The following is a 72,089-nucleotide window of genomic DNA, read 5'->3' as shown; positions in this document are numbered from 1 at the left end:
CCACTGAAACTGATGATGACCAGAAGGTATTTGAGAAACTTAGTGCTCACAATACAGTGCTGCTAGAGCCATTGCTTGCTATGGTTGACAAGGGACCATTGCCACCTCTGCAATTTCTAAACCAGGGTGATGTAATCAAATTCTGGCCAACCACGTGGGCACCTCATTGGTTGTCATTTGATCCAGGCCCCATGTTCAAGCTCGAGCAGCACTATAGTTCCAATATGGTTGATTACGATTTGATGAACTGTTTTTTTCAATTGGCTCGGGAAGCCCCCATGGTTTTCTTTTAGATATTATCAGGCTGTCCTGAAGAAACATGGAAAATCAATTGCTAGGTTCTTAATTCTAGGAGGATTCAAGTTCTATCCGTACAACCCATGCTTCTTTGTCATTTTCTTGAATTTGATGGAATTCAAGTTGGGTTACAGATGGTCTGCAATGGCTTGTTTGTTTTCTTACTCTCATGGTTATGGACTGGGATGGCAGTTGAGCTACCTGTTGAGGCCTTCTGATAATTCACAGAGATCAAGATTTAATGTGAAGGCACAGTGACAATTTGTAACACTAGCATTATTGAGTTTGCTCCAGAAGCCGCCCTGGCCACCTCAAGCTCCCTCAGCTAGCTGCGCATACATTCAGGTCCCCAAATGCATGTGGGTGATATTTTTTGGTCAGCTGTGCATCATTCATGTTGACTTGTTTGCTGCTTGGGATGGTACAGACTCAATACAGTTTTGCTTATACGTCACCATTGTGCTGCTATGGCCAGAATTCCTCTAGGAAAATTGGCAGTGTGTTGTTTGCTTGGAGCTAGCACTTATTAATGTCAATAGAGATTACTGCCGAGTTGGATGTTTATTTGCAGATCCCGTACTCTCTATGTTGTTGTGTGGTGATGAGAGGCTGCACATGATGCTGCTAGATTATTACACCTCTCGAGAGCTTGGGAAAAATGCTGATGTAGTGTTCTGTAATTTTCCATCTACCATTGCCAATGCAGAACTTAGTCATGCCTATATTGATCGTCAACTATTGAAGACACTTGGAATTTTCAAGACTGAAAATGAAAATGGAGAAAGGACAAGGTATAGCACCAATGACTCGCAAGTGCAACTACTGACTGACCATTTTCTACATACAGAACATCAATGTTTCAGAGAGTTAAACCTGCATCCAACTCCAACAATTCTTTTGGGTCTGAGCTTTTACATGGGAATTTATGCTTCTGTCCTTCATGGATTGGTGATCAAGTGGTCTTAAGTATTGGTGCTCACGGTAATTGCAATTGACCTACTGACACCATGGGATCCAGGAGCCAAACATGTGTTGTTTTTCTGCAGTAAGCCATGTCGAGTACTACAGCTGCAGCATGAGCCGTATCTTCTAGTGTTGCTTCCTTGGAATGTTTCTTGCTTGGCGATCACACTTGTGTCCATGCAATGGTCTATGGTGAGGAATTTATACTGGGTACGTCTCGGTGACATGCCTGCTATACTCCGAAGTCATAATGCAAGGGTCAGCCGTCAGCATGTTGTTTTGGGTTCCAGTGATGTGGGAGGTTATCCTTATGATATGCTATTGAAGCACCCTTGGCCGCCACCTGTGCTACTGCATCTCACTCATGCTGGTGCTGTTCTGTGGCTGATGCAATGGCCGTCCTGTTGTTCTAGAGCTGACAAGAAGTCCAAGTTGCTGATATTCAGGGATTGTCGACTTCAGCGGCTTGGGGGCAAGCCGCATTTCAAGGAGAGGGGAATGTCAGCTATATGGGCTAATACTCGCCATGGGCCCGACATGTACATCACTGCAAGCCCAAGATGGGAAGCTAACAAGGAGTATAAAGGAAGGAAGGCAATAGAGGATGGGGCATCGAACAATTATCAGAGTCTACTGTTTATCTTCCTCCTCAAATAGCTCTCTCTCTCTCTCTCTCTCTCTCTCTCTCTCTCTCTCTCTCTCTCTCTCTCTCTCTCTCTCTCTCTCTCTCTCTCTCTCTTCTCCTACCTCCAACACCTTCTAGAATCTTCTAGTACCTTCCTTCTAGTTTCGATTCCTCTGCTTGCTGATTCCAGACCTCCCTTCCCTGAGGTCTTGTATCCTGCTACCTCTGAATCAAGTTGTCAGTGAATCAATCGAGTGTGGTTGCTAACAGAAGAACAGTAGATAAAGGGGAATTCTCAAGAAGGAAGATAACCTTTGGTTTCTGAATATTCCGTCTCGTTTCCCCTCCGGATCCTGTTGTTTTTGTAGTGCTTCATAGTGTCTCCCTTGGGCCTTGGTTGCGAGGCACATGTTGTCCGGCCCATAAGCCCATGGCCATATCCTGACATTCCCCTCCGCTTGAGATTCGGCTTGCCCCCAAGCCGATGGAGAAGCATGGAACCACCGGGATCCCAAATGATTCTTGACTTATCAAGGCTAAATGGTAATGTGCTAGCTCTAGTGTTTCCCTTTGTTGCCATACTGATCAATATTGTAGTAGCGAAAAGCTCATGAGACAGGGAATATGTCAAGCTGAAGCCATTACACTATACCGCACTTCCTTGCTGGTAGTCAAGAAGCCCATATCAAGCATCATCCATTCCAAGCAGAATTCCAAAGTCACAGACTGTGCAACCAGTAATGCTCCCAACAACACTGAGCATGCTATCATGCGAGCTGAATTGCATGCCCAAACACCTAGTGGCCAAGGACCTGTCAACTGCAGAAACCTATCAGAGGTATATCTGGTGAAGTGGTGAACCATGGCCAAAACATCCAAGGAACAAAAATAACTTGAGCAGCAATCAAACACACAGGTGCTTGCATCTGTAAATTTCTCTGAGCTTTTGCACTGTCAAGTTGCCTTAGTAATGCACAGGGATCACACCTGAAGCCATCGTCTGTAACCGAAAGAGGAGCTGCACCTGAAGTGTAAGTTCCAGTAGTATTTGTCCCCATTATAAAACTCCACACAAGAGAGCCATCCGCAACTTGTATGCACCTAAAGGACATCCGAGGTGGAACAACTAACGCTGATGTGTTCATGAGCACCAGAACTGCATACCTACAGAAAAATGGCCAGAGTTGGACTCCATCACATTTGATCTCAAGCAGCACATGCAGTGACCATGGTGGCACGAACTGCAGGCACTACTACAGGATGGCCTTGTTGTCCCGGGCGGTAATGTCACACCCCATTTTAAGAACAAAAGAGGATGTATAAAAGTCTTATGTGCACCCCAGGAACGGTCGCACACATAAGTGGACAAATTGTGAATTATACCAACACAATGTTTATTACGCAGAGGGGTCGGCGAAGATGGTGAGTGCTCCAAGCCATGTCGCGTCAGACGCCATGACGCCGAGGCGCGTGGCCGATGGGGCCATCTTGTGGTACTCCAGCGGCGCGAGCACCTTGGCGACTTGCTGAAGGCCGAGGTCGACGCTCGTGCTCGAGGATTCCACCCCCGCAGCCGCGTCGCGGTACGGCTCGTCGACGACGGATGGAGGAGCCGCGGCCTCTGACTCGGATGCTCCCGCCTCATCAGCCTGCGGCTGCAACGGCACGAGGGAGGACGAGTCAAGCCGTGCGGGGTCCGTGGCGTCCGCTGTTGCGCTCTCCTTGAGGAATGGCCCAGTTGTGCGCCTCTCCTGCTCGGCGTGCGCGAAGAGGACCCTGGAGCGCTCAACCTGCGTCTTCTAGATGGCCTGTGCGAACTCTGTGGTGCTCTGGACGACCGAGGTGGCGGTGGAAGGTGCGGGCGTGACCGAGGCGGAGAAGGAGCAGCTGGAGAAGTAGTTGCCCCCATCGAAGAGCCCGCCCCAGTTGTGAGCAACCGCAGGTGCGTCAGAGAGATCAAGGTCGCGCACCTCCAGGAAGTCGGCAGACTGCTCAAAGCCTCGAACAGCCCACCCCAGTTGTCGGCGACCAACACGGCATCTAACTGTGCCGCAGGGATCCGCTTGGGAATGTTGACGCGGGACTCGACGGCGGTGACCCGCTGCGCCCGTGCGGCTTGGGACTCGGAGTCGCGCCGCTCCCACCGAGCCTCGCTCTTGTCGAGCTTCCTGTTGAACTCGTCGAAGAGATTGTGGATTTTGTCGAGAAGGAGTTGGGTAGAAGGCGAGATCTCAGTAGGGGGATTCATGGTACTAGGAACCGAGAATCGATGGCTCTGGTAGCAATTGTTAGCAACCGATAGCTGGAACGAGGAGAGCAGTAGAGAATTAGAGAACAGCAGAGGAAGTATAGGGTTGTAGAGGTGAAATTTTTGTATTTTGGTCCCTTTTGAAAACATTTTTTACAAAAAGACCTACGCCAAAACGTTTGCTGAAAATAGACCATTTTTAGGCGTCTTAGGACATGACGCTGAGGTATGAGGGTCGGCGTCGACTGACACGACGCCGAGGTCTTGCCACGTCACGGACGACCCCGGTCGACGGCGACACGGTGGCGCATGGGGCCCACTACATCGGTGTTGTGTCAGCCAACGCCACAGGCATAAATTCGGCGCTGTGAGGAGCCACGCCGAGCTATTGCCACCATCCGGCGCACGGCCCAGCGGCCCAACAACGCATCGTGGCCCAATAGCTCGGCGTGCGATCAGATGACGCCGAGACGCTAACCTCGGCGCGGCCCGACTCAACGCCGAGGTTCGATCAAAATCCCACCCCCCGCATCACGATTCATGAGATCAGAGAAGCATGCATGCAGCTCGATCGGTTTCATTCCACTAGTGATGGAGACATGGCATGTTCGTCTACGGGTGCCGGGAGACAATTCAGAGCGGCAGAGACCGGAGGTAGTGCATGCCCGCTGCCTAGCCTGTTGCGGGATTGCGGCAAGCCGAGGTAATGTCTCGGCGTCATAGGTCATGGCGCCGACCTCTAAATTTAACCTAACTCTAGAGGTCATGCCCGCTGCCTAGCCTGCCTAGCCTGTTAGATTAAATTTAGTAAGGTAACGTCTCGGCGTCATAGGTCATGCCCGCTGCCTAGCCTGTTAGATAAAATTTAGTGGTCGGCGCCATGACCTATGTCTCCATCACTAGTGGAATGAAACCGATCGAGCTGCATGCATGCTTCTCCGAACCTCGGCGTTGAGTCGGGCCACGCCGAGGTTTGCGTCTCGGCGTCATCTGATCGCACGCCGAGCTATTGGGCCACGAAGCGTTGTTGGGCCGCCTGGACCACGCGCCAATAGCTCGGCGTGTAGTCCCACCGCGCCGAGGTTGGGCCTGTGGCGTTGGCTGACACGACGCTGACGTAGTGGTCCCCATGCGCCACCGTGTCGCCGTCGACCGGGGTCAAGACCTCGGCGTCGTGTCAGTCGACGCCGACCCTCATACCTCGGCGTCATGTCCTAAGACGCCTAAAAATGGTCTATTTTCAGCAAACGTTTTGGCATAGGTCTTTTTGTAAAAAATATTTTCAAAAGGGACCAAAATACAAAAATTTCACGGTTGTAGAGGAAGGAGAAGAACAGACCTTTGTTTTCCGGAAAGGTACATGCCTCCTATTGCGGAAAGGTACAAGTTTGCCGTGTCTCAACATGCTTCCGATGGATCAACTTGGGAATAAGCTTTGTGACTATAGATACCTTTCGTAATAATATGGCTACATCCATTGCCCTAGCATAGAATTAGTGCAATAATTATTGTAACGACCTTATTTTGAAACTATGAACTTATTTCATAATTTTGGTTCTAGGCAAATGACATGTAATTTATTATTATTTTGGACTCCACTGCATGTACTTTCATTTCATATTTGTGCGAAGTAGTTTAAGTCGAACCAGGGGCAAGAATGACAATCGACCCTCAAACTCATCTTTTCTGGAGCTGGGACCCTCCCAGCCAAACACCATCATCAGACAGCTCCAACTCCACCCAAAGCTAACTCCACCTGGAGTTCAGGAGTGAAGCAGCTCCACCCAGAGTTGGAGTCATGCCAAACAGGGCCTGAATACTCCATCTCGTTTCCCCTCCGGCTCCTGTTGCTGCCGGTAGGCAGGATTATACTGGATGCATGGATAATGAAGATATGCAGTGTGTGTCCAACACACCGTTACCGTACGATTTGTTCATCAGGCACGACCAACGTGTCTGGCACTGGTAGCAGGCCGGTGGTCCTGCACCAAGTTTCCATTGGTACGCATGCAGTGGGCCAAGGGGGATATGCAGATTCAATACGGGGGCCCAAGCCCAAATATCTATTCGTATTAGAGTTTGCCTTCCCTCCCAGCAGGGTTGTGTGTGGTATTGCGGCCCAGCTTCTATTCGTATTAGAGTTCAGAAGAAGTACATCCATGCCGTCTCTGGCCCTCGCTCCACGGCTTATGACCGCCTCACCCTGGCCCACATGGCAGTGAGCTACTACAGCCTACAGGTCGTGTCGTTACAGAGTATAGTAACACTTAAATCGCTGGCTGAGGGTCTCCAAAAAAAGTTGCCAAAGAAACAAAAATAAAGTCTCTGTCATCCGATCCATGCGAGCGTGCGTAGCGAGACCCTGATTCCCCGAGCGACGGTGGCTCCAAAAATATTAAGCAGCACGCAGTCTCCTTAATATTTACTCCATGTAGTAGTAGTATTAATAGACACTTAATAAAGTGCGTCTCACAGCATTACTACTATCAAACAAAGGACGGAGGATCACAGAATTGATCCTGAGAACATCCATATAGCAGGCACCGGTGGATCCAACAACTGGTTTCCGTGAGCTCATCACCGATGGGCGGTGGCGCCGCAACGTTGTTCAGTCTTTTATGCACCTCATTGTTCAGTCTCTTATGACACCCTTCTTTTTTCTTTGTCATGCTACCAAGTACCAATCAATCAGTCCGAAAGAATCTGCACATGCAAATATATATAATGTGTACTAGTTAATTAGCTATGGGTGGTAATTCAACAAAAAAAAAAACCTTGTGCACAATGCATATATAAAACAAAATAACCGTTCCCATGTTTAAGCACTTATTACGTAAGGTCTTACTTTTATTACTTTGACACATCATCATCAATATTCTGTTTTCTTTCGACAAAAACAAATGTCTCCTTTGAAATAGTTGTCTTACACTAATCTGTCTCAATGTCTTCGACCAAAGAAACTGGTATAGTGCAGTTGTTCAATTTAGGCATCCAAACTAATTAATCCATGGACGACGAGTGGAGCTTCTGAATTAGTTTCTTAATTTTTTCCCTCCTGGTATAACTTTGTCCTACTTTTGTATTCGGCAAGTAAAATAATGTACTGCATGAAGATAATGCAAACAAACTAAAGAGCAGAGTGTATATATACACTACAATAAAAGATTAATTGGGTGCTGCAAACAAACAGCAACTATATATGTCACCGTATAGAGAAAAACTTGAAGGCTGAAATTACAAATTAGATAAAGTGCAGTTGATCTGCATGCAGTGAACTTACTCGAACATTGCTGATGTGAGCCAGCTTCGTCTTGTTCTCTTCTGATTCACACCACTTCTTCAGTTCCGTGCAATAACTTATCTCCAGCGTCTGAAGCTTGGTGAGTTGCTGTATGCATGCAGGCAACGACTTGACCTCGTCACATCCTATGAGGACAAGGCTTTTTAGGGAGGAGTGGTGGCCCAGCAACTCAGGCAGTGCTGATATGCTATGGCACCATTTCAACTTCAACGACTCAAGGGAAGTGAGGTGCCGCATGCTTTCCGGCACGTTTGTCAGGTGATCTCCAGAGATTGTCAACTCTCGGAGGGCAGGGAAGTGGTGGAATAGCCTCATGCTCTGGCTGGAGATTGTCAAATTCAATTTGATGGCCCCACTAGAGGAAGAGCAGTGATGTCTGGTTATGTCTACCTCCTCCAATGATGAAATAACTTGGTCGCTCTCATATATAATGCAATATCGAAATGTTGGTGGGCATGGCTTCAACCTCAACTTTGAGCAGTGTTGTATCTCCAGACGGTCTAGCACAGGGAACATGAACTCCTCCACACCATCCTCAACACAGTATGTTGTGTTCCACTCCTCCAAACCATGCATATATAAGACTTGGAAGGATGACAATCGACGGAATGCTCCTTTGCCACCACAAAATTCACTGTCGATTCTTTTAATGCCAGGCAATTCCCGGAGCTCCAGCTTTTCTAGGTGTGGTAACTGCCCAAGTGGTGGCAGGCTGCTACACGCATGCATCTCCCTGAGTTCGATAGAAACAAGGTTTATGAGGTGACGATAAGTGCACATGGGCCAGCCTGGAAAGCTTGTACTGCTGTAACCTTCGAGGCGCATGCTCTTCAAACCAGTTGGTGGCACTAGTTGTTCCAACAAATCTTTGTCCTCCAAAATTTGAACCGCACGCTTGTATCTTGTAGACCAAGACAATGTTAACTTCGAGAGATTATGTTTGTCTGACAACTTAACTTTAGTTGCTTCTTCTAGAGACCTTACATTTTCAAGACAACGTATTCTTAACTCACTGACATGGGCGCCCTCGAGCAGAGGAAGATTGCTGCAACCATTGACCTCATCAGCACGAACCTTGAAGAGTGGTAATGTTTGTGAATAATTTACCACTGAAGTGGCCTGATCCAGCAGTGCATCGGAGCACCCTTCCAGCACTAAAGACTTCAGCCCAAGTTTACCTATACTCTCTGGTAGGGACTTAAGCTTAATACAACGAGAAAGATCCATTGTATGCAATCTTTTGAGGTTACCAATACTTTCTGGAAGACATGCAAGACCAAAATTATAAGATAGGTCCAGGTGCTCCAGATTGGTAAGGGTACCAATAACGTCAATACCCTCTGGTAGCCCTTCATGACTAGGACCATGTGACAATTCCAAATATTGGAGTTGTGTTAGGCCACACAATGATTGAGGTAGTGCTTTTACATTGGAACATCCAGATAGATTAAGATGCTGCAAATGCGTGAGATTACCAAGAGAGTCTGGCAGTTCTGTTAGCCCAGAACAATGTGACATGTCCAGATGCACCATACACTTTAAGTCACCAAATGATTCTGGCAGTTTTGAAATACCAGAACAACCGGACAAACATAGATATTTCAGACACCCAAGCTTGCCAATTGATATTGGTAGTTCAGTAATTTCAGAAGATCCATTTGTATTTAGGTACTGCAGTTTAGATAGCTCAGTGATACACTCTGGCACTGTTGTTATTCCAGAACATCCTGACATGTCAAGATGAACCATAGACTTTAAGTCGCCAAATGATTCTGGCAGTTTAGATATACCAGAGCAGCCTGATAAACATAGATATTTCAGATACCCAAGCTTGCCAACTGAATCTGGCAGTGCAGAAATTTTAGGAGATTGATTTAAGTTTAGATATTGCAGTTTTGATAGCTCCGTGATACACTTAGGGAGAGTCTCATTTTGCATTCTTGGAGCAATAAGACACCTCAGCTGCTTCAGTTTGCCAATTGAAGCTGGCAACAATACACCCGAGCATTCACTGAAATCCAAAATACGCAGGCACATTGCAAATGAAAATGCACCACTCCGGATATTCAGTTGGACACTATCTGAGAAATGAAGTGCCCTCATCTTTGAAGGCATATTTTCCAACTTTGTTGTAGTGTCATACTTTTTGAGCAATGAATAACGGAAATATTTGTGGGCCCTTGCCTTTCTCGGTGGTGCAACATCGTAAATTTTTAGCTGGTCAGCCATTGTCAATCTTGCCAGGTCATGCACCAGATCGTGCATTGTGTATCGCACCTCATGGTTTTGAGAAGTCTGAAATGATAATGATACAACATTCATTAGAGATGTCAACTAATACCCACCTTTTAACAAAGAGTTTAGATCCACCTTCACATGCATGCACGCTTAGGAATATGTCATCATTCATTAGAGATGTCCATTAATACTGCAAGGACACCAAATTTACTGACAAAAAATGTTGTGCAGTGTTACACGTGTTTTTAATATGTATAAAGAAGTTAGATTTGGCAAATCCCACGTTCACCTTGTTGAGTTTAATTAGGCATCTAGAAATAAATGGGTATCAGATTTGTCATTAGAACAATAAGCGCATTTATTGTCATTCTAGAACCCATGGTGCTACTCGTTGTGTCACCGTCATGTTAGTTTCCAACAATGAAATTTATATTAATAAAATGAATGCATAAATTTATGTCTAATTCTGTTGACAACACCCCTCCCAAATATCTCAAAAGTTTATTCTTGAAATAGGGGTAAAATCACATTGGCAAACTTTTCTATTCGTGCAAAAGTTAACACCATTAACTGACTTTCATGGAATGGGGGCAAAATCTTCCTTCAGTTCAGAAAACAGGGGCAAAATTACCATTTCGCTTCAAAACGAGGGCATGAATGCTTAAGCCCCAAGATAACATAATCTAACGCTTCAATTTGTATCTAAATGACCCATATTTTCCTTTTAAAAAGTGAAGCCCAAATATCTCCCAAATCTAGGTCTAAATACTAATATAAGCTATTATCAAAAATAATTCAACAATCATAATAGTACGCTGTATATTTATCCAGATTACACACTTCTACCAATGTTGTGCTAAAAGTAAGCATAAATGCTCTTTGAAACCACAGACCAATTAAACATGCATTTATTGGGATAAAACAATTATTTTAATTATTTATCAATCTTGGAAAAAGGTTCCATTTACAAACCACATACCGATGACACTGCAATTTACATTAAAGTGTATACGCTTTTGTTAAACCATTGTGTCATATCGACACTGGTAATTTAATTTTAAACACTGTATGTTTTTGTAGAACAATACAAGAATATATATAAATCATTCGTACAACAAATTCAACATATTGAGTACTATGGTGCAGGTTCAACAGACTGTTTTATGCTATTATAGTAATTAAGAGTGTAATCTATGAAAAATAATCTATTTTTTAATAAGTTGCAAAAAAATATAGTAACAATTATAATAAGCACCAGAGCTCTAACTTAACATGTACACAAAAAAATACAAAAATTAATAAGATCAAAGATAATTGCCATACTATAGATTCATGGTGTCATAGAAAGGGATGTAACAACAGTCCATATAACTTATGGTTTGGTTTTGAATAAATACATATAGAAGATATTGTATCTTAATATTACTAACGAGAGGTCCTCAACAAAGTCTGCACATTAATCCTCACAAGATGCATTAGAAAAGAAATTCTCATAATAATTAGAAACAGCTGCTATTAATCAGGTTTCTCTGTTTATCCTAGAGAATAATAGCTGTTGGATTGCTATTGTCTTAAAAAGATATCTACTTGTGCCATTATTGAAAACATAAATTATTACCTAAATATACATCCAAACTACCAATATATGCCATTATGAAAGATACTTTAATGTAACCCCTAAGTTTGCTTTTAAACTAACTACCTCTGTCATTATGAAAGATAGTATAAATCATCCTCTCTAATTTGCATCCAAACTACCCATATATGCAGTTATAAAACATAAAGAAGTCCTTTAAATCTGCTTTTACATTACTAATATAAGCTATAATTGACATTAAATAGACCTAAAGTACATTATACATGTTTATAGATTACACAATTCTACCACTGCCAAACTCAAATTAAACATAAATTCTTTGTGTCACCATGCATACCAAGTATATACGCATAAATTAGCTAAAAATATATGAAAATTATTTCATTAAAACCGTGCAATGGAAATAAAATGTATTCCATATTAGACCATATTAAACCTATATAAGAATAAACAATTTTAGTTGTTACTTCAGATAAGTTTATACATTTGGACCAATTACCAGTAGCTTAACTGTAAGCACTCAATTTTTTTATAAAACAATACTACTACACATATAATTCTTTGATAGTAGAAATTCAACAAGTGGAGTTGCTATGGTGCAGAGACATGCAGACTAAAAAACTGTTTATGCCTTTATATTAACAGAGTGTAGTCTACGACCTAGAATCCATTTTGAACAAAATATAAAAGAAAAATTTTGCATAAAAGATAAGAACTAAAGTTTGAACTAGCATGTGGATAAAAAATACAACAACTAATCAGGTCAAAAGTTGAAAGCCAGCATACTTTTTACTTGTCCTTGGAAAGGAACATGAATTTGATACAAAATATTGGTACATATCTAGTTATAATTTTGGTACCTCTCCAATGGCTGTAAGAAACCTAGGATTAAAATAAAGAACCTCACCAATGGGGAGATTATAATTTTACCCAATGGTTTGCCACAACTGGTACATAATTGATAGTATAAATGACTATATGCGCTGCGTGACATACTATAGGCAAAAACAAGTAAGAAAATTAAAAGTAGTGTTCTAGGAGTTATAATGTAACATACCAAGGGCATCTTTGAAACTTGAAGGAAGGACATTCCTAAAAGGTGTTTGATGTATTCCTTCCCCTTTGATGTCTCAATGAAACCCAACACACTCCACTGGTGAATCAAGTCATTTTCAACAATATTGTGTCCTTTTGAGAATATGGAACAATAGGAAAAGCATATCCTCAGCTGCTGTGGCATCCTTTGATAACTCAACCTCAAGGATGGAAGCACTCTATCATCTGATGTTTCATTCCAGATATCACTGTCATTTATGTTTTTCCATTCAGATATATCTTTGGATTGTAACATGTACCCAAGTGCTTGAGCTGCCAATGGCACACCTACACATTTCTTTGCAATATCCAGTCCTATCCACTCAAATTCCTTTTGGTTACAATTACTGGATCTCTTAATTATTTCCCAGCATACATCATCCTTCAAAGGATGTAGCTTATATAGTTTACTGGTGGAAACTTTCCTTGCAATTTCTTCCTCTCGTGTGGTTACTATGACATCTATCATACTGCCCTTCTTGCCCACATGAAGCATATTCTTCAGTTTGCTCAACTCAGTGTCATCTTTCTCCCATAAGTCATCTAGAACGATCAGAACTTTCTTGTTACAGAGTTGGTTATCAAGGCAGTCCATTATCACCTGCAGACCTCTATTCTGGAGATCCCTATTTTGCTGAGCACCTTCTGCTGATACTTGAGAAATTATAGAGTTTCCTATTTTCAATAAATTGAAATCTTGGGAGACATAAACCCACATACGACAATCATACTGCTTCTTGAATTGGTCATCGTTGTATACTAGTTGTGCCAAAGTAGTCTTGCCCATACCTCCAAGGGCATAGATAGGAACAATCACTGTCTCACTCTCATCATGGTTTGATCTTGCATGTAACAACAGGTTTATGATTTCCTGTTTTTCTCCTTCCCTCCCTTCTACTTCAGGCAAAAAATGTGATGTTGTCTCAAATTTGTCATAATGCTGAACATTAGTAGTGCTAGTGCCTTGTGTGCTGATGAACTCAAAACTACCAAACTCCATATTGATTTTCATCAGCTCTTTTCTCAAACTCTTCATCCTATTAGCGATGGCAATCTTCTTGTATGCAGTTGGGATACACGAGAGCACCCCAGGATTCTACAAGAATTTCATTTAATTTTCAGTTGGGTGATAAATTAGGAAAGATGCATTGAATTATAAATTAGTACTTATGAGCAGTTTTTTATAACTTAAATTATCAAGAGCTGCCACCCAGTTGATATCTCAGGTACCAAATTTGAGAACACTCTATATATATGAATAAAGTCACTTATTTCTTCTATGATACTCAAAATTCTAGAGTTCCCTGTTTGACGCTAAATTTAAATTTCATTACCTATTTGTTTGTTATCACCGTTAACCGACACATAAAAGATCAATTTATCCCTACGTAGACACGTAGAATGTGATTAGATTGTGACAAAGTTTAATCATGTAATTAAGGTGATACGCCTTATATTTGGGCACACTTTATATATATGGACATGCGTGTTGGCGAAAAATGCCAAATATTCATCCATGCACAAGGTGAAAATAACAAACAACCGGCATGTGATTCTTCATGTCACCCTCTTCATTTCAAAAAAAAAAAAATCGTTCTAGGTATGGGCTAAGTCCATTTTTTCCAAGTTTGACTATGTTTATAAAAATATTATCAATATTTATATCTCCAAATAAGTTTATTATAAAAGTATATTCCATAGTTTATCTAATATACAACAATTATTACGCATCATAAACATTACTATATTCTTGTATATATTTGTTAAATTTTAGATTTATTGAATCTTGAGAAAGCGATCAGATGGATATAGTTTTTGGACGGGGGGAGTATAATAATGTAAAACTACGCACCTTTGCAGTTGCTTGGTCACTGGTGTCTTGGTAGTCTTCGAGCACGTCGGAGATGTCTAAGGCGACGTCCTTGAGCCGCTTCAGCAATAGCTGCACCAGTTTCTCCTTGACCGACCGCCTCTCAGCGTCCTCGAGCACAGCTGAGATGGTCTCCAGATGGTCCTTCATCTCCTCCAGATCGTCGGTGAAGTTCCACAGCAAACTGGCCTGCTCCGCGATGGCAGAGCTCAGCTTATCTTTCGCGATACTGACAAAAGCGGACGCGAGGAAGCCAGCTACTGCTTCCGCCATGGCTGCAGAGCTCTGAATCGCTCTCACAAGTCACAAGGTTTGTGTAGAATGGTATGCGCAGGTCGTCTGCGACTGCGCGAAGGAGAAAGGTGAAGTATATATATATAGTATGCAGGAGTAGTTAGTGGCATCACAGACAACCAGTTTAGTTGGCCATATTATTGTAGAAATCACATATAAAAAAATTAGTGCTGACAGCTGGGTACAGGTATGCCGACATATATATATAGCATATTTATATATACACATACATGTTCTGCATGGAGGGAAGTCAGTAAGCCAGTATACATAAGTGCTTAAACCTTTGGAAATATTTTTTATGAAGTAGATCATCTGCCTGTTTTACACCGGCGAGGTCAATGCAAGCTGTATACAGCTGGCCACATGCCCAGCTTGTTACCCTTGGATCAAATTCTGCTACTGCCACATAATCATTAGCCCGTTTGTTTGCTCGTAAATAATTGTAAATTTTCAGCTGGAGTTGTAAATTTCCGGCCGGAGCCGTACGTGAGGCATCGTTATTGCCCCGCTGTCCCCGGGGCCCGCTTGCCAGATTCCGCGTGTCACCCACCGTCTCCGACTCTCCTCCCGTCCTCCGTCCCCTCGCTGTCTCTGTTCGCTCCGCTCGACTCTCAATGGCTGCCAGCCAGACGGCGGCCGTACGCGAGTCACTATTGGCATGTCTGACACGTGGGCCCACGGTCGTAGATATTTTCAAAGGGGCCCGCGGGACACCGGTAGCACGCGACCAGCGCCAGAGCCGGGCTAGCAAAGGGACGCAGGCGGACGTGTGGTGCCTGGCTGAGAGCTGGGTCCCGGTTCTTACGGAGCCCCGTCTGTCAGCGAGGGGGTGGCCACAGGAGGACCGCGCTGCGAAGAGGACAAGAGGCTGGCGGGCCCGGGGTGCCCGGGCAAAGCGTTCAAAGAGCGCAGGAAAAATCGGGGCGGGGTGCGACGCGACGCGAGGACGGACAGACGGGCGAGGGCCCCGACCCGAGCGCATTGATTGAGCGCCCGTCCCGTTTCGCTGCATCTGCGTCGCACGTCGCTGCTGCACGCTGCGCTCTGCGGTTGCGGAGGAAATTCGTGGCTCGTGGTCGTGGGCAGGGCAACCCCGTGCGGCCATGACATCCCGCTGCGAAATGTCGCGAGCCTGCCTGCGTGTTTACCTGCAGCAAGAAGCCAAGATTTGGGTCTTTGGCGTCTGCCTGCCAACGCGGAGTCTGCCAGCACGACGCTGATTTGACGTGAAAAACAAACCGAAACAGGTTGATAATAGACAACATAATACGGCCTGTTCGGCCGGAGAGAAACGATCGTATACGATCGTAAATTTTTAATCGGAATAGTATTTTTTTCTCACACAAATCAATCAACAATATTTTTTCACAAACCAACAACGATGTGAACCAGTCAACCGAACAGCCTAACCTACCAAGTTACGGAGTAATAGACAGTCCTCGTCGTTCACATTCACGCCTAACCTACCAAGTTACAGAGTAATAGACAGTCCTCGTCGTTCACATTCACACCTAGCTTTTATTGGGCCGCTACGACAACGACGTGGCTTGCAGGTCTTGTGGCCATGCATGGCGAGACTTGCTGTTACCAGTCAACCCCTTTTCTCTCCTCTCCTCACTCATTTCCTGCCCATCTCGTCTCGTCATCTTCCTCCGCATACTTCCGTTCTTGTTGAGGACTGGGGTGGGCACAGAAGCCCAACTCGATCTGGGATCCTTGTTGCTTATGCTCTTCATCTTAGCAATTGACCTACTGCAAAAATTGATCAAGTTGGTGGCGAATTTTGGAATCCTCCAGCTAGTCTCGCCTAAAGCAGCAAAGCTAAGGTGCTCTCTGTGCTGATGATGCTGGGGTTATCGCTAACCCTTCGGCTTCCGAATCATGCATTCTTTACCTTTTTAAAAAAAAGATGTTCTGGCCTAAAAATCAAATTAGAAAAAACTAAGATTTAACCAATCACTAATTGCCCTACACAACAAGTGCAGGCCCTACTATATATCTTCCTCTTCCATGGCAAAATCAGTACCTTTCAAGAGAAGTACTGTGGCCTTCCGCAGCATACAACTCATTGATAAAATTAGCGGGAGACTACCGGAGTGGAAATGAAAGCTTCTTGTTGGGAAAGCGTGTTCCCAGCAGGTTAGACAATTGAGGGCCTTCGCTAGAGCGGGGGCTCCGGGCGAATGCGGTTGCGCTAGTGGGCTCGGATGTAATTAGGGTTTCATAAATGTATTCACCAACCTCTTTTACATGGGTTTGGTTCCCCTTTTATAGGGCACTATTCACCTAGATGCTACTTTACCTTTTTGCCCTCTGACAGCTAAGGCATATCCTTATGAATATCCCCGTACGTGTATAACCTACTAGGGACATCCTTGACCTTCTCTGCTTTGACCGCCTTTGCTTCTTGGGTCTTTAGCGGCCGCCCTAATCGAGGCCCATCTCTGACCTGGAATTCCCATGCCATGGGGGGAGCCTTTTCCCAATTAGGCGGAGACCCTGCTGATTCTCCTAGGGCCTCTGCCTTGAAGCTTCCGCCATCGCCTTATCGCGCGCCCGAGTCGTAAGGACCTCAAACTTTGTCTCTCGTCCTTCGCATGCCGCGACCAAGCCTTTGCTCGCTCTCGGCTTCTGGCCTGAAGTGGAACCTCAGCCCTCTGATGGTGGGCCTTCACCTATCTTCGCGTGCTAGCGGGGGCGCGGGCGAAGGCTTCTTGCATCACTCCTGCACATGGTCAAAAACCGAGAGGGCAGAGACCTCCACGTTATGAACACCGTAGGATTTGGAACTTAGATGCTGGAATTCTATAGTCTTTGCGACCGAGTTATCCGTGTCCCGACAGTTCCCCCCTAAAGGTCTGGTCTGGCGCAGGAGAGATCTGTTGTTGTGACATCACCCAATGGAGATAGAATCTATGTAGAAGTGGTAGTGCAAGCTCAGCCAACAGCCACTGTGAACCAGCTGGATGGTGATGCCAATAAACAAGATCGCATTGTGGAGGAGTTCCCGGATATTTTCCCCGATGACTTGCCAGGTATGCACCTGACCGTGACATTAAATTCATTATTGAATTATTACCTGGAATTGCACCAATAACTAAACGTCCATATAGAATGGGGATTAATGAATTAGAAGAGCTTAAGAAACAACTAAAAGAGTTGCAAGAAAAAGGTTTCATACGCCCCAGTTCTTCCCCATGGGGGGCACCGGTGATCTTTGTGGATAAGAAGGATGGTAGCCAACAGATGTGTGTGGATTACTGTTCACTTAATGAGGTTACAATCAAGAATAAATACCCTTTGCCTAGGATTGATGATTTGTTTGATCAGTTAAGATGAGCCTATGTGTTCTCCAAGATTGATCTCCGCTCAGGTTATCATCAGCTAAAGATTCAAAACTCAAACATACCCAAGACAGCATTCACTACACGGTATGGTTTGTATGAGTATACCGTTATGTCTTTTGGATTGACCAATACACCTGCATATTTCATGTATCTGATGAATAAGGTGTTCATAGAGTTTCTTGATAAATTTGTGGTGGTATTCATTGATGACATACTGATATTCTCCAAGACTGAAGAAGAGCATGCTAAACATATAAGATTGGTCTTGCAAAAGCTTAGAGAACATAAGTTGTACGCTAAGCGGAGCAAGTGTGAGTTTTGGTTGAAGGAGGTCTCTTTTCTGGGTCATGTCGTCTCCAATGGTGGAATAGCAGTGGATCTAGGCAAAGTGCAAGATGTGTTGAATTGGAAACCACCAACCAATGTAAGTGAGATTCGTAGCTTTTTAGGATTGGCTGGATACTATAGGAGGTTCATTGAAGGTTTTTCCAAGCCTGCTAAGCCTATGACAGCTCTATTGGAAAAGAATGCTAAATTTGTATGGTCTGATAAATGTCAGGCAAACTTTGATGAGCTAAAGAAGAGATTGACTATAGCTCCAGTATTGATTTTGCCCGATTTAAGCAAGAACTTCTCTATATATTGTGATGCATCTCGTTTGGGCCTTGGATGTGTGCTTATGCAAGAAGGAAGAGTGGTGACATATGCATCTAGACAATTGAGGAAAAATGAGTTGAACTACCCTACTCATGACTTGGAATTGGCAGCTGTGGTTCATGCTTTGAAAATCTAGAGACATTATCTAATTGGGCATAAGAGTGATATCTATACAGATCACAAGAGTTTGAAGTATATCTTTACCCAGTCAGATCTGAATCTGAGACGACGTCGTTGGTTAGAATTGATCAAAGACTATGATTTGGAAGTGCATTATCATCTGGGAAAAGCAAATGTTGTAGCTGATGCACTTAGCAGGAAGAGTTATGCCAATGGACTTTGGATGACATTTATGTCAGCAGAGTTGTGTGCTGAAATGGAGCATCTCAACTTGAGTTTGGTCACTAATGCAATGGAATTGGTGATAGAGCCTACTCTGGAGCAAGAAATACGCAAAGGTCAATTGGAGGATGAAAAACTTAAGGAGATAGCGGAGAATATAGTGCTTGGAAAGGCACCAGGATTCAGGATGGATGAGAATGGTACTCTTTGGTTCGAGAAAAGGATATGTGTACCTAAAGTGAAGGCTATCCGTGATGCAATTCTGCAAGAGGCACATGAGTCTGCTTATTCTATACATCCCGGAAGTACCAAGATGTATTTGGATCTTAAAGAGAAGTATTGGTGGTATGGTTTGAAGAGAGATATGGCAGAGTATGTGGCTTTGTGTGACACTTGTCAAAGAGTGAAAGCTGAGCATCAAAGACCTGCAGGGTTGCTACAACCAATGAAGATTCCTGAATGGAAATGGGAAGAAGTTGGTATGGATTTTATCATAGGTTTGCCCCGCACTCAAAGAGGTTACGATTCAATATGGGTAATAGTGGATCGACTCACCAAGGTTGCTCACTTTCTACCAGTCAAGACTACCTACACGGGTGCAAGGCTAGCAGAGTTGTACATGGAAAGGATAGTGTGCTTACATGGTGTTCCCAAGAAAATTGTGTCTAATAGAGGCACTCAGTTTACATCATAATTCTGGCAGAAAGTACATAGATCTTTGGGGACAAAGTTGAATTTCAGTTCTGCCTACTACCCACAAACTGATGGACAGACTGAAAGGATCAACCAGATTTTAGAAGATATGTTGAGAGCTTGTGCACTGCAGTACGGTGCTAGTTGGGACAAGAGTTTGCCCTATGCTGAGTTCTCGTACAACAACAGTTACCAGAAGAGTCTCAAGATGGCACCTTTTGAGGCGTTGTATGGACGTAAGTGTAGAACGTCTTTGTTCTAGAATTAGACTGGTGAAACTCAAGTGTTTGGACCCGATGTCCTTAGAGACGCAGAAGAACAAGTGAGAATGATTAGAGATAACTTGAGAGTGGCTCAGTCCCGACAGAAGAGTTACGCTGATACTCGCAGAAAAGAGCTGACTTTCGAAGTTGGAGATTATGTGTACTTGAAGGTGTCACCAATGAGAAGTGTGAAAAAATTCAATATGAAGGGAAAGTTGGCACCGAGGTATATTGGACCTTTCAAGATCCTAGAGAGACGAGGAGAAGTAGCCTATCAGTTGGAACTGCCTGAGAGTTTGTCAGGTGTGCACGACGTGTTTCATGTTTCTCAATTAAAGAAGTGTTTGCGAGTACTAGAAGAGCAGATTCCTTTAGAAGAACTTGCTGTTAAGGAAGATCTCACATATGAAGAGTATCCGATAAAGATCTTACAAACGGCAGAAAGAGTTACAAGGAGCCGAGTTATAAAAATGTGCAAGGTACAGTGGAATCGGTATACAGAGGATGGGGCTACTTGGGAAAGAGAAGATGATTTGCGAAAGTCTTATCCCCAACTGTTTGAGTAAGCAATCATCCGAATCTCGAGGATGAGATTCAGCTTAAGGGGGGTAGAATTATAACACCCTAAAAATTTGCATTCTTTTAAAATAGTAAATTTGATTTATTTATGCAACTATGTGTGCATTAAAATATAGGAAAATAATATTTTTTGTGAAATTAAAATCAAACATAAGGATAGATACATGTTGATGCACTCATGTTGGAGCATTGTATTTAATATGTTGAGTGGTTTTGATTTAAATTCAAAAGGATCCAAAAATCATTTGGAAATAGAATTGGGAAATTTATTTGGAAAAAGAAAAGGAAATATTTTTCTCTCCCCCCTTCTTCAATTTTGGCCTGCTGGCCCATTCCTTCCCCGCCGGCCCACTGGCCTTTTCTTCCTCCGCGCCAGCCCACCAGCCCAGCTCGGCTTCTCCCTTGCTCACCGCGACGGCCTGCATCGCCGGCCCGCTCGCTTTCCCCTTCCCCGTTTCCTTCCTAGGTCGGCCTAGCACCGCACGACAACCGTTGCCGCCGCGCCCTCCCTTCTCTCTGTCACTGACCGCCTGGGCCCACGCATCGGCGCCTTCCCCCACCTCCCGCGCCCCGCGCTCGGTCAGAGCCGCAACCGCCGCCGCGCCCACTCGCGTCGTGGGAGCATCTCCCCGCGCCTCGGCCTCTACAAAAGGGAGCCGAGCCTGTCACCGCTCCCTCTGCTGTCTTCCCGCACCAGTTTCACATTCGCCCGTGCACGGAGGCTGCAACCGCAGCGCCGGGATCCGCCGCCCGCCCCTCCGCGCGGTCCGCCGTCCCGAGCCGCTACCGCCTCCGTTTTCCCCACGGTGAGACCCCCTTGCTCCCCTCCTTCTTCCCATGCTTTCAAGTCCGTGTTTCATGGCCTCTAGCGCTCAATCCGCGAGCGCCGTCGACCTCCGCATCGTCGGCCATGGCGACCACCGCCTCGGCTGCGTCCTCTGGCCACTCTCTCAGCCTAGGCGAGTTCGCGTGCACCCCCTCTCTCCCCCGGTGCCCTCGGTTCGTTGAACCGTGGCCCGTAGCCCCTGTACCGAGAGCACCGGCGTGTTCCTCGCCGCCGGCCATGGAGCCGCGCCGCGACCGCCACTGTTTCGGCCGCCAGTCTCCTTTCTCTCTCCCTCCCATCTATTCTAATCCGTCCATCCGTGATCCAACGGCTCTGAGTGGTCGATACCCCTTCGCGGGTCATTTTGCTAAAGAGACCCCTGAGTTCGGCCAAATAGAACCCGCAGTCCTCGGCCGTTCTAATTAATTCCGGATTTAATTTTATTCAAATTCAAAAATAGTTCCTTCTATTTACAGAAATGCCACTGGATTTGTTTTGCTCATAAAAACTTCGTTTTAGCTCCGAATCGACCCATTCAAATTGTGTTAGTTTTGTAATTGCATAATCTACGTGTTAGTACCACTGTTAACCATGTTTGCAACTTTTAAATTTCATGGTTAGGTTTAATTAAATAAATTGCTATAGGAAACCCCGTTTAAATCATAACTTTCGCGTTTTAGCTCCGTTTTTCTTGAACTTCGCGTTGACATGATCGTAGCGAGATGTAGATTCTTTTCATAAACATTTTATCTTGTTTTCTATACTGCTGGTGTACTGTTCTAATAATAGGTTTGTTTGCTTTGCATGAATGTTCCTGAAATGTTGTATGTTGCCGTGTTGGTCGTGTTCAGACGGTGAGGAGAACGTTGGTGACCAAGAGTTCTTTGACGACCAGCAGGAGTTTGCTAACCAAGGCAAGTATAGCATGTGTGGGGGTATTAACCCCTATACCCTTACGGCTAAGCTTGGGCTGTCCCGGATCGATGGGTTCAGTCCACCCGAAAGATGACGTGCGGCCCAGTTAACCTGATCGGAGTCCCGCACAAGGAATCAAGACGGATTTGGCGACCAAGCAGGATCCTGGTCGGTTAGAATAGGAATCCTTATCCGGCCACATATGGCAATTGTAACTGACTAGGATTAGTTTCCAGATCTGTAACCTTGCCCCCCGGACTATATAAGGCGGGCAGGGGACCCCTCTAAAAAATATCTCTCATTGACATACAGCAATACAAATCAGACACAGGACGTAGGTATTACGCCTTCTTGGCGGCCGAACCTTGATAAAACCTCGTGTCTGTCTTGCGTCACCGTCTTGTTTGGGGCTTGCGCATCTGTCTGCCGATAATCTACTACCTTGGGCATACCCCTAGGTAGACTGCCGACCATATTTCGTCGACAGTGGCGTGCCAGGTAGGGGGTGTGCGTACTGCTCTCCAAGCAAACAAGATGGTCATCATCTCCGGCTCCATGGCTACGCCCAACAGCCTCACGTTCACCGTCGGCCAGATCACCTGGACCACCAGCTCCGATGACTCCATCACCATGACCACGGAGGAGGCATGGATTCAGCCTGCGCCGATGACTACTTCACCTGCATCGGCTACGGCTCCGACCACAGTGAACACGGCTCCGACCACGGTGAACACGGCTCCGACCACGGTGAACACGGCTCCGACCACGATGGACCTGGCTCCGACCACGGGACATCTGGCTCCGACCACGCCTACAGCCACGCCAACAACCCGTCGTCCGCTTCCCCGCTACAGAGGGAAGCAGATCGACAACACCGACCTGCTCGACTCCGTTGATCGGGTCAGCATCCAACTCGCTGAAACCCTGGCTCTGGTAAGTACGATTCAACTCCAACCTAACAAGCAGGTAACAGCTCTCCACGACAGATCTATCCGACCAGCTCGGACCAGTCGTCCTGTGCGACTTGGAACAGATCTTGTGGTCGCATCAACTCCTGAGGGGCGTTTCGCTCATCGCCGGCCAGACATCGCGACGGGTCTCCGACTCTGCGAGTACAAAGCCCCAACGGAGAACCACCAGGTCCAGCCCTACGGCCTGCAAAACGCTGCCTCCAGCTACGCGTACAACCTGCGACGCCGCTCGGATCTGTGTCCTGTACACCGATCTCGGCCGAAGCCATGCAACATCGTCAACATGGTCCGGATTGAAGATTATCAGGAAGGATCCGTCCACACAGTCCGAGAGGGTGACTTCAGCTCCTCATCCGGCATCGCGTCCAACGCATCTGTCCACACCGAGCTTCAGCGTCACGAAGATGAAGGCGTCAAATACGATCTGGATCTACCAGACCACGCCCCGGGTTTCCCCCAATTTCCGTCTTTCCCGCCAAGACGAGGGGATTTGATCCATGTTGTCAGCAACGACGAGCCGCCAGCAGTTGGCGAAACAGAACAAGAAAAGACTGCACGCGAAGCACGCAATATTGACCGGTTTAATCGCCGGCAAACCGAAGCTGAAGCAGACCAGGAGGTACGACGCATAAGGGTCCAACCGCGTGACCTCAACAATGCTTTCGACAGGGTGGGAGATAAACAAGTCTTCAAGACCCCAAGCGCCAACGTAGCCGTCGCCATGGCGACAATGCAGCGGCTGCCCAACACTCCCGAGACTCAAGTAATCCGTGATGACATACAAGCTTATTTGACGGCTGCTATGGCTCAGACCGCAGAGATGAACCAAGCCCGGGCTCCATCCGTTTCTGTCGAATCAAGCCACAGCCGCCAATACTCAAGTCGCTCACAGCCACTCAACCCACGTGGCTCACGCAATAACAACCCATCAGACAACCGTCAAGGCAGAAACGGTGGTCATGATGGTGGTCGGGACAACAACCGCCGCCGGGAGGATAACCGCCGCGACGTTCGAGGCGACAACCGCCGAGATAACCACGACAACCGCCGTGATAACCACGGTCGCAGGGCTAATCCAGATGGCAATCGAGATCGCCGCGATGGCAATAACGATCTCCGCCATTACCTCGGTGGACGTGATCTGCGTGCTCGCATCAACCAGAGAGCCGACGATCATGCATCCCATGAAAGCTATCGCCGTATGGAGTATGACACCGCCCACGGTCCGCCGGGTCTGAAGCAGTTCACTCCACACCTGCGCCAAGTCATATGGCCCAAGAATTTCAAGCTCGAGAAGCTTCAGAAGTACGACGGCAAGGAAAACCCCGAATTATGGGTCATGCTCTATGAAACCGCGTGCCGCTCAGCCATGGCTGACGAGCACGTCATGTCTAACTACTTCCCAGTCGCTGTTGGTCATGCAGGTCACCAATGGCTGGTTAGCTTGCCAGCGAACTATTTTGACTCTTGGTAGGAGCTCAGGCAGGCCTTCATCGACAACTTCATCGCTACTTGTGAACAACCCGGCAACAAGTACGATCTGCAGTGGATCCGAGATCGAAAGGATGAACCACTGCGCGAGTACGTTCGGCGTTTCTCGGAGATGCGCATCAAGGTCCCATCAATATCCGACAACGAAGCAATCGAGGCTTTCGTCACCGGCCTCCGCTTCCACGACGCCCTAAGAGACAAGCTCCTCCGGAAGAGACCCGAATCGGTCACAGCGCTTTTGGCCACCGCTAAGAAATATGCGGACGCTGACGACGCTAAAAAGATAATCGTTGAAGAAGCAGCAAGGGTTCCACGCTCCGACCACCCCCCACACCGCGACGATTACCGTGCCAACCGTGGTCGGAACGACAATTTTGACCGCCGCAACCAGCGCAATGACTCCCGCGACCACCATGACCAACGTAATCAGCGGCGCAACCGTCGTGACGATTACAGGAGCAAGCGTGCTCGGGAAGACGACGGCGAGGTCAATACTGTGAAAAAGGGTGGCGGACGTCGTAACTACGAGGACGACTACGCCAAAGCATTGAAGGGACCCTACCAGCTCCATCCTAAATCGAACCACACCATGGAGAATTGCCGCGTCCTCAAGACTATCTACACGCGTCAACAGGCTCCGGATACGTCCGACAAGTCTAATGGCGCAGGGGAACAGCGCAACGAGGACAACGACGACGACGATGTAGATCCTCGTCATAAATATGTCAAGCCAACTGATCGCGTGCACACCATCATCGGCGGCAAGGTGTCCATTGAGACCAAACGAGAACGCAAGCTGCTCGCCCGCGCTTGCTTGAACGTGGCAAACACCGACAACCTTCTCACCGATCCGCGGCTTCCTCCGTGGTCTCACCGTGAAATCTACTTCAGCAGGAAGGACCAATGGGCCGCCATACCCGAGCCAGGGCGTTTTCCCCTGGTCCTCGATCCTTGTATCAACAAGGTTCAATTCGACAAGGTACTGATCGACGGCGGCAGCTCCATTGATATACTGTTCAAGAACAGCCTGCCCGCTCTGAAAATAGCCCAGGCGGACCTGAAGCCGTACGAGGCACAGTTCTGGGGCGTTCTCCCCGGACAGAGCTCCACACCTCTCGGGCAGATCACGCTACCTGTGCAGTTTGGGACTCCGGACCATTTCCGCACCGACTACGTCAACTTCGTGGTCGCTGATTTCGACGGCACCTACCATGCTATTCTTGGTCGACCGTCGCTCACCAAGTTCATGGCCATACCTCATTACAGGTATCTGGTGCTCAAGATGCCTACTGAGAAAGGAGTTTTAACCCTCAGGGGCAACATATACGCAGCTTACACCTGCGAGGACGATAGCTTCAAAATAGCAGAGGCCCACGACCTCTCTATTCGCATGGCCGAGACCATGCTCGACGCTAAGAAGACCACGGCTGACCACTTGGAGATCCCAGAGCTCGAGGCTCCGCGCAAGAACATCAGATCCAAGGAGCACAAGACGATCCAGCTGGTCGAGGGCGATCCCAGCAAAATGGCCCTCATCGGGGCCGACCTGGATCCCAAATAGGAAGACGCGCTCGTCAGGTTCTTGAGGGGCAACGTGGATGTGTTTGCATGGAAACCTTCCGACATGCCCGGTGTACCTCGGGACTTGATTGAGCACTCCTTAAATGTCAATAGCAAAGCCAAGCCAATCAAGCAGAAGCTACGACGGTTCGCTCGCGACAAAAAGGAGGCGATTAGGGTAGAAGTTACACGGCTTTTGGCAGCCGGATTTATCAAAGAAGTGTATCATCCGGAATGGTTAGCCAACCCAGTTCTTGTACGCAAAAAGAATAATGAATGGAGAATGTGCGTTGATTACACTGATCTCAACAAACACTGCCCTAAGGACCCCTTTGGCTTACCTCGCATAGACGAGGTCGTAGATTCAACCACCGGTTGCGAGCTGCTTTCCTTTCTCGATTGCTACTCTGGTTATCACCAGATCGCTCTCAAAAAGGACGACCAGATCAAGACATCTTTCATCACGCCTTTCGGCGCCTACTGCTACATGACTATGTCGTTCGGGCTCAAAAACGCCGGTGCTACCTACCAACGCGCTATACAGGCCTGCCTCAACGACGAGATAAAAGACGGCCTCGTCGAGGCTTACGTCGACGATGTAGTTGTCAAAACCAAGGAAGCACATACCCTTGTTGACAATCTGGAACGCACCTTCGCAGCCCTTAATACGTTCCAATGGAAATTAAACCCAAAGAAGTGCATCTTTGGTGTCCCTTCTGGCATATTGCTCGGCAACGTCGTCAGTTACGACGGCATACGCCCTAACCCGGAGAAAGTCAAAGCTGTCTTAGACATGAAGCCCCCAAAAAAGGTGAAGGATGTCCAGAAGCTCACCGACTGCATGGCTGCTCTAAGCCGTTTCATATCAAGATTAGGAGAAAAAGGACTACCGTTCTTCAAACTGCTCAAATCGTCCGAGAAGTTTGAGTGGTCGGAGGAAGCAGACGCTGCCTTCACGCAGCTGAAACAATACCTCACGTCACCGCCGGTACTTACTGCTCCCAGAGAAGATGAAACTCTCCTACTTTACATTGCGGCAATCGATCGGGTGGTTTCCACTACAATGGTGGTCGAGCGCGACGAGCCGGGCCACGCCTACAAGGTACATCGGCCAATTTATTTCATTAGTGAGGTACTCAACGAATCCAAGACCAGGTACCCACAGATTCAGAAACTGCTCTACGCCATACTGATAACATCCCGAAAGTTGAGACATTACTTCGACGGATATCGTGTGGTGGTCATGACCGAGTATCCTTTGGGGGACATCATTCGCAATAAGGATGCGAACGGGCGCATCGTCAAATGGGCAATGGAGCTATGCCCCTTTTCCTTGGAATTTGCAAGCCGTACTACAATCAAGTCTCAGGCACTCGTCGATTTCATCGTCGAGTGGACAGACTTAAGCACGCCTGCCTCTCCAGGATCCGACGAATATTGGACGATGTACTTCGACGGTTCTCTCAACATTGACGGTGCGGGAGCAGGAGTTCTTTTCGTATCACCATCCAAGGAGCAGCTCCGGTACGTCCTCAGGATTTATTTCCCAGCATCTAATAATGCTGCCGAGTATGAAGCATGCCTGCATGGTCTACGCATTGCGGTTGAGCTTGGAGTTAAACGTCTCTATGTCTACGGAGATTCGGCTCTGGTCATCAACCAACTCAACAAGGACTGGGACATGACCAGTGAAAAGATGGACGCATATTGCAAATCGATAAGAAAGCTGGAAGGCAGGTTCTATGGCATCGAGTACATACATGTGGTCCGGGACAAGAACTAGGCAGCGGATGCGTTGTCAAAGTTAGGATCATCCCGAGCCAAAATCCCACATGGCGTATTCGTCCAAGACCTGCTCACGCCTTCCATTGAAGACGAAGATTCAACGACCGACAAAGTTTCAGACCAGCAATTAGTGGCTACGGTTCCGGCGCCGAGCACAACCGAGCCGCTTCCGACCACTCATGAGCCGGACTAGAGAACACCTTTCATCAAGTACTTAACAGACGGTAGCGGTTATATCGATCGAACAGAAAATGAACGCCTGATGCGTCGTAGTAAGCAGTATCTGCTCGTCGATGGCAAGTTATGGCGCAAAAACGCTAAGGAGGAAATCTTGATGAAGTGTATAACCCAGGAGGAAGGCAAGCATCTCCTAGACCAAATCCACTCTGGCTCCTGCGGCAACCACGCGGCCTCAAGAACACTGGTCGGTAAGGCTTTCCGAGCAGGGTTCTATTGGCCGTCAGCAGTGGCCGACGCAGAGAAGCTAGTCCGCCGCTGTGAAGGTTGTCAGTTCTTCTCCAAGAGAATCCATGTACCAGCACATGAGATCCAGACGATTCCAGCCTCTTGGCCCTTCGCATGCTGGGGACTGGACATGATCGGGCCTTTCAAACCAGCTCCTGGGAAATTTACATGCGTCTTCGTGCTAATTGATAAGTTTTCTAAGTGGATAGAATACATGCCTCTGGTACAGGCATCCTCAGAGAAAGCTGTCACATTCCTCGACCAGGTCATCCACCGTTTCGGCGTGCCCAACAGCATCATTACTGATCTGGGTACTCAGTTCACCGGGAACGCTTTTTGGGACTTCTGCGATGAAAGGAGCATAGTTGTAAAATACGTCTCGGTGGCGCATCCTAGAGCTAATGGACAAGTCGAGCGGGCAAATGGCATGATCTTGGACGCATTAAAGAAGAGGATGTACAGAGAAAATGATAAAGCTCCTGGAAGATGGCTCAAGGAGTTACCAGCCGTTGTCTGGGGCCTCCGAACTCAGCCCAGTCGTAACACCGGCGTCTCACCATACTTTATGGTTTACGGTGCTGAGGCAGTCCTCCCACCAGATATAGCTTTCAGATCAGCACGGGTAGAGAACTTCGACGAAGGCAAGGTCGACGAAGTGCAGGAGCTAGAAGTCAACAGCGCAGAAGAGAAAAGGCTTGATTCTTGCGTACGCACGGCCAAATACCTTGCTGTTTTGTGAAGGTACTACAACAAGAACGTTAAAGAGCGTTTCTTCGTGGTCGGGGACTTAGTCCTGAAGTGGAAGATGAACCAGGCTGGTGTCCACAAACTCGCAACCCCATGGGAGGGACCCTTCGTGATCAAGGAAGTCACACGTCCAACGTCTTACAGGTTAGCTCATCTAGACGGCACGGACGTACCGAACTCATGGCACATCGACAAGCTTAGACGCTTCTATGCTTAACTACTGAGATATGTACTCTACTTGTATTTTCGATTTACTTTACTACAGCAACTAAGATTTCTCCGACCACTCTAATGTGTCACTCCGAATTTTATGGTTATTCTAACTTAAGCCAGTACAAGCCGACCACCACTCCTTCTACGGTTTTCGGAGCAGGCCCTGTCTCCGGTTCCTCCCAACACGTGCACGGGATCCGCTCTCTACGTTGCGGGTGATCGGCAGGTCCCCCCTGGTTTGACTTGTCTGCGTCCACGTGTGCACAGGTCATAGTACCTCATACTCCGACCACATGCCAGACTGGGGCCGCACAAACTTTTCAGGATGACGTGTCGAGCAAAACGGTACAACTAAACAGAACGTTAACACGTTCCCACTTAGTTACACCAACAAAAAATTTCAAGCTTAAAGTGTGTTTTGTATAAAACAAACAAGCTTATAATGATATACAGTTACGTTATTACAAGCTTGTCTGAAAAGGCTCAAGTTTACAATAACACAACTATGTCCTCCTTCCACAGCTCTAAGCCTGTTACATTGGCTGGTCGGGGCGCATGGCATTTACTGCTCGCCGCCTCTGATACCCTACTCGAGCCTCGGGGACTCTAGAGCTAGTCAAGCTAAAGGGGATGGCCCCACCGGTGCCTGGCTGGTCGAGATCGCATGCTTCGTTGGTTGGCTTGCAGCTGATGGCATTTCCAGCTGGCTTGTCGATGGCATACCCTGCACAGGTGCTGTCCCACCTCCGCACAGGTTAATATCGCCAATTATCTTTGACGACAAGTCCAGCTGGGCCGTCCGAAGCTCTTCGGCCTTGTCTGGGTCTATCTCCTTCGGATACCCAGCCTCCAAGCGTTTGAGATTGATCAGGGGGTAGTGAGCACACACCATGCTTAGCACATGGGCACCCGTGTACTCACCCGCCTCCTTCACGAAGTCTTGGAACCATCCCCATGCTTGCTTGCATCTCTCGACCAGTCCGAGCTGAGGCGTCCTTAGCTCTTCCTCTGTGAGCGCCGGGTCGATAAGGTCGAGGACGGGCACAATGCCAGTTGCCATTTCTTGGCACCGCTTGCTCCACGTGTCCCACTCCTCGGTGGCCTTAAGGCATTATGCTTTCCAGTCGTCACGCTCCTTGATCACGGCCTCCAGGTGCCTCTTGGCATTGACTTTCAAAACTGAAAACAGTACAAGACATCAAACGTGATGACACGACAAGGCAATGTGGGCAATTGAATGAGAAAGGTGGTCTGGAGTGCTTACTTCTCAGGTCGTCCTTCATTCTGTTAGTGTGGTCTTGGAGTTCCGACTGGTGGCGTGCCAGTTTCTCATTGTCCTCCTTCAGGCGACCACATTCTGCAAGCGCACGGCTGTTCTCCCCCTGGAGGCGGGTCACTTCAGCTTCTAAACCTGCATTACAGCTATTACTGTCAAGAACAACATAACACAAGTCCCGCACTCGCTATGATACGGTGAACACTTACCTGTTTTCTCCTGCTCTTTGTTTTCGAGCTGGCCGACCAGGTTTTGGTTCTGTGCTTCTTGGTCTGTCCTCTCCTGGTCGGCGGCTTCAAGTTGGCACCGTAGGCGTTCCACTTCAGCCGTCAGCTCCTTATTGGTCATCATGGTTCCTTCTATCTGGTCGAAGCACCTTTTTCGGTATCTTGTAGTTTTCATCAAGTCCTGCACACAGACAAGCTACGTCAGACAGTTCGACTACACAACAGGGTCAAGGACTAAAGCCAAGTATACCTGGACTTCAGTCACTAGACGCTTGGCCGCCCGTTCGACTCTTAAGGTCTCTTCGACCTCTGGGATTTCCTCGTGCATGACCCATTCGTCGTTCCGATAGCGCGACACATATACATGTTGTCGCCTATCTTGGGGACGGCCCAGGACTTCTTCCACTTCATCCTCTTCAGCCTCCTGTTCGGGAGGTGGCACTGGTCTGGAGTTTGCAGACTCCACGACCACCAGGGCTTTCCCACGAGCCGTCGTGTCGGCAACCATGTTCCGGGCAACTTCTGGCTGCTGCCCCTCGGCTAGATCCAGCTCCCTTGGCGCCGTGGTATCCGCCTCGTCAGGGTTCGTGCTTGGAGCACTTGTATTCTGCTCGGGGACTGGCGTTTGGTCGTTCGCCTGCTGAGGCCCAGGCGGAGTCCCTGCCATGGGCTCCTCCACGGCTGGTTGCTGAGCAGTTTGTCCCGCCGTTGTTGGTAAGGACGTTCCGTACCCAGCTAGCTGGTCGGGGCTTTCGGTGGACGCCGATCTAATACATTCAGAGACAAATTCAGAAGATAATAGCATCCAATGCAAAATGCAAAGCTTACATCAAAAGTATAGATACTTACAGTTTTGACTTGCAGAAGGATGTGGCGAAGGAACGTCTCCTCGACCGCCCCTGCTCCGCTTGCTCGGCAGTTTCCACCGGGACTTGTTCAACCTCCGGTACGGGCGTCGGAGTATGATGCGGCATGTTCCCTTCGTCTGTGCTCTGTGTTGCAGTGGTCGGTGCTGTGACCACTGCTGGCACAGAGGAGCCACCCTGCTCCGACGGTCCCACCTGCCTTCTCCTCTTTCGGGGGACGAGCCGGAAGATGTCCGCATCCTCTGCTTCGTCGTCTGACAGGGGGAAGATGGCTTGACGTCGTTTGCTGGCAGCCGGACGCTTGCCAGCGGCTCTGGTCGAGGCGTCCTCTACGGTCTCGAGTACCGCCCAGTGAACGTCATCGGTCCTGGCGCTAGTCTGGGCGGCTGGCCCAGTAGCTTGCGGCCATTCTACACCGGGGGGAGGCGACACAAACACTCCTGCCCGGTCACGGCCATTACACTGAGACACAAAATGAAGGAAAAGACAGTTATTTTCTTGATGCAACATGACTCTACAGTTAAAAGGAGGCGTCATTTACCTTTGGGGGAGGGCGAGCCAGCTTGAAGGCGTGTTCGATGGCGTTCAGTGCAACATAATTGGGATCGGCCAGGTTGAACAGCTCTCCAATCCTAGCCTTGATTTCCATCTTGTCGAGCGGCTCCTTCCTGGTCCTCGTCGGATCAGCACCTCCTTGGTACTCGAAGCCGGGGTGAATCCTTTTCTGGCAGGGCTGAATTCTTCGGCTGATGAAGTTGCCGACAACGCTCGGGCCATCAAGCCTTCCCCATGGGATCATCCCGAGCAGTTCGGCGATCTGCTCCAAGTTCTCAGGCCTCTCCGACCAGCTGCTTTTCTTCTCTGGAATCAGTCCCACATCGCACAGAGTGATGGTGTTCGGCTCTTCATGGATGTAAAACCACTTCTTGTACCACTCGTCCAATGAGGTGTTCCAGGGGCAGTGCAAGTATTGAGCCTTCATGCCGTCCCGCAGGTTCAGGTAAACGCCTCCGGCGATCTTCGAGCCACCGCTCCCTTTCTTCCGAAGACATAATAGGTGGCGAAAGAGGTCGAAATGGGGCTGGAAGCCACCATAAGCCTCGCAGAGATGGATGAAGGTGGAGACAAGAAGAATCGAGTTGGGATGCAGATTGCAAATCCCAATCTCGTAGTACAAGCAGAGACCCTGAAGGAAAGGGTGCACTGGAATCCCAAAACCCCGTTTGAAGAAATCTTCAAAGACCACAATCTCACCTGGTTGTGGATCAGGGAAGCTTTCTCCTTCCGGTGCACGCCATCCCGCAAGTGCCTTGTTGTGGAGCACTCCCATGGCGACGAGGTCCTCGATGGTCTGCTCGTTGCTCCGCGATTTCCACCATTCCTTCGCCATGACCCCGCCTTTCTTCTGGGCGTCTCTCTTCGCCATTAGTTCGTCCTTACTAAGTGGGTGGATGCGGGAGACCGAGGGGATTGGTGATGATTTTTGGGGGAATAGGGTTCGGCAGGAGGAAGAAGAAGGTTACGGCGGCGGATGACAATGGGGAATGGTATGAGTAACTTACCAGATCTGCATTATATAAAACAAAAAGCACCGTCGTTTCGTCCGCCCGAGAATATTGGGAGTCGTGCGCACGCGCCGCAGACGATTGTTCACACAACCTTGAAATCTGCGCCAATAAACGCGCTCCTTCGTTAACAGTGTACGTGCTTCTTCGTTGATGGTGTAAGGGGGCCCACACTGACACACCTCAATACAGGTGTATGCCTTTGTGTTTGCAAAAAAAAAAAGACAGAATGACGTACTATACCTATTTACTTTTTTGACCAGACGTGTCAGACTGGCCTTGGCAGAGAATAGAGAAAAGTACACAAATAATAGTACAAGCAGCGCAAGTGATCGTGGGTTTGCCTTGACCACTACTGTGCTTGGATACTGCCCAGACCACTAATGTGCTCGGGTACTGCACAGACCACTACTGTGCTTGGATACTGCCCAGACCACTCTTGTGCTCGGGATCGCTCCGACCACGGCCGTGCTCGAGGACTGCCCCGACCACTGCTTGCATAATGGTTCTCCTTGGCTACATGTGATCTGTACTCACATACAGTTAAGAGACTTTTCTTTAGACCTCGCTACAAGGCTCATACTTCGCCTTCCAGCAAGCTCGGGGACTACGTCGATACGATGCACCTGCCGGTGTATCTTGTTTTGCCTGTACGGCAATTGGATTCTTAACCTCAGCGGAATTTCTTTTTTAGACCCTGGCACCACGTGCCTGTGTCACCTACTACCAGGCTCGGGGACTAAGTGGGCACACTTCACCTTGCGGTGAATGTGTTTGCGTAAATCGACCCCTGTGTTTTGAATGATTACGAGGATTATTAGTATGCTCGGGGACTGCCCCGACCACTGCTTGAATAATGGTTCTCCTTGGCTACATGTGATTTGTACTCACATACAGTTAAGAGACTTTTCTTTTAGACCTTGCTACAAGGCTCATACTTTGCCTTCCAGCAAGCTCGGGGACTAAGTGGGCACACTTCACCTTGCGGTGAATGTGTTTGTTTTTCGACCCCTACGCTTCTGATGTTTAAGGATGCTATGCTTCAAGACCACTTACATTTCTTTTCAGAAATACAAGTGGGCACACTTCTCAGGACATAAATCTTTTTCTTTTTTCTTAAGAGCACCATACATTCTTCGGACAACCTACTTCTCCGGTGATGACGGTGGTCGGAGGCGTCAAGAATTTAAGCTTCGCTTGTCGGAGAAGGTTAAAATGGCGTGTCGCAGCATAATACATGATGCTCGGGGACTAGCTATGGGGGTATTAACCCCTATACCCTTACGGCTAAGCTTGGGCTGGCCCGGATCGATGGGTTCAGTCCACCCGAAAGATGACGTGCGGCCCAGTTAACCTGATCGGAGTCCCGCACAAGGAATCAAGACGGATTTGGCGACCAAGCAGGATCTTGGTCGGTTAGAATAGGAATCCTTATCCGGCCACATATGGCAATTGTAACTGACTAGGATTAGTTTCCAGATCTGTAACCTTGCCCCCCGGACTATATAAGGCGGGCAGGGGACCCCTCTAAAAAATATCTCTCATTGACATACAGCAATACAAATCAGACGTAGGACGTAGGTATTACGCCTTCTTGGCGGCCGAACCTGGATAAAACCTCGTGTCTGTCTTGCGTCACCGTCTTGTTTGGGGCTTGCGCATCTGTCTGCCGATAATCTACTACCTTGGGCATACCCCTAGGTAGACTGCCGACCATATTTCGTCGACAGCATGGGATCTACCTTGATGCCTATTCACCATTTATTAATTACTCATTTGCATGTGTCTAATTTAATGCCCGTAAGGACTTCCTAGTGATTGATTATCCTGTTCCTTGTTCTCATATGGGTTATATGCATATGGATAGTTTGCTAGCGCTCAATGTAACTGCACATGATCCAAATAATGAATAATGGTTTTATGGAACGAAAAGGTAAAATTTGCTTTTAAACAACTGATTTATAGGGCGTAGGGGCAAATGACTTTCGATCATGATGCTCTTGGCCCTCCATAAGGACTTATCTGTCGATAAAAGCTGAGACTGACAGTGCAACCGTGAGGGTCACATGACTCTGACTTTAGCTCGGTAATAGGATATTTTCTAGCTTGTTAGAGGTTACCTTTATGGCGCAAAAAGGGGCTTGTCACGTTGGGTATAGGACTGCCCCTGTTCTTATGTGTATAGCCGCGAAGGATTTGTGCCATAGGAAAGGGGGTTCCTACATCTGTCTACTGAGGAAACCTAGCGACCCTAACTTGTTAGAGAAACCTATGAAATGGCTTCACAGTGTACCCCCGCCCGCTCACCTTGACAGTGATATGGGAGTAATTAACCCGGGCATATGGGAATCACGACTCACGGTGAATGTGCACAACCTCTGTAGAGGGTTACAAATTATTATAACAGTCGTGCTCACGGTCACGAGCGGCCCGAAAAACTTATAGAATAAATGGTTAATTATTGTTGTTCATTTATGATGTTCTATGATGATAATATGATACAAATGATTCTGATATCTGATCATGTGGGATTAATTGGGGCTTAAGCATAACTTGATAATAGTTGATGATAAAATCTTGACCTACTAAAAGTGCTAACTGTAGTAAATACTTTCTATATTTGGATAAAAATCCCGGATGAGTAACAGATGTCAATGAGTATGAGGAGTTTCCAGAGAATTTTTAGGCTTGTGGTCAACTAGTTGACCGTCCCTGTTGGAGCTTCCACGAGAGAGTTACTTTCTTTTTTTTTCGATGTGTTGTGTAAGACAATGTTCTAGTATTAATCGTAATGTAAAATACACCGTGATGTAAAATACACCGTGATGATACTTTTATAATTTGTCAATTTATGTGTGTGACTGATCCCTAGACACATATGAGTTTAGTGCATTTAATTTTATCCTTAAAATTGAGTGCGACAGCTGCACCTGAAGTGTAAGTTCCAGCAGTATTTGTCCCCATTATAAAACTCCACACAAGAGAGCCATCCGCAACTTGTATGCACCTAAAGGACATCCGAAGTGGAACAACTAACGCTGATGTGTTCATGAGCACCAGAACTGCGTACCTACAGAAAAATGGCCAGAGTTGGACTCCATCACATTTGATCTCAAGCAGCACATGCAGTGACCATGGTGGCACGAACTGCAGGGAAAACCAACCCAAACAAAATATGGACCATAAACTGCAGCAGAGCTTAATGGCGTCGCCAAGCAAATTATCGCAGTCCTGCCTACAAGGCTGCAACTCAAAGTAGTCATTCATGGACAGTCCAACCCGGCATAAACAATAAGCTGCCAAATGCTTGTCCAACACAGGTACGGTGGTCAGGATGCTGTCCAAGAAAGCCTACCAATCGTCACTGCAACAACTCTACGCTCAGGTAGCAGCAAACCATTAACCATGCATCATGCAGTGGAAATAATCAATAAGGGAGGAACTCCGGCACTTCCGTACAGCTGGCACCATAAGACAAAAATTGCTGCAACAAATCTTGTTTAGGCCTTGTTTAGATTGGGGTTAGGAATCGGTATTTGATACTGTAGCACTTTCGTTTATATTTAACAATTATTGTCCAATTATGGTCTAACTAGGCTCAAAAGATTCGTCTCGTAATTTACAATCAAACTGTGTAATTAGTTATTTTTTTTATCTACATTTAATACTCCATTCATATGTTCAAAGATTTGATGTGATGGAGAGAGAGTAAAAAAACTTTCAATCTAAATAAGGCCTTAGCATGCCAGTGATCCATGGGTCCTCCTGCAACTCAAAATTTCTGTCCTGTCTCTTCAAGCAAGGAACACCGATAATTGCCACCACACTTCCGCTGTACTAGCTCTTGAATTAGTGCACAGCCATCCATACTCACTGATAGCGCCATTAGCACATGTCAGAAGCTCCTGAAGTGCAGTAGCTGGAACACACCTGATTAGTTGCCAGTTTCCATAAATAAGTGGAACACCAGCTTGCAGAACCCTCATCCAGTAGATTGAATGATGGCCATAATTGAGGACGCAGCCCAGCATCACAGCTCACACAATGCAAGAATGTGACCCTACACTTGCGCATTGAACAACTAAGCACAAAAATCACAGATAACTGAAACCACAATCCTTTGCTTTGAGGTGGTGGCCACGGGGGCTTGGACCATATATGACATCCGGCTCAGTGTCAAAAAGATTACCAACCACTAGTTTGTGCATACCTTGTTCACGGAGCACTTGAGCTTGAGATGGTAGTGGCCACGGTCGCTTGTCAAAGCTGTGGACGACATCAGCACTCAGCAGACACCTAGGTTGGAGTAGAACTGCTCAGTGCTATGGTCAGCATGGAAGTGAAAACACTGCGGCAATACATCGAACACTTCGTGGGCACAAAGTCAGCAGTATTGCTGAGGAAGACGTCCATGCAGAAACCGGCGGAGGCCGACGGAAGCTTCTCGGTGGCCGCAGGTGGCGAGCTCGGTGTAGGCGAAGTCGAGGACTGAGTGGTACGACTTAGGGATGTAGCTGATGGTGACGGCGTGCCCGATGACACCAGACACGGAGAGCTGTGATGGCTTGACGGCGAGGATGTACGCAGAGGGGTCGGCGAAGATGGTGAGTGCTCCAAGCCATGTCGCGTCAGACGCCATGACGCCGAGGCGCGTGGCCGATGGGGCCATCTCGTGGTACTCCAGCGGCGCGAGCACCTTGGCGACTTGCTGAAGGCCGAGGTCGACGCCCGTGCTCGAGGATTCCACCCCCGCAGCCGCGTCGCGGTACGGCTCGTCAACGACGGATGGAGGAGCTGCGGCCTCTGACTCGGACGCTCCCGCCTCGTCAGCCTGCGGCTGCAGCGGCGCGAGGGATGACGAGTCAAGCCGTGCGGGGTCCGCGGCGTCCGCTGTTGTGCTCTCCTTGGAACGGCCCCAGTGGTGCGCCTCTCCTGCTAGGCGTGCGCGAAGAGGACCCTGGAGCGCTCGGCCTCCTGCTGCGCGACCTGCGTCTTCTGGATGGCCTGGGCGAACTCTGTGGTGCTCTGAGACGAAAGAGGTGGTGGAGGAAGGTGCGGGCGTGACCGAGGCGGGAGGAGGAGCAGGTGGAGGAGTAGTTGCCCCGTTGAAGAGCCCGCCCAGTTGTCAGCAACCACCAGTGCGTCGGAGGAGATCAAGGTCGGCACCTCCAGGAGTCGGCGGGCTGCTCGAACAGCCCACCCCAGTTGTCGGCGACCCACTGCGCCGTGCGGCTTGGGGTCGAGTTGCGCGGCTCCCACCGAGCCTCGCTCTTGTCGAGCTTCGGTTGAACTCGTCGAAGAGATTGTGGATTTGTCGCGGAGTTGGGTAGAAGGCGAGATCTCAGTAGGGTACTAGGAACCGAGAATAGATGGCTGGTACCAATCGTTAGCGACCGATAGCTGGAACGAGGAGAGCAGTAGAGACTTAGGCCCCGTTTAGTTCCGAAAATTTTTGGCTTTCGGCTACGGTAGCACTTTCATTTTTATTTGACAAAAATTGTCTAATTATATACTATTTAGGCTTAAAAGATTCGTCTCACAATTTCTTGACTAACTATGTAATTAGTTTTTTTTTTCGTATACATTTAGTACTATATGCATGTGCCGCAAGATTTGACGTGACGGGAAATCTTAAAATTTTTTTGTTTTTGGCTTGGAACTAAACGGGGCCTTAGAGAACAGCAGAGGATCAAGATATGCAGTGTGTGTCAGAGGCCGGTGGGATGGCGTGTGTACATATGCCTACCGTATGTATGTCGTATAATGATCAAGATATACAGTGTGTGTCCAACATTCCGTTACCGTACGATTTGTTCATCAGGCACGACCAACGTGTCTGGCACTGGTAGCAGGCCGGTGGTCCTGCACCAAGTTTCCATTGGTACGCATGCAGTGGGCCAAGGGGGACATATATGCAGATTCAATACGGGGCCCAAGCCCAAATATCTCTGCAGATTCAATACGGGGGCCCAAGCTCAAATAGCTTCTATTCGAATTAGAGTTCAGAAGAAGTACATCGATGCCGTCTCTGGCCCTCGCTCCACGGCTTATGACCGCCTCACCCTGGCCCACATGGCAGTGGGCTACTACAGCCTACAGGTCGTGTCGTTACAGAGTATAGTAACACTTAAATCGCTGGCTGAGGGTCTCCAAAAATATGTGTGGCATGGAAAGTTGCCAAAGAAACAAAAATAAAGTCTCTGTCATCCGATCCATGCAAGCGTGCGTAGCGAGACCCTGATTCCCCGAGTGACGGTGGCTCCAAAAATATTAAGCAGCACGCAGGCTCCTTAATATTTACTCCATGTAGTAGTAGTATTAATAGACACTTAATAAAGTGCATCTCACAGCATTACTACTATCAAACAAAGGACGGAGGATCACAGAATTGATCCTGAGATGGCCATCCATATAGCAGGCAGTGGATCCAACAACTGGTTTCCGTGAGCTCATCACCGGTGGGCGGTGGCGCCGCAACGTTGTTCAGTCTTTTATGCACCTCATTGTGACCTTATGCACTTCTCTTATGACACCCTTCTTTTTTCCTTGTCATGCTACCAAGTACCAATCAATCAGTCCTAACGAATCTGCACATGCAAATATATATAATGTGTACTAGTTAATTAGCTATGGGTGGTAATTCAACAAAAAAAATACCTTGTGCACAATGCATATATAAAACAAAATAACCGTTCCCATGTTTAAGCACTTATTACGTAAGGTCTTACTTTTATTACTTTGACACATCATCATCAATATTCTGTTTTCTTTCGACAAAAACAAATGTCTCCTTTGAAATAGTTGTCTTACACTAATCTGTCTCAATGTCTTCGACCAAAGAAACTGATATAGTGCAGTTGTTCAATTTAGGCATCCTAACTAATTAATCCATGGACGACGAGTGGAGCTTCTGAATTACTTTCTTAATTTTTGCCCTCCTGGTATAACTTTCTCCTACTTTTGTATTCGGCAAGTAAAATAATGTACTGCATGAAGATAATGCAAACAAACTAAAGAGCAGAGTGTATATATACACTACAATAAAAGATAATTTGGGTGCTGCAAACAAACAGCAACTATATATGTCACCGTATAGAGAAAAACTTGAAGGCTGAAATTACAAATTAGATAAAGTGCAGTTGATCTGCATGCAGTGAACTTACTCGAACATTGCTGATGTGAGCCAGCTTCGTCTTGTTCTCTTCTGATTCACACCACTTCTCCAGTTCCGTGCAACGACTTATCTCCAGCGTCTGAAGCTTGGTGAGTTGCTGTATGCATGCAGGCAACGACTTGATGCCGTGACATCCTGCGATGACAAGGCTTTTTAGGGAGGAGAGGTGGCCCAGCCACTCAGGCAGGGCTGATATGCTATCGCACCATTGCAACGTCAACGACTCAAGGGAAGTGAGGTGCCGCATGCTTTCCGGCACGTTTGTCAGGTGAGCTCCAGAGATTGTCAACTCTCGGAGGGCAGGGAAGTGGTGGAATAGCCTCATGCTCTGGCTGGAGTCGTCCTGTATAGTCAAATTCAATTTGATGGCCCCACTAGAGGAAGAGCAGTGATGACTGGTTATGTCTACCTCCTCCAATGATGAAATAACTTGGTCGCTGCACTATATATATGCACTCACGAAATGTTGGTGGGCATGGCTTCAACCTCAACCTTGGACAACCTAGTATCTCCAGACTGGTCCAGCACAGGGAACATGAACTCCTCCACACCATCCTCAACACAGTATGTTGTGTTCCACTCCTCCAAGCCATGCATATTTACTGACTTGGAAGGATGACAATCGACGGAATGCTCCTTTGCCACCACAAAATTCACTGTCGATTCTTTTAATGCCAGGCAATTCCCGGAGCTCCAGCTTTTCTAGGTGTGGTAACTGCCCAAGTGGTGGCAGGCTGCTACACGTAGGCATCTCCCTGAGTTCGATAGAAACAAGGTTTATGAGGTGACGATAAATGCACATGAGCCAGCCTGGAAAGCTTGTACTGCTGTAACCTTGGAGGCACATGCTCTTCAAACCAGTTGGTGGCACTAGTTGTTCCAACAAATCTTTGTCCTTCAAAATTTGAACCGCACGCTTGTATCTTGCAGACCAAGACAATGTTAACTCGAGAGATTATGTTTGTCTGACAACTTAACTTTAGTTGCTTCTTCTAGAGACCTTACATTTTCAAGACAACGTATTCTTAACTCACTGACATGGGCGCCCTCGAGCAGAGGAAGATTGCTGCAACCATTGAACTCATCAGCACGAACCTTGAAGAGTGGTAATGTTTGTGAATAATTTACCAGGGAACTGGCCTGATCCAGCAGTTCATCCGAGCACCCATCCAGCAATAAAGTCTTCAGCCCAAGTGTACCTATACTCTTTGGTAGGGACTTAAGCCAAGAACATTCCGTAAGATCCAGTGTATGCAATCTTTTGAGGTTACCAAAACTTTCTGGAAGAGATGCAATATTATAATTATAAGATAGGTCCAGGTGCTCCAGATTGGTAAGGCCACCGATCCCATAAGGGAAGACATAACTACCCCTGCCGTATCTGATTGAATTTCTTAGGCCCAAGTACTTGAGATTGGTGAGGTTTGCCAAAACATATGATAAATCTTGAACACCAATATCAAATACCCGTACCCCTGACATATTCAGGTGCTGTAGTGTGGTGAGGCCACGCACACCTCCCAGGTGCCGCATGCTGGTGCAGAATGACAGATCTAGATGCAACAAATTTTGGAGCTTCATCAGTGACTCTGGAAGTTCTCTGATTTGGGCACAGGATGACATGTTTAAATATTGTAAATCCATGAGACTTCCAATAGCTTCTGGTAGCCGATCAAGGCATTCACAAGATGATAAGTCCAAATATTGGAGTTGTGTGAGGCCACACAACGGTTCAGGTATTGCTTTTACACTTGAGCATCCAGATAAGTCAAGATGCTGCAAATTCCTGAGCTTACCAAGCCAGTCTTCCAGTTCCCTTATCCCAGAACAGCCTGACATGTCAAGATGCACCATACATTTTAAGTCCCCAAATGATTCTGGCAGTTTCGATATACTAGAACAACCAGACAAACATAGATATTTCAGACATCCAAGCTTGCCAATTGATTCTGGCAGTGCAGAAATCTGAGAAGATCCATTTATGTTTAGGTACTGCAGTTTTCCTAGCTCAGTGATACACTCCGGGAGACTCTCATTTTGCATTCTTGGAGCAATAAGACACCTCAGTTGCTTCAGTTTGCCAATTGAAGCTGGCAACAATATACCTGAGCATTCACTGAAATCCAAAATACGCAGACAGTTCGCAAATGAAAATGCACCACTCTGGATATGCAGTTCGCCACTATCTGAGAAGCGAAGTGCCCTAATCTTGGAAGGCAAAATACTTGCCAACTTTATTGTCTGGTCATAATTTTTTAGCAATGAATAGCGACAATATTTCTGGCCACGTGTATTTCTCTGCTGTGCGTTGAAATCTATTAGCTTGTCATCCATTGTCAATCTTGCCAGGTCGTGCACCAGGTCATGCATGGTGTACCGCACCACTTGCTCTCGAGAAGTCTGAAAGGACAAGTATATAGCAATATTGATTAGAAATGTCAACTAATGCTCACATTTTATAAAGAGAAGTAAAGTCCAACGATCAGATGCAAATAAACTGCAAGGAAACCCTGTTTACTTATGAGAATGGAGAGAGGGAATTAAGTAATAATTTTTTTAAAAAGGTTGATATCCAATTACAAGTTGCACCGAATTCTAGTACAATTCGTGTGCAGAATTTTTAGGACGTCCTTCTGAACAAGGTTCTGTTCAAAACTAATGTTTTTTGCAGTCTATGATATTTAATCTTCAATATCAATTATATCATAAATTAATCGGGCTTCATAATTATATATCCTAAGCTTGTAAGACAAAAGTCCAATCAAAGATATACACTAGGGACTACTAACTGCCTGGATTGGAAGTATAAAATACAACGATATGTACAAATTATTGTTTGTTACCAGAGTAAGTAGAATACAACAATATGCAATTATGCAAGTATAAAATTTCTTCTTTGCATTATTAAGAAATTTTTTATATACAAATACAAAGAATGTAAACAGCTCCACTAATATGATTAAGAACATTAAGTTCTCCAAGAAGCGCTGCAGCTACATCCCAAATTGTTATGGTTGTTGGATTTACTAGTAAATATGCTCATTTATATGTTACTAGTGAAAAATAATTTTCTCACGTTCCAACCTATAAACATGCTCATATATTTGGCATTGAAGTATGGCTGAAAAGGCCAAAGAAACTTCGGTTTATGCCCTTTAGACCTTTGTTGGCCCGTTAGATTCTAAAAACAGGGCTGTGTTGAGTGTGGTTATAGTTTCCATACCACAGCCACCCATTGTTACAGGATGAACTGCCACCATTCGTGACTACTCCACACAGTGACAAATGCATAGCGTGTGTGTATATGCATAGCGGAGGAAGATAAGAACAATGCTCATGGGATCATATAGTGTGCTCAGAGGTGGCGCACGAGTTGAAGTCACTGTGAATAGGATCACCAGAATGTCCACCGAATGAAGAAGGATACACGAACTGGATTGTTTGGTGAATACAAGACATGTTCCCAGCGTGGTTAGAGAGGGACCCACAAAAGTACTTTTTTTTAAAAGACCCACAAAAGTACTTAGTGAAGCTACATGCTACTTTACATGATATTACCTATAACTATATTTGATTGTATATATCATGCTTTTTAGGACTAGATAAAATATGTACTTCCGGGCAAGCATATTGCCACTTAGTGTTTTTTTTTACCACAACTAGAAATGCATAAGGGAAAATCATTCAACTAATTATCTACTATGGGTTTTGCTATGGTACACCCAAATAACTATGGACCGTTGATCTGGATGGTTGTAATTACATATTACCTCCTGACAGTTAATAAGAGAACTGTACTTTGTTTCTTCAAAAAAGAGAACTATACTTTATTATTTTGAGAAATAGGAAGGTAAGCCAAATTTTAGGTAAAGTATCTATAAATTAGATCTAACATGCATGCAAACATGCAAAGGCATATATATGAATGTTTCTCAACATAACATGTAACGTTTTTTTAATTAATTGGTCTATGCCGATCGGTTCCATACATACATGTCTTGTTTTTTCAACACATTGATCTATGTGGAGTTGTCATTTATCCCATGATGCTAAACTTGAGTTGTATTTTTTTGTTCAGTGTGACAAATATTGAGGTGTATTTTAGTTATTTACTTAAATTGAAACGTGAACGTGTTGGTATTTAAATTGTTTATTTATTTTACATGCTAGGCATGGGGTCTTGAACGTGAATTACTTGAACCAGGTCCAGCACAAGTGCTAGGCACAAGGGTGTACCTTAGCAAGGCCCATCAACTATATAGTGTATATGTTATGCATGCAACATGCCTATATGAAAGCATGACGTACAATAGGAATCAACTATAGTTATAATCATCAGGAAAAAGTAGTGTTCCAGAAGTTGTATGTAGCATACCGAGGGCAACTTTGAAACATGAAGAAAGGACATTCCCAGAAGTTGCTTGATATATTCCTTTGCCTTTGATTGCTCCGTAAAATCTAGAGCAATCCACTGTTGAGCCAAATCATCTCCGACAATATTATGGCCTTTGGGGAATATGGAACAATAGGAAAAGCATACCCTGAGCTGTGGTGGCATCCTTTCATAACTTAATTTCAAGGATGGAAGCACATCATTGTCTTCAGAAGATATATTCCAGATATCACTGCTATTTATTTCAATCCATCCAGACAGATCATCTATTTTTTGTAGCATGGATCCAACTACTTGAGCTGCTAATGGCACACCTCCACATTTCTTTGCAATATCCAATCCTATTTGCTCCATATTTTCTTTGTTAGGTTTCAGTTCAAACCTGCTAGATCTCTTAATTATTTCCCAACATATATCATCTTCCAAAGGTCGTAGCTTGTATGGTTCACCGGTGGAAAGTTTCCTTGCAATCTGTTCCTTGCGTGTAGTTACTACGACATCTACCTTACTGCCCTTGACCTGAAGCATTCTTCTCAGTTTGTCCAACTCGGTCATCTTTTCCTCCCATAAGTCATCTAAAACAATCAGAACCTTCTTGCCTAGGAGTAGGTTTTCAAGGCATTGGTTTATCACCTGCTGTATTCCCATATTTTGTGGACCTCCTTCGCTTGGTAGTTGAGAAATGATAGAGCTTCCTATTTTGTTCAAATTGAAGTCTTGGGACACATAAACCCATATACGATGATCATACATTTTGAACTGGGCATCATTGTAAACTTGTTTTGCCAAAGTACTCTTACCCATACCTCCAAGGCCACAGATAGTGACAATCACTATCTCATCGTTGTTGGTATTTGCAGATAACAGCTTTATGATTTCCTGCTTTTCTCCGTCCCTTCCAATCAATGGTTCTTCAGGCAAATATGATGTTGTTTCACGTTCATCATAAGGCTGCTCATTATTAGTATTACTGCCCTTTTTGAAGTCAAAGATAGCAATTTGTTTTTCAATTTTCCTCAGTTTTTCTCTCAAACTCTTCATCCTATTAGCCATAGCAATCTTCTTGTATGCCACTGGGAGACATGAGAGAACTCCTGGCATCTGCAAGAGTTAGATTTAGTTCTTAGTAGGAGCCTACACTAAGCAAAGATGCATCAAATTGTATAAAATTATGATGAATATAACCTATTCAATAACCACAAACTGAAATAAGAACATGCTAGATACTTGAAATCTCTTAGTAAAGAATGATCAAACTATAATATATCCCTACACACTGTCACACACAAATTAAGAAATATTGTTTTTGGATTCATATTTCTATTAAATATGAAAAAATTGTTTGCATCAATAGCCAAGAACATCACTAGGGGACCATTCATATTACTTACACTCTTTGTTGGAAAATATAAAAATATCTACATGATCTGGGAGGTGACACCTTACCAATTTATATAAAATATGTTCAAAATAAAGATAATTAAATGTTGTCAAAATTGTTTTTTCAATAATAGCTATAATGCAAGTATTTCCTTAAAATGTAAAACAAAGAAGATTGAGCAACTCAACCTTGAGGTAGAACACCACTACACAGGTGTCTCTTCAAGCCAGAAACGATATCTTAATAACTAATGAACAAACTGTAAGAACCGCTGTGCTAAAATCACAAAATGAGAACTTGCCTGTTTCTGATAAAAAATAAAATGACCAAAAAGATATCATATTATGTAAAATGATATCGGTCTTTATAAGATTTTTTCCATGCCACTATACAGCACATGTCACTTGCATGAGTCATGCCTGCCACCATGACTATTTTATCCACTCGCCGGCTAAGCCATCGAGATCCATTAATGTCTCAACCACCTCAAGAAGCCTGTAGGAGCACTGCCCCTTTACAATGCTTCGATAGCGCTGCATAGGCACCATAGTACTGCATAGGCACCATGCCAACCTCTTTCACAGCGGTGCACCACAAATATTGATGTATGCTTCTTGTGGCCCTCCATTCAAAATGGTGATGTCCTAAGCATCACCTGGACCACCACCCTCTTGCACCCTCCTAGCATCCTCACCCTCTCATATGCCTGCACCATGGTCACTCTACTAGTAGACGAAAGTAGCTAGCCATGGTGCTCCACTAAACAAGACAAAACAAGGCCATGAAAACATCATTTTACATACCTACTGTGATTTTTTAGCACACTCGGCTTCTTTCTCTTCGGAGCAAATTGGCCTCGTATCCCTAAGTCTCTTTCTCTATCTAAATCATCGCGTCCCATTATCCTCTTGTTTGACCGTCATGTGCGCAATTTCCAAATTGGACTTAAGGATCATTAGCAAGGTCCATGGCGGACTTACTTCTATTGTCAACCAATGGTCCATGGAACCACTGAGCCAGTCCATGAACACATGGACAACAATCATACATCTAGCGCATGGTGCCAGGCAACCACTAAAAGAAAATATAAGCAAACAATGGCTGACAGCATCGCCCTACTAATCAGTCTCTCATGCTGGAGAAAAATATATTCTACAAATAAAAACTCATGAGTAACAAAACGTACACGTAAATCCATTTATAGTCCATCCCCTCCCTTGAAAATTTCTCAAAATCGTTCATCAAAGTGCTATTGGATTCTGAAGTCCAATTCATGTGTTTCTAGCCACACTCCATGTCCAAATAAATTTCCTATAAATCTTGCACTGTCTGAAAGCACCAAAATGCAGCATATCCGATTCTCTTTTCCATCTAAGTTCCAAAATTGAGCTCTATCTGGCATATCCAACCGAATAGCTAGCCATCTCCTCTCCCAGGCCACCCAAACCGTAGCCCACCGGCACCCTATCTCCCCCTCCCCCAATGCGCCAGCCGCCGGAGCAGGCCGATGGCAAGGCCGTGCAGCTTGACGGGATGGCGGCGGCGGGGCTTTTTCCAGCTTTGCTTGCGTGTTTTCAGCGTGGAGGCAATAGTGGGACGGCGGGCCAAGCTCTTGCGCATGCTGCAAGGGGCTCGATTTGTGCGGCACTGGTGCCATGCTCACTACTACAGAAAACTTACTGGAGGCGGGTGTTTTCGATTTACCGAGGCAGGCATCAGTAACCGCCTCGGTCCAAAGGTCGTTGTAAATCACCGACTTTACCGAGGCGGTTGTATTGCCCGGCTCGGTAAATCATTTTTAAAAAATTAAAAAAACAAAAGCCCACCAGCGAGTCCATTTTGGAGCCCATTGGCGAGCCCGCTTGCTCCGCACGGCCCCACCGCCGCCGTCGTTGCCTCCCCGCGTGCCTCCACCACCGGATCCAGCGTCCCCGCGCCGCGCCGTGCCGCCATCGGGGGAGGAGAGAGAGGGCTCCCCGTGAACCGCCGTCGCTGGATCCGGCGTCCCCGTGCCGTGCCACCGCCTGAGCCCGCCGTAGGGGCCGCGTCGCCACTTCGAAGCCCCACCGGAGCGCACGGCACCCCGTCGCCGAGCCTCGTCGGTGCACGCGGCCCCCCGCTGCCAGGTGCGTGCCTCCTACGAGCCCTACCGGAGCACGCGGGCCCCCACCACCGAGCCCTCGCCACCGTGTGAGGAGAGAGGTGAGGGAGAGAAGAAAGAGAGAGGCCAGAGAGAAGAGAGTCGAGCGGTGCTGAGTCGGGGCCTGAGCGGCGCATAGGAGAGAGGTGTGGGAGAGAAGAGTGAGTGGATTTTCGAGCTAGGTTTTCGTTTGGGTTATATATTGTGGCCTGAGTTTTGGGCCGAGATGGGCTTCTAACAGGCTCGACCACATTAAACGCCTCCGTAAATCGATTTTGCAAGGCGGACAATTGCAAACGCCTCATTATTAATACTACTGCCCTTTCTGAAGTTAAAGCTATCAATTTCGTTTCTGACTTTGCTCAGCTTTTCTCTCAAAGTTTTCATCCTATTAGCCACGGCAATCTTCTTGTATGCCACTGGAAGACAGGAGAGAACTCTGGCATCTGCAAGAGTTTGAGTTTATTTAATTTCTTAGTTGGAACGTACACTAGGCAAAGATGCATCAAATTGTATATAGAACTATATGGAATATAACATATTCAATAACCACAAACTGAAATAAGAACATGTTAAATATATACTTCACATCTTTCAGTAAAGAAGAATCATAACTATAATATCCCTACATACTGTTAAAAAAATTAAGAAATAATGTTTTCTGGTTGGTGACTGATGTAAAATAATTAAAAAATTGGTACGCATCAGTAGTCTAGAACATTGCTGTAAAAATTTATATAAAACATGTTTCAAGTAGATAATTAAATTTTGTAAAATTGTTTTTTTATGAACAAACTATAATGCATGCATGGATTTCGCTGGAAAAATCAAGAAGATAGAGCTACTGAACCTCATGGTACAACGCCATTACACATGCCGCCATCCAGCAAGAAATGGTATCATAATAACTAATCAATAAAGCAAAAAAAATTTGCCATGCTAAAATCACAAAATGATACCTTTAATCTTTTTGAAAAAAAAATGAAAATGGTACAAAAGAATATCATAAAACATCAAATGATATTAGTCAGTATGGGATTTTCCAATACCATTGGACGGTACAAAGCACCTATTGTTGAATTGAAGATGCCTACCGCCGTAACAGTTTCATCCACTCGCCAACCTAGCCATTGAGATCCACCGATGCCCTAAACACCTCAAGTGGCCTATAAATAGTGCACTGTCGTTCACCATACTTCAATAGCACTGCATAGGCACCATGTTTAATTCTACCTCCTTTCATGCTCAATAAACCAACCCCTCAACAGCGGAGCACCACCATGGATCTATGCAGTGGCCCTCCACTCAAACCAGTGATGTGGTAAGCATCAATTGGCCCACCGCCATCTTGCACCCACCTAGCTTCCTCACTAATCTCCTTACAGCAACAAGGTCACTCTTGTAGTGGAGGAAACAATCCCTATATCCCTTAGTCTCTTTCTGTCTATTCCATCGTGTTATGTGTAACACCTTGAAATTTGCATTCTTTTGAAATAGCACAAATTGATTTATTTATGCAATTGTGTGAGCATTCAAATGTAGGAAATAATAACTTTTGTTGAATTAAAATCCATCATAAGGTTAGGAACATATTTCTGCATTACATGTTGCCGCATATTTATTTCTGTACTGTCTGGTTTTATTTTAAACTGAATTAAAATTCCTTTCGAAAATAATTTGGAAAATTCAGTTTATGCAGAAAAGAAAAAGGAAAAACTTCTCTCACCCCACCCCCCCCCCCCCCCCCCCCCCCCCCCCCCCCCCTCTCTCTTTAGTTTCAGCCTGCTAGCCTTTCCCTTCTTCGCTCCGCAAGCCCAGGGCGCCAATCCGGCTCAGCGCGCTCGCCCTCTAGCCCATCTAGCCGGCCCAGCCGGAGCATAGGTGTGCGTTCCCCTTTGCAAAGTCTAACCGACGACAGGTCGCGCTCTAGCGCTTGTGCGCGACCTACGCGACCTGCGCCCATGCGGCCTGGCCCTCCTGCTCCTTCCGTGCCCACGCGGCCTGGTCTGCCTTGCATGCAAGGCCGTGCATGCTGTTTGATACAGATACGACACTTGCTGCAGCTGGTAGTGCTCCACTCATTTTTTTTTTGTTTTGTTTTCTTCCTTTTAAAAATGCGATAACTTTTTTGTACCTAGTCTGGTTTTAGTTTTATTTGCACCATTATGTTTCTTATGATGAGATCTATAGAACTAGACCCATGATGCCTATATTTTGGAATATACTTTATATAATGGTAACTTATGCTCTACATAGAGTAGCTACTCATGTAATAGCTTGTCACTTGCTCAAAATATAACTTGCTAGATGCTTTGAAATTAAACTTGCCACACACAAGGTCATTCTTTTAGTTAGTTTAGTGAGTTAATGAGTTTCATTTTTTCAATTTTCCTTTTATTTTAATGAGTTATTAGTTTCATTTTGTAGTTTTCTTTTGAGTTTAATGAGTTATGGGTGTCATTTTTTTAATTTCTGTTTTCCATTTAGTCTTAGTTGTTAATTTCAGTTTTATTTTTCGTTGCCCATTTCAGTTTCAGTTTTATGTTTCATTTTTTACTGTGTATACTTTTTTAGTTTCATTATTTCATCTTTTCGTTGTTTCTTTTATTTAGTTAAATGTTTTTTCTTATTTTCAGTTTTCAGTCAAGTTTTTTTTTGTTTTTAAATTTTAGTTTTCAGTCAAGTTTTTTTAATGTTTTCTACTTTCAGTTTTTAGTCTCCCTTTAAGGTTCGAATGCATCCCTAAATCCTACATATTAGTTGTATAATAACTTACCCTTCAAGTTGGCACCTTATGCAATGCTTCTTCTAATAATTTACCTCTCATGATGCAACTTGTCTTATTTTGGGTCGCTACTCTTGTCTTTTTAATAAATATCCCTCCAACTGTCAGCTAGTCATATTTCCCGGGTTATATATAATGGGTTTTATAATAGCTTGACCATCTAGTTGACAGCTTATGCAATACTTGTTTTAATAATTTGCTCTCAGGTTGCAGCCTGTGTTGTTTTGTATCTCTACCCTCATTTTTTAATAAATGCCCCAGTTGGCAGCAAGTCAAGTTTCCTAGATTTTGTTTATTTCAATAATTTGCCCCTCTAGGTTGCGAATTCTTTTTATTTTGGGTCTGTTACTCTTTCTAGGGATTAGTACCTTTATGTAAATAAATATATAACAAATTTATTATACCCTATGTTAACAATCGATGCGCATACCATGTAAAAGCTTTAGTATATTTTTGTAGTGGCACATTTAGTATTTCATGGTAACAACTTCTTTCATAAATCTCCTAGCATATTTTAACACATAAATTGCTATTAAAATAAAATTCTTCGAAACATAGGCAAGTAAGGTCTAGTTTTGTTCGCCTCGTCACATAGAACCACAGGCTGAGGGCACATGCTAGGCTTGTCACGCATGGGCGGTAGGCTGCCGGGGGCGCGGTCGCATGCAACAGACTGTGGAAGTGGGTCATGCGTGGGGGGTCGGGCGCATCCAACAGAGAATCTGGAAGTGGGTCACGCGTGGGGGGTCGCGCGCTGACGTTCAGCGTGACCCGTCGTGCAATATCCCTGTCCTTCACCTTCCTCCCCTCTCTGGTCGACTGCCAGCCAAGAATCGTGCCCTCTCTCACTGCCACTCCGGGGCCGCACGTCGGTGCCATCCCCTTCCATGCTCCGTCACCGAGTCAGACTCTACCTGGGGTCGATCCGCCCGGATTCCGCGCGATTTGGGCGTGCGCTCCACGCCTGCACCTCAATAAAGCCCAAGCCCTGTGCACACGCCGCTCTTTTTCCAACACTAATCGAAGCAGTCACCGTATTCCGAGCTCGCCGCGCCGCTCAAGGCCTAGCAGCACCACCGTGACTTCGGTCCGCTACGCCGCCACTTTTCCTTCGTCCGTAACCCACTGTCGAGCTTCGTGTCTGGGTGACGAAGCTGTCCAGCACTCTCCGGGCCTATATTTCGTTCTTGGTTGCTCAAGCGATATTGCCAAACCTATGCAGGAACTCCTGTCCACCCAACCGAGCCTCTTGTCATCTGCTCTCCCTCTCCATTCGCGAAAAGTCCCCAGGTGAGTTCGCCATAGTCTCCTCTTTCTCCGCGTGCTTTTCCCATGTCAAACTGAGGCCCTAGGCCATTTTCCATGTGCGCCGGTGACCTTCTCGCCACCGGCAATGGTTGACCAGTGCGCTGGAGTACTGTTGAAAGCTCTAGTTTGGTTTTGATAAATTGATGAAACCCTAAGTGCTAACCTAGTTTATCAAAATGATTATGACATAGGTAGCACTACTCCAAGTGATGAAGCAATGGCGAAGATCATGACGATGGTGATGGCGTGGTGATGATCAAATGCTTAAACTTTGAAAAGAAGAAAGAGAAAAACAAAAGGCTCAAGGCAAAGGTATAAATTATAGAAGCTATTTTGTTTTAGTGATCGAGACACTTAACGAGTGTGATCACATTTAGGATCGATGGCCATACTATTAAGAGGGGTGAAACTCGTATCAAAATGCGGTTATCAAAGTGTCACTAGATGCTCTAACTCATTGCATATGCATTTAGAATCTAGTGGAATGCTAACACCCTTGAAAATGTTTGTGAAAAATATGCTAACACATGTGCACAAGGTGATACACTTGGTGGTTGGCACATTTGAGCAAGGGTGGAGAAGTTAGAAGTGAAATGGAGTTGGTCGCAAAGATGCTGGCGTCGGTCAACTGACCGGACGCTGGGTCGCTCAGCGACCGGACGCTGAAGGACTGCGTCCGGTCGGACTGACATGTCGGCACGGTACCTAGGGTATTGCACCGGACGCTGGGCAGTGTCCGGTCGAGGTGGACCGGACGCGTCCGGTCGGCAAAAGTCAGTTTTGGGAGCTTACTGGAAACGACCGGACACTGGGGTCTGAGCGTCCGGTCACTTATGCCGGAGCGTCCGGTCAATTAATAGCCGTTGAGATCTAGTAGCTCAGGTTTAACTCAAAATGACATGTGGCTTACATCGGGCGATCGGACGCTGGGTCGAGCATCCGGTCATCCCGTGTTGTGCCCAGTGAAGGGGTACAACGGCTCTATTTCGTAGGGGCTTCTATTTAAGCCCCATGGCCGGCTCAAGCTCACTCACTTGGCCATTTTCATTGACATAGCAACCTTGTGAGCTTAGCAAAAGCCCTCCCACTCATCTTCATCATTGATCCATCATCATTGTGAGATTGGGAGAGAATCCAAGTGCATTGCTTGAGTGATTGCATCTAGAGGCACTTGGCATTCATGTTGCGCTGCGGATTTTGTTTGTTTCTCTTGGTGGTTGCCACCACCTAGACGGTTGGAGCAGCGGTGGAGGATTGGCACGAGTTGGTGATTGTTCGTGGCCATCTCCGGTGATTGTAAGGGGAGTTGTACCTTCCCCGGCGGAGTGCCGAAAGGTAACTCTAGTAAATTGCTCGTGTCATTGAGTTACCTCACTTGTGGGTCGGTTCTTGCGGTGTCCTATCGTGTGGATGAGGTTTGTGAAACACCTCTTAGCCGCCGAACCACCAAGTGTTGGTCGACACAATGGGGACGTAGCGTGTTGGCAAGCCAGTGAACCTCGGGAGAAAATCGATTGTCTCTTGTCTTTGGCATTCTCCCGGTGATTGGCTACATATTCATCTTGTAATTGGTTCATCCCCTACACGGCGGTATAATCACCCTACTCACTTATTTATATTCTTGCAAACTAGTTGATACAAGCTCTTTAGTGTAATTAGAATTGAGAGCTTACTTTATTATTTACATTCATCTAGTGGAGCTCTTTAGAGTAGCAAGATTGAGAGCTCTTAGTGAGTAGTTACATAGCAAGTTTGTGTGCCTAAGTAATCATTGCAACTAGAATTGTTGGATAGGTGGCTTGCAACCCTTGTAGAGCTAGAGCAAGTTTGTATTACGCTATTTGTCATACTAATCAAATTGCTCTAGTTGATTTGTAGATTTTTAAATAGGCTATTCAACCCCCCCTCTAGCCATATTAGGACCTTTCAAGTGGTATCGGAGCCGTGGTCACCGTTTAATTAAAGGCTTAACAACCTCGGTGTCAAATTATGGCTCAAGTTGTGTTCAACCATGTGGGGGGCAAACCACCTTTCTTTGATGGCACAAGCCATGGTTATTGGAAAAGAAAGATAAGGGTGTATCTTGGTTCAATAAATGATCAAGTATGGGATGTAACCGAGAATGATTATGCTATCATTGATCCCGACAATCCCACCAACCAAGATAAGTCTAACAAGCAATGCAATACAATGGCTCTCAACACCTTATACAATGCCATTGATCCAAAGGTTTTTGAGCAAATCAAGGATTGTGAAAGAGCAAATGAAGTGTGGAGGAGATTGGAGGAAACATATGAGGGCACACCGGCGGTGAAGAGTGCCAAGTTGTATATTCTCAAGGACAAGTTGACAAGCTTCAAGATGAAGGAAGATGAGAGCATTCTGAAGATGTTCCATCGATTACAAGTGATTGTCAATGACTTGAAGGCTTTGGGAGAGAAGATCAAGGATGATGATGTCTCTCATCGATTCTTGATGTGCCTACCTCCAAGGTTTGAGATGTTGAGATTGCTTATCATAAGAGGAGGATTAAAGGATATCACCCCTAACCAAGTACTAGGTGATGTCATGACACAAGAGACATACCGTGTGGAAAGGGAAGGGGATGACAAGGATGACAAGAAGGAAGAAGAAGATAAGAAGAAGAAATTAAAGCATAGTATTTAAGGCTAGCTCATCATCATACAAGAACAAGGGCAAGTTCAAGAAAGAATCAAGTGATGATGAAGACCTTAGTGATATTGATGATGAGCCTATGGCTCTCTTTGTGTGCAAGATGGGCAAGTTCATGAAGAAGAAGGGCTATGGTGCAAGAAAAAGAAGAGATCATACCAAGAGCAAAGAATATGTGAGAAGATGCTACAATTGCAAGAGTCCCGATCATGTAGTAGCTAATTGTCCTTACAATAGTGACAATGATGAAGATGAGAAGAACAAACACAAGAAGGACAAGAAAGAAAAGAAGGAGAAGAGGATGACCTTCCAAAAGAAGAAGAAGGGTGGAGGCTATGTGGTCATTTGGGATAGTGATGGCTCATCGGATAGTGATGACTCTAGTGATGATGGCAAGAAATCAATCAAGAAAGCACTAGCAAGCATCGCCATCAACAACAAGCCCTCCATCTTCGACACTTCATCAACATGCCTCATGGCTAAGCCTACCAAGGTAAAATATGATGAGAGTGATGATGATGAATGTGAAAGTGACTCATGTAGGGATGATAATGATGATGATGATGATGAGTACTCTAAGGAGGAGCTCATAGACATATGTGAGCAAGTGCACGCTTGCAATGAGATGAAGAGAAAGGAGTGCAAAGAATTGCGCAAGAGAGTAAAATTTCTTGAGCAATCCTTTGATGAGCTCAATGCCACTCATGAGAGGCTAATGGATGCCCATGAGAAGCTTGGCAAAGCTCACTCAAAGCTTGAAAAAGCTCACTCCTCTCTCATTGAGCAAGTCAAGAAGGAGGAAGCCAAGAAGGAGCAAGTGATAGTTACATGTGATGTGGGACTAACATGTGATCTTATTAATAAATCTTCTTATAAGCCTATTGCTATTGCTTCCACTAACACTTCTTGTAGCACTACCACTTTCACTCCACCTAAGAATGATGCATCACTAGTAGTGAAAATGAGACCCTCAAGAAGGAGGTGAATGAGCTCACTCGTGCCTTAGGCAATGCCTATGGTGGAGAAGCCCGCTTGCTAAAGTGCTTGGGTAGCCAAAGGTTTTCTCTCAACAAAGAGGGATTAGGCTATACCCCCAAGAAAGGCAAGGCGGCCTTTGTCACTCCCAAAGCTAGCTTTGTGAAGGGCAATGGTCGGTTTTGCAATAGATGCAAGCAAGTTGGGCATATAGAGGAATATTGCAAGATTAACAAGAACAAGCTACCTAATGTATCCTCAATTAAATTTGATTCTTGTTACATGCTTTTTAAGGGTGCCAATGGTGTGAAGGCTAAGTTCATTGGTACACCAATTGTGGGCCCAAAGAAGAAGGCCATTTGGGTACCAAAGACCTTGGTAACTAACCTACAAGGACACAAGCAAGTTTGGGTACTTAAAAGGAATTGATCCTCTTTTGTAGGTCAATTATAAAGCCAGAGGAAGGCATTGGGTACTTGATAGTGAGTGCACACAACACATGACCGGTGATCCAAGAATGTTCAATTCAATCAATGAAAATAAGAGCAATGAGATTGATAGTATCACATTTGGTGACAATGGCAAAGGCAAGGTCAAAGGGCTTGGTAAGATTGCAATATCCAATGACTTGAGCATTTCCAATGTGCTATTAGTAGAGAGCTTAAACTTCAACCTATTGTCGGTAGCTCAATTATGTGATCTTGGTTTTAAATGCATATTTGGTGTGGATGATGTAGAGATCATAAGTGTAGATGGATCTAACTTGATATTTAAAGGTTTTAGATATGAGAATCTATACTTGGTTGATTTCAATGCTAGAGAAGCTCAATTGACAAAATGTTTGATCACTAAGTCTAGCATGGGTTGGTTATGGCATAGAAGGCCTGGTCATGTTGGAATAAAACAATTGAACAAGTTGATTAACCATGACTTAGTTAGAGGCTTAAAAGATGCCACATTTGAAAAGGATAAGCTATGTAGTGCATGTCTAGCCGAAAAGCAAGTTGGTAACACACATCCTAAGAAGAGCATGATGAGCACATCTAAAGCATTTGAGTTGATGCACATGGACTTGTTTGGACCAACCACATACACTAGCATTGGTGGTAACAAATATGGATTTGTGATTGTGGATGATTTCACTAGATATACATGGGTATTCTTTCTAATAGACAAGAGTGATGTGTTTACAATATTCAAATCATTTGTCAAGGGCATTCACAATGAATTTGAAACAACCATAAAGAAAGTGAGAAGTGACAATGGAAGTGAATTCAAGAACACTAGAATTGATGAGTTGTGTGATGAATTTGGAATTAGACATCAATTCTCGGCCAAGTACACTCCTCAATCAAATGGATTAGTTGAAAGGAAGAATAGAACTTTGATTGACATGGTAAGATCAATGTTAAGTGGGTACAATGTGAGTCATTCATTTTGGGCCGAAGCAATCAACACGGCTTGCTGTTATAGCAACCGACTTTATTATCACCCCATGATGGAGAAGACACCTTATGAGCTTTTGAATGGAAGAAAGCCCAACATAGCATATTTTCAGGTTTTTGGATGTAAATGCTACATATTGAAGAAAGGCACTAGATTGAGCAAATTTGAAAAGAAATGTGATGAATGTTACTTGCTTGGTTACTCCACTACTAGCAAGGCTTATAGAGTTTGAAATTTGGCTAGTGGTACTCTTGAGGAGGTTCATGATGTGGAGTTTGATGAAACAAATGGTTCCTAAGAGGAAGATGAGAATCTAGATGATGTAAAAGGCACTCAATTGGTCAATGCAATGAAGAACATGGACATTGGTGATATAAGGCCTAGAGAGGTGATTGATGTTGAAGATGACAAAAATCAAGTGCTCTCTAACTCAAAAGTGCAAGCTAGTGGCTCTCATGATCAAGTTCAAGCAAGTACTAGTCATGACAAAGTGCAAGATCAACAACAAATGGCTAGTTCATCATCTCAACCAAGTGATCAATCAAATGCAAGCAATCAAGTGCAAATGCTTCAACCAACCAATGTTGTAAGAGATCATCCCTTGGACACTATCATTGGTGATATTTCAAGAGGTGTGCAAACTAGATCAAGATTGGCTTCATTTTGTGAGCATTTCTCATTTGTGTCATCCATTGAACCTAAGAAGATAGATAAAGCCTTGAAGGATGTTGATTGGGTCAATGCTATGCATGAAGAGCTAAACAACTTCACAAGAAACCAAGTATGGGAGTTAGTTGAGAGGCCTAAGGATCATAATATGATTGGAACCAAGTGGGTCTTTCGGAACAAGCAAGATCAAGATGGGATAGTAATAAGGAACAAAGAAAGATTAGTAGCTCAAGGTTACACTCAAGTTGAAGGTCTTGACTTTGAAGAAACATATGCCCCAGTTGCAAGATTGGAAGCAATTAGAATCTTGTTAGCCTATACTTGTGCCCACAACATCAAGTTGTACCAAATGGATGTGAAGAGTGCATTTCTCAATGGGTACATCAATGAGCTTGTGTATGTTGAGCAACCTCCCGGTTTTGAAGATGAGAAGAAACTCAACCATGTTTATAAGTTGAGAAAAGCTTTGTATGGATTGAAACAAGCACCTAGAGCATGGTATAAGAGATTGAGGGATTTCCTACTCTCTAAGGGATTCAAGATGGGAAAGGTTGACACCACTCTCTTCACCAAGAAGCTTGAAAATGATTTGTTTGTAATGTAAATCTATGTTGATGATATTATTTTGGGTCAACAAATCAAGATTTTTGTGAGGAGTTTGGCAAGATGATGGCAAGTGAGTTTGAGATGTCCATAATTGAAGAGCTTAGCTACTTCCTTGGTCTTCAAATCAAGCAAATGAAGAATGGCACATTTGTGAGTCAAGGCAAGTATATCAAGGGCATGCTCAAGAAGTTTGGAATGGATGATAGTAAAGCTATTAGTACACCAATGGGGACAAGTGGAAGCTTGGATAATGATGCTAGAGGCAACATGATGGATCAAAAGATGTATCGGTCTATGATTGGAAGCCTACTCTATGTGACCGCATCAAGGCCGGATGTGATGTTTAGTGTATGCATGTGTGCTAGATTTCAAGCCTCACCAAGAGAGTCATTTGAAGGCAACAAAGAGAATATTGAGGTACTTGAAGCATACACAAAATGTTGGATTGTGGTATCCCAAAGGAGCAAGATTTGAGTTGATTAGATATTCGGACTCCGATTATGCGGGATGCAAAGTTGAGAGAAAGAGCACATCGGGCACATGTCAACTATTGGGAAGATCACTTGTATCTTGGTCATCAAAGAAGCAAAATAATGTAGCACTTTCAACCGCCGAAGCGGAGTACATTTCGGCCGGTAGTTGTTGTGCTCAATTACTTTGGATGAAGGCTACTCTGAGTGACTTTGGAATTAAATTCAAGCAAGTGCCATTGCTATGTGACAATGAGAGTGCCATAAAGCTCACCAACAACCCGGTTCAACATTCAAGAACAAAGCATATTGATGTCCGCCATCATTTCATAAGAGATCACCAATAAAAAGGGGACATTTGCATTGAGAGTGTGGACACCGAAGATCAACTTGCCGATATCTTCACCAAGCCACTTGATGAGAAGAGGTTTTGCAAGCTAAGGAATGAATTGAACATACTTGACCTCTCCAATATGTGTTGATGCATCCCCATTATATGACATGCCTCTTCTTCGAGCAATTCAAGGTAAAAATTGATTGGCATGGCATACATCCTTGCTAAGGATATGATTAGTGCATCTAGACATCTTTTGCATTTCAAATAGGCTCATTCATGAAAATCAAATGAATTTGATGCTTGTATGGTACCACTATTGCTTATATGTTTAAAATGATCTAGTGGTAGCATATGACATGTTTGTGGGCTTGTAAACCTAGTGTTTGATCTATAAAATAAGCTATAAGTGTTTAACTCAACATGGTACAAGATAACCCTTATTTAGAGGTGTGAAGAAGCTTGTCCTTGGATCAAACCGAGTTAAATATCTTTTGCAAGTAATCTAGATTGAACCAAATTGGGAAAATGATCCTCATCTCACATGGTTTCACCCCAACCTATCTATAATTTGAGCTCACCTTTTGTGCTAATTGTTGACAAAGGGGGAGAGAAACAAAGATATGCGTGATAGGGGAGTATTTGACATAGGGGGAGAGATATGAGATATATGATAAAGGAAAGGGATCGATTAAAATTTTGAGCACACAAGTAGGGGGAGCAAGCTCATAAACTTGTATGTTGCATTTGAATGTGCATTTCATATATTTTCTTGCATGGCACAAGTTTCAAATTTCAATATCCATGCTTGTGTGGTATATGCTAGTTATATGCTTGATTGATGAAATGAAAAACTAGCATGCATAGGTAATCTAGTGATTGTATTTCCTAGTGGTATTGAGCTAAATTAACTAGACTTATAATCATTTTATGAAAACTAGACCCTTACTTGCAATGTTGATCTCATGGGGTATTCTAGTTTTTGTGTATGTCTAGTTACTAATGGTGCTAAGGATGGTATATTGGTGCACTCCGATTGGTATCACGCTTCAAAGGTCCATCTCTTATACCTTAGCATCATTTGGTAGAAATTGACTCCTATATTTCCTATCTAAGCATATGTGCAAGCTACAATCCAAACTCTTAGCACATATGTAGGGGGAGCAATTGCTACCTTGTGGGATTCATGAAACTTGTCCATATTCTTTTACACACGGTAAATATGCTTGGGCAAGCAACATTGATTCAATTAAATTACAATTCATATCTTTGTGAAAGGGTTGTCATCAATTACCAAAAAGGGGGAGATTGAAAGCTCTAGTTTGGTTTTGATTAATTGATGAAACCCTAAGTGCTAACCTAGTTTATCAAAGTGATTATGAGATAGGTAGCACTACTCCAAGTGATGAAGCAATGGCGAAGATCATGATGATGGTGATGGTGTGGTGATGATCAAATGCTTAAACTTTGAAAAGAAGAAAGAGAAAAACAAAAGGCTCAAGGCAAAGGTATAAATTATAGGAGCTATTTTGTTTTAGAGATCGAGACACTTAACGAGTGTGATCACATTTAGGATCAATAGCCGTACTATTAAGAGGGGTGAAACTCGTATCAAAATGCGGTTATCAAAGTGCCACTAGATGCTCTAACTCATTGCATATGCATTTAGAATCCAGTGGAATGCTAACACCCTTGAAAATGTTTGTGAAAAATATGCTAACACATGTGCACAAGGTGATACACTTGGTGGTTGCCATATTTGAGCAAGGGTGGAGAAGTTAGAAGTGAAATAGAGTTGGTCGTAAAGATACTAGCGTCGGTCAACTGACCGGACGCTGGGTCGCTCAGCGACCGGACGTTGAAGGACTGCGTCCGGTCGGACTGACATGTCAGCATAGTACCTAGGGTATTGCACCGGATGCTGGGCAGTGTCCGGTCGAGGTGGACCAGACGCGTCCGGTCGGCAAAAGTCGGTTTTGGGAGCTTACTGGAAACGACCGGACACTGGGGTCTGAGCGTCCGGTCACTTGTCCGGTCAATTAATAGCCGTTGAGATCTGGCGGCTCAGGTTTAACTCAGAATGACACGTGGCTTACATCGGGCGACCGAACGCTGGGTCGAGCGTCCGATCAATATTATCGGAGCGTCCGGTCACCCCATGTTATGCCCAGTGAATGGGTACAACGGCTCTATTTAGTGGGGGCTTCTATTTAAGCCCCATGGTCAGCTCAAGCTCACTCACTTGGCTATTTTCATTGACATAGCAACCTTGTGAGCTTAGCAAAAGCCCTCCCACTCATCTCCATCATTGATCCATCATCATTGTGAGATTGGGAGAGAATCCAAGTGCATTGCTTGAGTGATTACATCTAGAGGCACTTGGCATTCGTGTTGCGCTACGGATTTCGCTTGTTTCTCTTGGTGGTTGCCACCACCTAGACGGTTGGAGCAGCGGTGGAGGATTGGCACGAGTTGGTGATTGTTCGTGGCCATCTCCGGTGATTGTAAGGGGAGTTGTACCTTCCCCGGCGGAGTGCCAAAAGGTAACTCTAGTAAATTGCTCATGTCATTGAGTTACCTCACTTGTGGGTCGGTTCTTGCGGTGTCCTATCGTGTGGATGAGGTTTGTGAAACACCTCTTAGCCGCCGAACCACCAAGTGTTGGTCGACACAACGGGGACGTAGCATGTTGGCAAGCACGTGAACCTCGGGAGAAAATCGATTGTCTCTTGTCTTTGGCATTCTCCCGGTGATTGGCTACATATTCATCTTGTGATTGGTTCATCCCCTACACGGCTGTATAATCACCCTACTCACTTATTTATATTCTTGCAAACTAGTTGATACAAGCTCTTTAGTGTAATTAGAATTGAGAGCTTGCTTTTTTATTTACATTCATCTAGTGGAGCTCTTTAGAGTAGCAAGATTGAGAGCTCTTAGTGAGTAGTTACATAGCAAGTTTGTGTGCCTAAGTAATCATTGCAACTAGAATTGTTGGATAGGTGGCTTACAACCCTTGTAGAGCTAGAGCAAGTTTGCATTACGCTATTTGTCATACTAATCAAATTGCTCTAGTTGATTTGTAGATTTTTAAATAGGCTATTCACCCCCCCCCCTCTAATCATATTAGGACCTTTCAACTGTTCCAGCCGGCCACCCTCTCTCTGTTCCCTCCCATCTAATCTCAGCCGCCCATTGCGAGATCAACGGCTCAGATCAGCCGATACCCCTTCACGTCTATTTTGTTAAAGAGACCTTCGGCTTCCTGGAATTTAAAAAGAGACCTTCGGCTTCCTGGAATTTAACCTGTCGTCCTTGACGTGATCTGAATCTCGAATCCTATTTATTTTAATTCTAATTTAGTTCGTGTTATTTACGAAACTGCCATCCAGAGCTTAAAATCATCTAATCTTATCCATTTTAAATCCGATTTCGGTGATTCTCGCGTATGTGTGTTCGTAGTGATGTGTAGATTAGTTTTATAAACTTTTCAACTTGTTTTTCCACTATTGGTGTACTGTTCTAATTATAGTTCTTGTTTGCTTTGTGCATGATTGCGTGGATGCTTGTGTGTTGCTGTATTGATGATCGAGTGTAGACGGTGAGAAGTACGATGGTGAACAAGGCCAATACTTTAACGAGCAGAACACTTTGAGCAAGGCAAGTATAGCATGGGACTATCCTTATTACCTACACACTTTATAATCATTATAATTCATGTTGCATGTGTCTAGTTTTACTACCCCTAAGGAATGATCTATCTTTTGCGATCTTGATACCTTGACAACTATGGGTTTACTTGCATAAGGGCAGCATTTGCTAGCGCTCAATTTAATTATACATGATCTGAATAATAACTAATGGCTTTATGCAACAAAGGATAAAATTTGCTTTTTAGCAACTTGGTTATAGGGCAAGGGAGCTCTAGGCTTTTATACATGATGCTCTTGGACCTCCCTATGGACCTATCTGAAGAAAAATCCAGAACTTACAGTATAATTGTGAGGGCTAAATGGCTCTGGCTTTAGTTCAGTTCAAGGACCTTTTCTAGCTTGTCAGTGGTTACCTTTATGGCGTAAAAGGGGCTTGACACGATGGATATGGGACCGCATCTGTTCCTATGTGTATAGCCGTGATGGAATATGCCATTCGAAAGAGGGTTTCCAACATCTGCTTACAATCAAAACCTATAGCAGCTACTAACTTGTCAGATAAACCTTTGAAAGATTTCATAGTGTACCATGCCTGCTCACCTTGTAAGTGTTTTTGGAAGTAATTAACTAGGCATATGGGCAACACGACTCATGATGAAAGTGTACAACCTTTGCAGAGTGTAAAACTATTATAATAGCTGTGTTCGCGATCACGAGCGGCCTAGAAAACTTACGAAATATTCCTTACACTATGATGATGTTGATATATGATTAAAATTGCTCTCATTTATGATCATGTGGTTTAATTAGGGCTTAAACATAACTTGTTGCTATTTAATGCTAAAATTGTGACTCAATAAAATGCTAAACGCAGTAAACCATTGTCATCCTTTTGAGCTTCATAATCCCATGTTATTTTTGTTGAGTACAAGATGTACTTACGCTTGTTTATTTTTACTACTTAGATAAAAATCCCGGATGTCTAACAGATTATGATGGTTATGCTGAGTTTTCTAAGGATTATTTGACTTGCGATCAACCAGTTCACCTTTCGTGTGGCTATGAAGGCGCCATGGAGTTATCTTTATTTATTTCCGCTTTATGAGACTTTGATATTTATGTAATGGATTAACACTCGTGATGTAATAAAGCAATGTGCTTGGTATTTATGTGTGTGATTGTTTCTTGGGCACACATACAGCTTGTACCCAGTTTTGTCTTTAAAATTGGGTATGATATTACCTTATCCTCATGTTTTTTTAGAATCATTACCTTATCCTCATGTGTGACTGCCAATTGTGCAATTACTAAATCAGTCTTAAGGATCTTCGACACGGTCCATGATGGACTTACCTCTACAGTCGACCAGTGGTAAAATGGTCAACATGGTGAAACTAAAATATCGATGGTCCACATGGTGCCACGCAACCAGTAACGAAAATTAGCCAACCAAAATGGCTGACAACATGGTCAAATTAATCGGTCTTTCACACCATAGAAAAAAATGAATTTTACAAAAAATTATCCTGGGAAAATACGTATGCAAATCCATTTAGAGTCCTTTCCGTCCCTCAGGAAATTATCAAAACAATCCACCCCCACCAACAATCCTACTTAATTCCGAAGATCAACTCAAGTGTTTCTTGCCACACTACACGTCCAAATAAATTACCTAAAAATCTCGCCTTATCCAAAAGCCCCAAAATGCAGCAGCTTTTATATAGTTAAAATAAATAAGGCCTATAGTTTTTTTTTTCTCTGTGTATAAAGCAGATCTATCAGTAGATGTATCTTTTTAACCGTAGCTCCGATTAACGTGCCTCTTGCGTCTATGTGTTCGTAGCGATGCGTATAATCGTATTTCAAACTCTTTCACTTATCTTTCTATGATTGGTGTACTGTTCTGATTTAGTTCTATTGTTTACTTCGTGTATGATTGTATGGATGCTTGTGTGGTGCTTTATGATTTTGTCCAGTCGGTGAGATATACGTGGTGATCAAGAAGAAGAAGAAGAACGTTGAAGATTAAAGCTTACTGAAGGATCGGTGTTTTTAAGGCAAGTATAGCATAGGATCTTCCTTGTTGTCCTATACACCTTTAATCATTTAATTCATAATGCATGTGTCTATCTTGACTACCACTAAGGATTTCCTAGTACTTTGTACCTTGTACTTTGTTACCTATGGGGTATTGTATTGGGTAGTATGATGCTAGTGCTCAACTACAACCATGATCTTGTAACTTGACTAATGGAATATGCAATAAACATTAAAAGATGTTTTTAACAACATGGAACAAGGGAGCTAGAGCATTGGGCTGTTTTTAAGGTGCTCTAGATTCCTCTCCCTAAGGACTTATCTATAAGTGATAATCTGGGACTTACAGTACAACTGTGAGGGCTATATGGCTCTGGCTTTAGCTCGGTATGAGGACCTTTTATAGCTTGTTAGAGGTTATCTTTATTTGACGTAAGAATGGTTTGACGAATCGGGTATAAGACATCCTCTACTCTTATGTGTATAGCCGTGATGGAATTATGCCATTCGACAGGGGGTTTCTATATATGTTTGCCGAGTGAATCTAATAGCCCTAACTTGTTAGACGAACCTTTGAAAGCCTTTATAGTGAACCATGCCGACCTTCCTTGATAGTGGATAAAGAGGCTGATCACCTCGGCCGAAAGGGTAAATCACGACTCACAGTGAAAGTGTACAACCTCTGCAGAGTGTAAAACTGGTATATCAGCCTTGCTCACGGTCACGAGCAGCCTTGGAACATTTACGGAATAGATGATCATTAATGGTTAATGATGATGAACACTGATGATACTGATGATAAAGATGCTCCTTAATGGTTAATTGTTTATGCTATTCAGTATTCATGTTTACCTGATCATATTTTTACATGGGCTTGTGATAAACTTGTTGCTACTCAATTGCTAAAATTATGACTTATTAAAAGCTAATCGCAGTTAAATCAATGTCAGCCTTTTGAGCCTCATGAACCCCATGTTATATTTGTTGAGTACGACATGTACTTACGCTTGCTTTACTTTTCAATTATTCGGAAAAAATCACGAATGGGTATCAGATTGCTAGAGTTTGGAGAAATTAGGCTTATGATCAACCAGTCAGTTATCCCTGTGAAATTGGAGTCTTCACCTGAAGATCAGAGTTGTCTTTCCGCTGTTTATTGTCTAAGGTTATATCCTTTATATTAAATACGTTGTATATTGAGCATTGTCTTTCGATATTACCCTTATTTGTACCTATATGTGAGATTTGACTTCCTGGGCTCACATATGGTGTGTATCTGGTTTTGTTCTTAAAACCGGGTGCTACAAAACTAAAATAGAAACATGATAGATACTTCAAATCCTCTAGTAAATAAGCATCAAACTATAATATCCCTACATACTGTCGCCTACAAAATAGTAATAAATATTGATTTTGGTTGCCGATTGCTTTAAATTTTGTAAAACAATTTTGGCGAATTGATGTTTTTACCCCCTTTGCTTTGAAGGACAAATGTAATTTTACCCTTGTTTATTCAATTCTATGATTTTACACATTTTTTTTTGAATCTGGAGCCACGCACATTATTTGCCCCTGTTCTAGACACCGGACACCGTAAGCTCGAAGGTAAAATAGGAGAATTAAAGAAAAAGAAGAGAAAAAACAATAAAACACAATACTTTTTATATAGTGTAGCCTAATATTTTTCTGATCTTTCTATTTCTCGATAAAATATACGTATATATATTTCTCCTATATGTAATAATAGTCATCTATATGAGTGGTCCACGGTCATTTCGGAGTGCCATAGCATGTAGGTATATATATTTCTCCTACTACCTCTTAATAAACATAAAGCACGGTGCCAATATGTGATTTGCAAACATGTTAGAATGTAACACAACGTACCGTTGCAGCTGCTTGGTCAGTCGTGTCTTGGTAATCTTCGAGCACGTCGGAGATGTCTAAGGCGATATCCTTGAGCCGCTTCAGACATAGCTGCACCAGTTTCTCCTTGCCTGACCGCCTCTCAGCATCCTCAAGCACGGCTGAGATGGTCTCCAAGGCATCCTTCATCTCCTCCAAGTCGCCACCAAAGTTCCAGAGCAAATTAGCCTGCTCCCCGATGGCAGAGCCCAGCTTATCTTTCGCGATATTGACGAAAGCGGACGTGAGCAAGCCAGCTACTGCTTCCGCCATGGCTAGCTAGCTGAAGAGCTCACGGTTGGTGCGCGAAGAATGGTGTGCGCAGAGGAACAACGAACGAAGCTGACAAACATATAAGTCGATCTCTTAGAGCACCCACATGGAGATTGGAAGAGGGAAGCTGGTCCCTGACTGCCTGTGAGTGGAGGTTGATGCGGTTCTCCACCAATGCAGAGAAAATGGAAAAAGGAGATGCTCTGTGAAAGGCAAGGGAGATGCTCTGAGCCGAGGAGATGCCGATGATGTGGAGGAGAACTAGTTTTGCCTTTTGTATAGCTTCTAGGGCCAGTGCTACAGAAGAATTGGATCCTATCCTATCCTATCCTATCCTATCCCCTTTCGTTTCCTTTCATCCACCCCTTTTTCCCATCGGACATGTTTTAATGAGGCCTTCCCCAAAACTACGTTTTTGTTTGTAGCCTCAAGTGTCATGGGATAAAAAAAAAAGTAGGTACTCTATGTTTGTCACAGTGCCTTGCAGATGCTACATGTGTTTGGTAAGAGAAAATGTGGTCCATGCTAAAAAAGAAGAGAGAGAGGAAATAAAGATGAGGCATGATGAAAACAAAAGATTTCTATGCAAACCACAAGTAATGATAGTCTGCATTGTGTGAATAGTAGTCTCAACATTTTCTAGTATGTGGATCACTGTATTTGTACTAGGACCGCTAAGAGTGTTAGCCTCCATTGATGGTGCCCTGAGAGGCCCCGCGTGGCATCCTACGGATGAATGCAATCAAAATAATCAGCTTTTATTCAGGTTTCTTGGAAATAATATGCGTTTCATTAGATAATAACATCGGTCATGCATGCTCTCCGAGGAGATGCCGCTGGACGAGCAATAGGTTCTTTGTAGCTGATTAATTAATGTAGAGCTTTCATTTGAACAGGTTATGTAGAGCTTTCGTATGGGCTCTAGGCTTGGGATCTAGTATAGAGATTAATTAATGAACCCTGCTCTCATCAGTCACGTTGCTGCAGCCTGCTTGTATGCAAATCACGAACCAACGGCCAGGTAATGCTGTTGCTGTTTCTGTGACCTGTGTCCACTTCCATGCATGCCCCCGGCAGCCCGACTAGCTAGCTACCAGATGACCTCGCAGCCTTACGCTTATATAGCTAATATATAATATACTCCAATACTAGGAAACAGCAAAAGTAACAAATGCAAGTGACACAACAAGCTAGCTATCACAATTAAAGCTGTGTAAACTATCTATTTCGTCATCTTCATTTTCCTCGATTTTTGGTGGGAAGAGCTCACGTACAGGGTCGGTCTGTGTGTGTGTGTATCGAGTAGTGACATTCAAATTGTTGGTTGAAGGTATTTCATTTTATTTTCAGGAACCGCCTCCAAAAACTATGCATGTATGAAAAATAGCTGCCAACAAAACAAAAAGACTGCCATCCGATCCATCCGACCTGTAGTGGGCCAACGTGCCTGGCAGCAGGCTGGTCCAACACGAAGTTTCCATTATTGCTCTGCAGTGGGCCAAGGGATATGCAAATTCAATTCGGGGGCCCAAATGTCTCTGTGGACTAGATTCCCTCCTAGCAGGCCAACAAAGGTATTTCGGGGGCCCAAATTTGCCAGGTAAAGCAAATTCTCTGTGTGTGTAGTAGTAACATTCAAATCGTTTGTTGAAGGCATATACATATGCATGGAAATAAAGTTGCCAACGAAAGAAAGACAATTCTTGCGAGCGTGCGTAGAACATTCGCATGCTAGTTGTTGTAACACGGCTTCGGTGAGTGACGAAGGCCTCCGACAGCAAGGTGTCGCCAAGGCGTCTTCGATCGTCTTAGGGCGGAGACCTGACGCTGATTAAAGGAACTTTCCTGGCTATGCTCGTAGGGCACTGCATGAGGCTCGGCGGGCCTGTCGCGAATTCCGCCCAGGCCGGGCGCTGAGACCTCCGACCTATAGTCAGGCGGACGCCGCCCCACTTCGGCTCGCCTCCGGCGATGAGGGCGGAGGCCGCCTTACCTCTGAACTAATTAAACAAACAATCTTGCCTGAGTGTGTGCAGGTACTCAAGTGCAGACGCCCATGGTCCGCACGAGCGCGCCAGCATGACCCCCGCGCAGCCGGGCGGAGACATACGGACGATGTCTCCGACCGGACCGGCGGAGACCCGCCAAGGTGACGGCGCGCCCCCGATGACGTAGGCCAACGTCAGGGACCACGGCCCCCGCGCGGTCGGGCGGAGACATACGGACGATGTCTCCGACCGGACCGGCGGAGACCCGCCAAGGCGACGGCGCGCTCCCGAAGACGGAGGCCAGCATCGGAAACCCGGGCCTTTGGGCCGAAGACCAAGGCACGGTGGGCCGGCCGCTTATGGAGGCCCGTTACTCGGAGACGGAGTGGCAGGAATGCCCCGCAAACAAGAGACCAGAGGTGGAATATTCCAGGAATGTACCGTAGCAGTTGAGGGGCATTGTAATAAATTCCGTTAGGAAGTAGTTGAGCCCTATAAATAGGGAACACTTGTAACCGTACGGATGGTTGGTGAATGAATCAATGAAACCCTAGCTTTCCGTGCCAACTCACTACACGCCCTCCTATCGTGCCTATCCCGAGCCTCCGCCCAAGGGCGACGTCCGACGGGCGGAGGCCTCAGTCTCCCCCACGTTGTCTGAAACCACCAGTTTCAACATTGGCGCCCACCGTGGTTTGGCCGAGACAAACCAACGATGGCAGGGAAAAGAAAAACCACCACCAGAGCAGCAATGACCACGGGTCAGAGAGGAAGGCCTAGGCGCACCACTCGTAGCACCTACGCAACCTTGCCAGCGGAGGATGGCACCAGAGCAGATGCCCAGGGTCAACAACCGGAACCCCAACATCAAGAGATCCAAGAGCCGGAGGCCCAACCAAACTCAGGTACAACACTCGAGCAAGAACTGCAACAACTGCAAGCACAGTTGCAACGAGCGCAACAAGAAAGGGACAGAATGGCAGCATCATTCGCAGCAAATCAGCAAGCTACTCAAGCGTCAGCACAAGCAGCAGAAATAAGGCAGCAGTTGGCAGTCCTACATGCTGAGATGCTAAGTATGCAGCATGTAGTACCAGCATCAACCTCCGCGATCCCAGCCTCCGCAGCAACACCAACCGCAAACATGCCCCCGCTAGTGATCAGCCCAACCACGATGCCACCTCAGGCGATGCGGAGGCCTATCGACCCCAAGTCCCCACTCTCGGAAGGCATACAACAATCGCCATGGCCAACGGCGTACAAGCCAATCACACTACCAAAGTTCAACGGCAAGACAGATCCCCATCAGTTCATTATGAGTTACGAGGCAGTAGTAGCCTCCGCCGGCGGAGACGACGCCGTCCTGGCAAAGTCATTTGTTATTGCTGCCGAAGGTGATGCGTTGGCTTGGTATTCTATGCTCAAACCAAGCACAGTCTATTCCTAGGAAAATCTCCGGGACAAGATATTGGCAAACTTCAAGGGGCTAGCAGCACAGTCGCTGACATCCATAGATCTGTTCCAGTGCAAACAAATGCAGGGAGAGACACTACACGACTACTTTCGGAAATTTGTGCAACTAAAGGCGAAGGCACCAGACATCCCAGAAGAGATCGCCATTGAAGCAGCGATCAAAGGGCTCCGAATCGGGCCGTTCGCAGCACACCTAGCAAGAAAGAAACCAACTTCCATACAGTAGTTGTACGACGAGTTTGAGAAGTACTACAGATCAGACAATGACCTCCGGAAAAGGCTGGAGGAGTAGGGTCAAAACAGACAGCAAAACAACAGCAAAAACTCATAGAAGAGCTATACGAACCAGAACGCATCAAATCAGAAACCAGGCCAGGGGTAGGTGCTCAGCATCGAGGGGCAACCTCACCCCGAACAAGGGCAACTGACAGGGCCAACAGGGCTAGAGACCCAGACCAGGAACCAAGGTAGACAAGGCTACCAAGGCAAAAACTGGAACAAAAACCACAACCAGAAACAACGCAGGCCATATTGCGTTTTTCACGGCGAAAGCACAGGGCACAGCACCAAAGATTGTCCGGAGACAAAAGAGACACAGGTTAAGAACTGAAGAACAAGCAGACCGCCCAACCTCCGGCACAGCAGAACGCAAGAGAGGTCAACAACACCTACACAACTGGCCACCAGCAGTACTACCCGATGTACCCAGCGCTAAACGCAAACCAAATACATCCCTCCACACTGGCCTCCGCCTATTACCCAGAATTCCTACCAGCATGGCGGTCAGCACCCTCGCAGCAGCCTCCGGCGGCCAACTATAGGTCGGAGGCAAGCCTGACCTACATAAACCCAAAAACTCCCCACATAACCTACCTCGAAACAAACCAACCGCCACAAAACCAAAGCTAGGTTCGAGTATCCGCCGCAACAGCAGCAAATGCAGCAACTGCCTCCTCCACCCCCTCACAACCAACTCCCAACACCAAAAAATGAGCCAAACCCAGAAAACCAAGTCAACCCTCATGGAGCACTGCCAACAATAGGCATGATACTGCCAATCGCCGGAGGATCATCAATGGATTTTCAAACA

The 72,089-nt window shown here is 45.3% G+C and overlaps 1 protein-coding gene and 1 pseudogene across 1 annotated transcript; both read right to left on the bottom strand.

Annotated features, from left to right (window-relative positions):
• Nucleotides 1-6,033: 6,033 nt before the first annotated feature.
• On the bottom strand, nucleotides 6,034-14,563 carry LOC136487085 (putative disease resistance protein RGA3). Its single transcript, XM_066484218.1, has 4 exons — nucleotides 14,217-14,563; nucleotides 12,327-13,460; nucleotides 7,414-9,729; nucleotides 6,034-6,836 (listed from the first exon to the last, which is right to left on the bottom strand). Exons 1-4 carry the CDS (start codon nucleotides 14,505-14,507, stop codon nucleotides 6,822-6,824), a joined length of 3,756 nt encoding a protein of 1,251 aa, XP_066340315.1. The 5' UTR covers nucleotides 14,508-14,563; the 3' UTR covers nucleotides 6,034-6,821.
• A 24,725-nt stretch (nucleotides 14,564-39,288) lies between these two features.
• Nucleotides 39,289-67,768, bottom strand: LOC136487082 (putative disease resistance protein RGA1; annotated as a pseudogene).
• Between the last annotated feature and the right edge of the window lie 4,321 nt (nucleotides 67,769-72,089).

Source organism: Miscanthus floridulus, chromosome 10 (genome assembly GCF_019320115.1).
Source record: "Miscanthus floridulus cultivar M001 chromosome 10, ASM1932011v1, whole genome shotgun sequence".
NCBI classification, from domain to species: domain Eukaryota; kingdom Viridiplantae; phylum Streptophyta; class Magnoliopsida; order Poales; family Poaceae; genus Miscanthus; species Miscanthus floridulus.
Note: the sequence above shows the minus strand (reverse complement) of the source record. Positions and strands in the feature narration are given on the sequence as shown.

Bases quoted from the DNA above. Each gene is read 5' to 3' on its own strand.
- LOC136487085 (XM_066484218.1), bottom strand. From the start codon at position 14,507: ATGGCGGAAGCAGTAGCTGGCTTCCTCGCGTCCGCTTTTGTCAGTATC. The intron at 13,461-14,216 runs GTGCGTAGTTTT...AAATTCTTGTAG, and splicing joins GTGACCAAGCAACTGCAAAG to AATCCTGGGGTGCTCTCGTG. The intron at 9,730-12,326 runs GTATGTTACATT...TTATCATTTCAG, and splicing joins AAGTTTCAAAGATGCCCTTG to ACTTCTCAAAACCATGAGGT.